The following is a 72089-nucleotide window of genomic DNA, read 5'->3' on the forward strand; positions in this document are numbered from 1 at the left end:
TAACTGTATCCGTCAGCTTTCTGTTACCATAATAAAATGCCCGAGAAAATCAGCTTATAAAGAGAAGAGGTTGATTTGGGCTCACAGTTTGGGAGGGTCCAGTCCATGGTGGTTGTCGCCATTGCTTTGCTCCTGTGGTGAGGCAGCACATCATGGCGGAAATGTGTGGTAGAGCAAAACCGCTTGCATCATATGCTGGGAAACAAAAAGGGCAAGAAGAATAAAGACTGGATGGAGGGAGCGGTCAACACAATGGCCCTTGGGACACAACACCATGGGCCTGAGGGCCTCCCACAGGGCCCCACTGGGTAGGTCCACAGTGTCTTCTGGTGGCCTTTAACACAGGCCTTTGGGGTTATGAAGACCTCCTCTTCCCCAGTGAGGCCTCTGATATTTGGCTCCTGGGTGGCTGCTAATATGTCCCTCCAGAGGGACAGGGGGATCCAGACCTCCCAGGCTCGGCGTGGGCACTGAGGCCTTTGGGCAGTTATGCAGCCTGGCAGGCTGCCCTGCCCTCTGGGTGCACTAGAGCCAGGTCCCTCCCTGTGGGGTCCTCAGGGCCCAGCACTGACCTCTGCCTCCCTCAGACCCCTCGCCTCAGGCCCCTCCCTGGAGCACTCCAGCCCCGCCCCCTGGGGTCTCTATCTTCTCCCCCTGTCCCTCCAGGAGGGTTGTTTGGACCACGAAGGCCTCTTTTTAGCAGGCAGGTGGACATGGGCTCTCCCCCTCAGGGGGTGTCCTCCTTCACCCTCTGCTCCTTTATGTCTGAGTCTTCTCCTGCAGCAGGGCTGCGAGCTTTCCACAGATTCCCAAAGACTTTGGTGAACTGAGAAGCTCAAGAAACCCACGTAAGCGCTGAATCCTCTCTCAGAATTTCCAAGGTTTTCCACCTTGGTGTCTGATTAGGCCTGTCCTCGTCTCAATCGAAAGTAGATGCAAGGGATAAACACTTAGAAAATCAAAAGACAAAGACCAAAAGACAAAGCAGAAAACCAAGAGGGTTGTTGAAGTATTTTGATCCTAAAATGGGAAAAAAGGAAAACAGCGTAGACCGGATCATGCCTGGCATGTCTGGCAGCAATAGCCTGGCTCCCCAGGTAAGGGCCAGATGGAAGTCATGAGGATTGTGTGCCATTTATATCAGAAAGTGAAAATTAGAATAGCTTTTCCCTTATCACTGTTTCATTAAAAGGAGGCATCGCATAAACAGATGTCTTCTCTCCTAGAACCTGAAGTCAGGGACCAAATGGAGATTGGGAGTGATCCATGCTTACGGGTTCTTACATATTCTAGCACCTCCTGCTAACTTGCAATTGAGAAAGATGTTATCAAGAATAAAGGCAACAGTAAATGTTGGCGAGGATGTGGAGAAAAGTACTCACACATTGCTGGTGGGACTGCAAATTGATGCAACCACTGTGGAAAGCAGTATGGAGATTCCTTAGAAATTTGGACTGGAACCACCATATGACCCAGCTGTCCCACTCCTTGGTTCATATCCAAAGGACTTAAAATCAGCATACTACAGTGATGCAGCCACATCAATGTTTATAGCAACTCAACTCACAATAGCTAAACAATGGAACCAACCTAGGTGCCCTTCAACAGATGAATGGATAAAGAAACTGTGGGGGATATACTCAGTGGAGTATTACTCAGCCTTAAAGAAGAATGAAATTATGGTATTTGCTAGTAAATGGATGGAGCTGGAGAATATCATGCTAAGTGAAATAAGCCAACCCCCCCAAAAAACAAAGGCTGAATGTTTTCTCTGATATGTAGATGCTAATTTACAATGGGGGTGCTCCTAGGGAAGAATAGAGGTACTTTGGATTAGGCAGAGGGGAGTGAAGGGAGGGGAGGGGTGTACGGGAGTAGGAAGGATAGTAGAATGAATCAGACATTATTACCCTATGTGCCTATATGACCACACAACTGGTGGGATTGCACATCACATACAACCAGAAGAGTGAGAAGTTAGACTCCATTTATGTAGGATGTGTCACAGTGCATTCTACTGTCATGTGTAACTAATTAGAACAAATAAAATCAAATTTTTTTTTTTTTTTTTTGAAATAAGATGTTCTACTCCTTGGATATTTTTAAAACCACTAGCCACGAGATGCAGCAGTCTCAATTTCTATTCCTCTTAATGCAAGCAACAATTTGCTGTGCAGAAAGCCCACCTGTGTTTCCCTCTGCAGCCCGGGAGGCCTTGTTAGCAGGGGTGATGGAAGGCACTCCCCGGCTTGGAGGAGGCAGAGCCGTCCAGCAGCAGGCTTTGGCGTTGCTGCTGTTGAAATGTTGATGACTGAGCCGGGGGTTCCTGGGTGTGTGTGAACTCAGGAGGTCACGTTGGAACAGCCTTCCCCTCTGGAACTTTCCGTCTGGCTCTGGGGCCTGCCCAGGGAGCGGGTTATGGGGTTCAGGTCTGTTTGGGTTCTCAGTGCATAATGACAGTTTTCCAGCAGCCTCTGTTGTTGAATGTGGAGTCTGGCCGTGGGCGTTGGTGTCTCATGAATGTGCTCACCTGGCTCCTTCTCCCGCCTGAGACCGGGAGCCCTGGTTCCAGGAGAATCTATCAAAGTGCTGCGGAGGTGCTTGTGAGGTGGGCCTCTTGTTTTTTTTCCCAGGCAACTGTATTTTCTTCAAAAAATAAAAAATAAAAAAACAAAACAGAAAGAAAAAAAAGAAATTAGCCAAAGGAATGAAGTCGCTAACACATTGCTGAGGGGTGACAGGCGAGTCGGGTGTCATGAAACACCTGCTTCTAGATGAGACAGAGACACGTTTACAGCAAACACACTTGGTCTCTGCAGAGGGGGTCTGCCTGGGTCCCTGCCTGCCTGGGTCAAAGGAGAGTCCGGACGGGGCTGGACGGGGCAGTGAAATGCCCAGCGTGGTCCTGGGTGTCCCCTCCTGACCAGCTTCACGTTGCCGTCCTCAGTCTTCTGACTGGCGGAGTGTCTGAACGTGGGGACAGGGGCGTGCCCAGCTGAAGACCACCTTGATGTGCAGGAATATGAAATTGATTCAGAGCAGCTGCTCTGCACTCGGGCCCACTGAGGCCTGGAAACCCGGTGGGGGATTCTGAGCGCAGCTCTTCCCCGTCCCCTTGGCAGGAGCTGACGTGGGGCTTTCCTGGGATCCTGGCGGGAGGGGCACAGATTTCTCTTGGTGGAAATGGCTGGGGCGGGAGCCTGGGAGTGAGAGGCGAGTGTACCCTGGGGATCCTGAGTTCTCAGATGGCGGTGGTCAGGACGTCAGGTCACAGAATGGCTGCAGAAAGGATAAGGGGAGCGTTGGGAGGCAGAGGCCGAGCCGCAGAAGGCCTTTCTGGCTGGAGCTGCCAGTGCCCTGCCCATGATCCCCGAGTCTTGGCCTGGAAGATTCCCAGGAGGTTGGTGCTGGCCTGGTCCAGGCATAGAACAGGGACGGGCTGGTGCCTCATCCCACCCTGGGAATGGGTGACATGGCTGGTGGACCAGTGCCCAGCTCTGGAGTCCAGGATGGAATGACCAAGTCACATGTTCTCAGACTTCATCCAGGGGCTACATCCAGGTCCCTCGCAGGTGACATGCCCCTCTGTGCACCAGCGGTCAGGGTTGTGCCCCAAGGCATCCCGACCGACTCGCTCAGGAACCCTGAGCTACGGCACTGAAAATTCCCGTCCAGATGGCAGCGCAAGGACGTGGAGGGACGGGAGCGACACCTGACGCTCTGCGTCAAGGTCAGCGCACACTGCAGGGTGGTGGCCTGCCAGTGCGAAACAAGGAAACTGCCCAGAAGCTGGCAGGGAGGTGTGCCGGGTGTCCCTCTGTTAACAGAATGTGATTTAGTTTCTCACAGCAGCTGAGGGTCGTGCCGGCCCTGAAGTCCTGAGCTCCACACGAGCTCCGCTCCGCTCTTCCTTGCTGGCTGCCTGCGCTCCCCCACTAACCACTAACAAGGACACCCCACGTAGGGTGGCTTCAGGGGACGGAGGCCCAAGAGTCTCCCCTGGAAGAAAGCAGGTCCTGCCGGGCTGCCTGGTCCTCATGCAAAGCCGCGGGGCTTGGATTTGGGCTGCGGTGCCCGGCTCCTGCGAGCCTCCCCAGGGGACTTTCAGCAGCCGCCCGTGAGGCCTTTCTTGCCTCTCGAAACCAAGCAGGTGGAGGAGAGCCGTTCCCCCTCTAGTCTTTTATTTTCCATTCCTGGAAAAAAGGGGGTCCTCTAGAGCTACAACCAACCAAGGCTTGGAGGCCACCACGCCGCCCTGCCCGCCTGGCCTTCGGGTCCTGGAGCCTCTACCCGACTCTGCCCAGGGCTGGGGCGAAGCAAGGGCTGGGAGGCTGTGTGTGTGAGGGAATGTGCGAAGGCCTGTGCGCGTGTGAGCACAAGTGTGTGAGCGTGTTTGGATGCGTGCAGGAATGCAGGAAGGCACATACACGTTTGTATGAGCAGGCGTGCCTGTGAGCCTGTGCATGGAGGGAGGCGTGTGCACATGTGTGTGTAAGCAAGTGTGAGCACACAGGTGTACAAGTGTGGGACTGTATCAGTGTGTGAGTATGTGGCTGGCGTGAATGTGCACACGAGCGTATCCAAGGGTGCGATTGAGTGAGTGTGAGCATGAGTGTGGGAGGGAGTGTGCACGCCTGAATGGGTGTTCGTGTAGGTGCGTGAGTGTGTGCAGGTGTGTGTGGGGTTTCGGCATCTCTTTCCAGCACTTGCACCTGCTGTTCCTTAGGTGTTTCCCTTGCATGGCTCCTGCGGTCCCTGGAGAGCAGCTGGTCGAGATGGACAGAGCCCCTGGGAGACCCCTGCCCTGCATCTGCGAGGCAGCAGAAGGTCTGGGCAGCTGTGGCAGAGGCAGGATGGGAGCATCCCCTACCTGAGCCTCCTCTGCCTCTGCCCCACTTCACTGTGACCCAGAGCTCCTCCTATGATTCTCAGGCCCTTCCTGGGACAGAAGCTTCCAACCATCCTTTTTATAAAGCCCTTTCCTTCTTACATCACTAGAGTGAGGTGGGTTGTTTTCAAATATTGACTCTAGTAAGTAACTATTGTGAAGGTGTCCCTGAAGGTGGCCAGTCCTGGCCACTGTGGGGGACGGGCACAGGCTCAGCTTGTTGGTCATTACTGAACCATCCAGTCTCTGCAAAGTAGTAAAAGAGGCCATTAGCATCCCCCTAACTCCAGGCCCCTCAGGCGCACCAATGTCTGACTGCAAGAGTCCAGGTGGTGATAGAGCCGGGGTTATAGAGGGCGGCCCGTCTCCACGGGCTCGGAGGCTGGATCCCCAGGGAGGAGGCCAGGGATCTGTTCCAACAACCATGACAGAGGCTCCATTGCACATGGCTTTGCATGTGGTAAAATGTGCACTTCTGCATCTGACTTCTAAGAGATAAGTTTGGAATATATTAAGTGGGCTGTCCTGCCAGGAAGCATCGCTTGCTGCCCCCACCACCCCCAGAGGCCTGGGCAGCAGTCTGGGGCTTCCTTGCCTTCCCTGCAGAATGCAGATCTGAGTTCTTACCTCACCTGGCCAGCCAGGTGGGCGCCTGGAAGCGTCCTATCCTTGAACATGCAGTGAGTGTTCTAGCGTCCATGAGGCTGAGCCCTTGAACATGCAGTGAGTGGTCCAGCGTCCATGAGGCTGAGTCCCTGAGCATGCAGTGGTGGCCTAGTGTCCATGACGCTGAGCATTGCACCCACGGTGAGCCACCCTGTTAGACCTGGCACACAGGACCCTCTGGAGACTGAAAGTGCTTATTGCACTGTTTATTTAGTTTCCAGAGCAAAAGTAAGAGAACCCACAGGGTGACCAGGGCCTGTGGGAGCTGCTGCCTTTCCTGCAGCATTCTCACCTTGAGGACGCCACATCCAGGAATGGTGTCACCCTATTTCTGTTTGCAAAGGTCCCTGTGCATTTCTTCAAGCCAGTGCATCTGGCCAAGGAAGGAGATATTTTGTGCATTTCATCTCCACCTGACGGAGGATAAGGTAGAGGCAGAGGCCTCTATCTATGGAACCTGTTTCCCTCTGCAATGGTTTGGCTCCTGAGGGTCCCCACATGGCCCATGTGTTAAGGTTTAGTCCCCAGCATGGCGCTGTAGGGAGATGGTGGAACATGTAAGAGGCGGGGCTGGGGTCTTCAGGCCTATGGGGGTGTCCTAGAAGGGGACGGTGGAACTGCTGTCCTTGTGTTCCTCTCTCGTTTGCAGCGGCCCCGAGGAGAGAGGCCACTCTGCCGAGATGCACTGCCTCTCCACGAGCCCAGCTTCCAAACTGTAGCCAAAATAAGGCTTTCCTCTCTCTACGCTGCCCACCTCAGGCATGCGTGGCTGTGACCGCCGAACTCGCCCCCTCTGGAGAGGGGCGTCTCGTGGTCCTTTGGTAAGATGCCTCCCCAGGCCCTGTGCCTCTTCTGCATTTTGCATTCTCATTTTTAAATGTCTCGTTTCCACCTCTGGTCCCTGCCTGGAAGTAGCCTTTTCAGCCCCTTTTGGGGTCCTGGAGGAGTACGGGCAGGGCCATGGTGGCTTGGCCTTGAGGCCATCCGAGGCCTTCCTGGCCCTCTCGCCTTTCCTTAGGTGTGTCCTGCCTCCCTTTATCACAACCAGAAGGGGTGTGGATTGCCTCTAGTTCAAAAGAATCCAGAAGTCAAGCAGCTGGCCCCTGGTCGCAGAGCTGGGCTCGACCCCTAGCCTGGTCTTCTTGGTTCGGAATCCTGCTTGTTTTTGCGACTCTTTTGCAAGGTGATTATAAGGGGCTGGACATGGGGTTTGGGGTGACACAAGCAAACAGTAAATTCCAGAAGCATTTTGGATGCGACTTTGGGCTCCTTGAAGGAGCACTGATTGGTTTTGACTGGGGATGGGTGGGGGCGGGTAGACCATCTGTCCGCGGCTGTCTGTCGCAGCTGCTGGAGTCGACTCTCATGGGGAGATCCCGGCATATCTGGCCTCCTTTGCAGATGGACTTCAGGGTTTGGCCTTTGTTTCTGCCCTGGGCCTGCCTCCCTGCTCCTGGTCGGGGTGAACTTGCTGGGAGAGGCCCAGGCTGCAGGGTCGGGAAGGAGAGGCCGGCAAGTCACACAGGAGGTACAGGGACACAGAGCCCCTGCTCCCGTGATGAGGGCTCCAGAAGAGGAACCTGCAGGTGGGAGGCACGGGAAGGGCCAACCCAGGTCTGCCTGGAAGGGACAGCCCCTCGCGGACCTCAGACCTGCCCTGCCTTTGTGTGAAACATGCCAAGGGGGATCCCGGGACATGCCAGGCAGTGGCGTTGGTGGGGTGGGCAGCACTGCCTTCCACAGGCAGCAGAGGAAGGTACAATGGGCACCCTTGAATTCAGACTTAGAGAACAACAAGGCACAATGGCATTCTCAGAGGGGACAAGGGACAGTCCCTGCCTTTGCTCCTGTCTGGACTTGTTCCAAATAATTCTCCAGTCTCCAACAGGGTGCCCCAACTCAAATCCATTAACTCTGCAGATTAAGGGTTCAGACCCCAAGTACTTCCTCAAGAGTGTCCAGGCCTCCCCACCCCTGTACTTCTGGACAGGTGGCTATAAATCCAGGAGTTCCCACAAGACCCTCCCAGTTTGATCACTTGCTAGAACGACCCACAGAGCTCAGGACACCATGACACTTAGCACCACAGTTTTATTATGAAGACAGGACTCAAGAACAGCCCTGTGGAAGAGATGCACAGGGCAAGGTCCCGGGGAAAGAAGTGTGGGGCTCCTGCCTTCCTGGGGTGCACCTCACACGAGGATGTGTTTCCACCTCAGAAGCTTCCTAAGGTTTCCATGGAGGTTCCATTATAACAGCGGATGGAAGGTGTCAATGGTCACTGTGACCAGCTCAGTCACCAGCTCCTCTCTGGACAGCAGGCTGAGTGATCAGCCCCACCCTGAAGCTATCTAGGGATCTGGCCACCAGTCACCTCATTAGCACACAAAAGACAGTAAATTCCTAGGGTTTCAGGAGCTCTCTATTAGAAACTAGGACAAACCACAGCTCTGGGTCCAAAAGCCACCAGGAGGTGAATGAATAAGCAGACGGTGGCTTCCTGGTCTCCTCCCAGAACCAGGCAGCGATCCCTTGTCACCAAGAGGCTGGAGCTTGGACCATCCTCAGAAGCAGTGTGGCCAAGGCAGAGCAGAGCTTGGCTGGGCCTGCTGGCATGGGGACTGCCCTCCTTTCCAACCAACAGATGCTGCCAGGGATAGGGAGTGCGGAGATGGCTCCCAGCAGCCGCTGTCTGCCTGAGGGACCTCGGGGTGCAGGGCTGCCCTGCTCAGAGGGGCTTCACGTTCTCCTGGCTCCCCGGTCACACCTCAGCTTCCACCAGCCCTGCTCCCGACTCTGGACGCTGGGTGAGATACTCTGGCTCCTCTCAGACTCTGGAGCCAGTCAGAGCTCCCGAGATGAAGGTGGTCACGATGGACACTGGCTTCCCGTCCTCAATCTTTGGAGGCTAGAGAGGGAGCCGGTGGTGAGGGGTGTGGGTATGTGTGAGTGCGGTGTCCAGGTTCTCTGTGTGTGAGATATGTGTATGAGTGTGTGTGTGAGGTTTGCAGTGTGGAGTGTGTGTGTGTGTGTGTGTGTGTGTGTGTGTGTGTGAGGTGTCTATGCATGTGATGGAGTACGTTTATGTGCTATGGTTTATGCCTGTGTGTGGTGTGTGTGGTAAGTGTGTGGTGCACATGGGATGTTTGTGATGTGAGTATGTATGATATGTGTGTGTGGTCTGGGGTGTGTGTACGTGTGTACTGTGTGGGGTAATGTGTGGTGTTGGTGTCCATGGGGCACCTGGCTGGTGCCTATTTCTGTGACATGAACATTCCATCAGAACTGAATGGTGCTGTAAATGCTGCATCACACAGTGTTAGAAAGTGGGGGTGCAGCAATACCAACCTTAAATTATACTACAGAGCTATAGTAACAAAAACAGCATGGTATCAGCACTGAAACAGACATGAAGACCAATGGCACAGACAGAAGACACAGAGACAAACCCACATGAATACAGTTATCTCATGCTAGACAAAGGCGCCAAAAATATACATTGGAGGAAAGTTAGCCTCTTCAACAAATGGTGCTGGGAAAACTGGAAGTCCATATGTAGCATAAGGAAATTAAACCCCTATCTCTCACCCTGCACAAAACTCAACACAAAGTGTATTAAGGACCTAGGAATTAGACCAAAGACCCTATGCTTGCTAGAAGAAAAAGTAAGCCCAAATCTCCATCATGTTGACATAGGAGCCGACTTCCCCAAGCACAAGAAGTAAAATCGAGAATTTGTAAATGGGATGGTAGCAAACTAAGAAGCTCCTTCACAGCAAAGGAAACAATCAAGAATGTGAAGAGATAGCCTACGAATGGGAGAAAATCTTTACCTCCAGCACCTCAGAGCATTAATCTCCAGGATATAAAAAGAACCAAGAATACTTAACACCAAGAAAACAAATAACCCAATCAATAAATGGGCTAAGGAATGCAATGGACACTTCACAGGAGAAAAACTAAGATTGGTCAACAAATACATGAAAAAGTGTTCATCATCTCTAGCAACTGAAGAAATGCAAATTAAAACTACACTTATCTCACTACATTTATCTCACTCCAGCTAAAATGGCAACAATTAAAAATACAAGTAACAATAAATGTTGGCCAGGATGTGGGGAAAAAGCTACATTCATACATGGCTGGCGGGACTGCAGATTGGTGCAACCACTCTGGAAAGCAGTATGGAGATTCCTCAGAAAACTTGGAATGGAACCATTTGACCCAGTTATCCTACTCTTTGGTTTAGACCCAAAGGACTTAAATCAGCCTACTACAGTGTGCTTTAATTCTTTTTTTTTTTTTTAATTTAAAACAATTTTTGCAGACTGCATTTGATTCATTGTATACAAATGGGGTACATCTTTTCGTTTCTATGGTTGGCTGTGTCTAACAACTGGTCCCCACATTCATGAACTTTTGGCAACTGGCTCTGACAAGGGGGTGCAAGTTGATCTGTGCTGGCCATAGGGACTCCACTGTGGTGGGACCAGTGACCTCACTTGTTGGAGATGATGGAAACTGGTCAGAGCTGGGGAGGGTTTTGCTGTAGTCCCTAGGAGGAATCTGCCGGGGATCCTTGGGCTCATGTGGGGATCTGGTGTGGCTTTGAACTTCTTCAAGGAATCGCTCTTGGGCTCAGGCTCAAGGTCCAACGTGCAATTGCAAGTTTCTAAATCACAGCACTAATTTGTAGGTGTCCTGATTATCCCAGGAATGGCCTGCCAGGTCAGTGCACTGGCATGAGTGACAGGAGCTTTCATGTGGCTCTGAGTCCTTTGCAGCATATGCTCACAGGTGTGCACGTCTGCAGAGCGATAGGAGTGCACACACACCTATGTGTGGATCTGCAGTGGGAGCTTACTGACTTACACATGTAATAAAAAAGAAGACATAGACAAAGCTAAGCACCCCTGTGCAGGAAAGCACACTTGGGGAATAATGTGTTCAAAAAACAAGTAGTGAAATAATGACCATAGAACCCAGCTCCGTGGTCTCCTTGGGGAGCGACTTGGGAGAGGGTTCATGGGGGCTGCAAGAGGTTCACTCCTGGGTGCTGGGGGTGACAGATATGTCTTCCTTACAAGGCTTCATTAGGCTTCATGTTTGCTTTATGCAGCTTCCTGTACCTGTGGTATATTTAACAGTAAGTCTAAACACCCCTTTGTACATCCCTAAGTCCACGGATGTACATACACGCACCTGTGTGCCTATGTCTCTACACACACGCAGACATTGTAAACATACGTTATAGCTCTCTCGGATCTGCGTTGGCGAAGATTTTGCTGCTGGCATCTGCCAAGAAAACCGGTTTGTCCAGGGTTCCCAGCCTCGAAGGCTCCTTCTTTGATGCAAGGCAGGTGCTGCTGAGGTTTGAACTGCTCCCAGCAATGTAAGGGTTTTTATTTTAATTCTTACTGTGCTGGGGAAGGAACCCAGGTCCTCTCAAACGCTATACAAGTGCTTTACCACTGAGTTACACCCCAGCCCCAGCTTTGAGTCGTAAAGGGAGCGGAATGATCTGGCGAAGGGCCAGGCACCAGCCCTGCCACCCCTCAGAAAGATCAGCTCAGCGTTAGTTACCGGGTGCTTCCCTCTCTGCAAACACACCAGGCCAAAGCTCTAGGAGGGTTCTGATCAGAAAGTCCCAGGGGATTTGTGGTCTCCCTGGCCTAAAAGGAGGCCTGATTTCCTGGGAGGTGCATAGGAGCTGGCTTGGGGGCAACCTCTGTGGACTTGGAGATTTCTAGTGAGAAATGACTGGGCAGAAGGCCCACAGCTGGTCCCTCAGCACCTCTCCAGGTTGCCTGGGCTCCTCACCCTTCCCAGGAGAAAGACAGGGCTGAGATTGCCCTTTCCCACCCAGGGAAGCCACCCGGGGGCAGGCCAGGGCGTCCGTGTGCATAGACACACACATGTGCACGCTGGAGCATGCACACTCTGCAGCCTATTTCTAGTTCAGGGCTTGGGGTCATGGAAACCACACAGCTCCTTCCTGTAGGTGGGAACAGTTCTCAGAAGCACACTTTCACTTTCTAGGCCTGTCTGGGACAGCTGTGTTTGGGAACCAAGGAGAAATCCCATCCATCCTTCTTCCCAAAGAGTGAAGGTCACTGGGAAAGGGCTGGGAGTCGCGGTGGACAGCTAAGTGAGGGTCAGCGAAGGGTGTCAGATCTCTTAGGGTCCCGGGGTCCACCTGGAGTATGGTCCAGAGGATAATGCCAGAAATTCAGCCGCCAGCAGAGACCTGGCTGCAGCCCTCTCAACGCTCCAGACAGAAGCATTTAGATTAGGAATCCATTTAAACCACCTATAAACTTGAACAAGACAAATTTCCTTTAAAAGGAGCTGTCGTCTGTATTGCTAACTTCTCAGGGTTCTGGTGGAGGCGAACAGAGAGCTGTTTTGACTTTTTCAAGAGGTGAAATGAATTGCATCCTTGTTGTTTTAATAAGTCACAATATTTACAAGGTCCTTTCTTGGAATCTTTGAGGCGGAGCAGGGTGCCTGGTTTATTTTGTCTGCAATTCTGAAGGTGACTAATTTTCTGCTACTTCACCCTCAGTGCAGTGAGATTGTATTTTTTTTTTAATGTTTTTAAATTTTGAATTGGAGATGGAGCCTAGGGGTGCTCCATCTCTGAGCCACATCTCTAGTCCCATTTATTTTTAATTTTGAGACAGGGTCTCACTGCATCACTGAGGCTGGCCTTGAACTTACGATCCTCCTGCCTCTGTCTTCCAAGTTGCTGGGATTACAGGCCTGCATCACCATGCCAGCTTGATTTGGTTCTTAAAAAGGAGAGAAAGGAGTCACCTCCTGTAGAATACCTCCTCTCTGGCCTCACCATCCTACATTATCTTCTTTATTCAACTTACTTAGAACTTTTGTGAAAAGAAGAGAGACAAAAAGTAATTTCTCATTTGTTTTTGTGGTTACAGGATGAATCAGAACATTAAGGTGGGATATAATTTATAGGTCATCTCAAAGCACATTAGCTGGGATCCCTCATGACTTTTGGAACTTTAAATATTTTGCAAGGAAGAAAGGTACAGATAGAAAATTCCTATGCATGGATTCACATAATTGTCATAGCACGTAGGCTGTGTTCTCCCCAACTTTTTATCCCTACAGATGCTAGGTTGAAATCCACTTTCCCCCATTGCATGGTTAGTCAATATTTGAAGGCCTATTTCTGTAAATATCAGGAACCATCAGAACTCCCTGCAACAGGAAACCTGACCCCCAACATGCATCATTATAAACAGTCACTTGCCAAAATAACAAAGCAACTTCCTGGAACACGCTTGCTCAAAACCAGGGAGAGACCTCGACTTGACCTCTGCCTTGTGCGCAGGAAGGCTGACCTTCCCAGATCAAACATTGTCCAAAACACCCCTTCGTCTCGTAATGCTCCTGCTTGCTGCAGCTCCCTGCCATCATCAGGCCCTGGGCCATGCGTCAGTTATGTCAGAAGACGGTTGGGACAATCCCCTGGCTCTTTCACCCTTGCTGTGCTGGTATACACACTGGGTGTTCCGCCAGGTTGGCCTATTGAGTTTCATTCTGCACCAGGACTTTGCCAAAGTAAACTAAGACGGACTTAAAAACAAAGCAAAATGTTTTATTTTTCTGTATGGAGTTAGGGATACACAGGGGTGAAGGAACAACTTTGTTAAAAAGACAGGAGCCTTTTAGTATTGATATTGACGGAATCATAGTAATGGTAAAAAAGACAGGACGACAGAAGACATCCAGGCTAACCTGTCACTTGCTCTGTGTGACATATCTCTGACAAAGCAGAAGCCACAGCATGGGCCCGTGGTGGAGGCAGCAGAGCTGAGCTCTGGCCACCCCAGTGCTAGGATGTCATTTGGTGTTTAGCATTAGCTGTGAGCCAGGCCGTCTGCCTCGGGATCATTTCCAGCAGGGACCTAGCATTTGGTTCTTTCTGATAAAAAGCCACTCCCCACGATTGTCTGCAATTCATCGGAGTAGCAGACCAGACACTGATAAAAAAACACCCTGGGTCTTTGTGGGGATTCAGTCTCTGTTTGCAAAACTGCTCTACTTTGAGCAGAAGTGTCTCATTCTTTTAGGGAAGAAATTCCTTAATAAAACTTTTCCATCAGGCAAGTCATCTAACAGAGAGATTCACAGTGGTGGGGAGGATAAAAATAGTGACTGGGAACCCACGGCAAGCTCAACATCTGTATTGCCATTGCTTTGGGTCCCTCGCTCCTTCCTAATATGCCTTTGACTCCAAGTCTTTGTCTGCTCCTCTCTGGGTCTTTGCAGGCTCTTCTCTGGGAGGAAGAGAATGCAAAGTTCCTCAGTGGCTCTCACTCTGGGGCACGTTCCTCACATCTCCGCCACCGAGGCCAGGGGAAAGCATGAGGGCGGAGGATGAGTTTGCAGCCTCTGATGGATGTTGTGAATCGGTGTTTGTTCTACACTTATAATGAACATTGTAACCATAGAAACCTGGTAGAGAGACGTCCAAGAGTCTGGCCGACCCTGTCAAATGAATGTTTTGTTATTATGATTTGCAGCAATCCTATTAAATCATGCAGGGTTTTAAAAAAAAAATTTTTTTTTCTCCTTGCTGGGACAGCAGGAACTGTAATAAAATACATTTATCACCCTCTCCTCACGCGTCCAACTTACAAGGTCCTCTGTGTTTGTTGACGCAAGCGCACTGCAAACAGCACCCCGCAGCTGCAGGCCTGGTACAATTGTTCCCTTGCAACAGGTGTCTGTTTTAAGATCCAAGCCCCCAGAACCTGGATTTACGAGGGTGGGGCCAGCTGCTTTCTTTGGGGCTGTCTGTTTTTCATCTGTGGATAGGTACCCCTCTAAAGAGATCGGAGTCATGGAAACCCTATCCTTATCCAAAGAGCAACGTCATGATGTTCCTTTTGCTGGAGGCTGTAAGGGCCAGAGAGAACAAGAAGGAAAGGATTTGGACCACTTGCCTCTGCTTTAAGTCTGAAATGCCAAACCACCCAGGCCATCCCCGGAACTGTTGGCATTTCAGGAATTTGCCAGCTGAGAGTCCAAGTGTTGAATGGGTTTGACCAAGAAATGTGTCCTTACCTCAATTGACTGAGTTTGGGTTACAAAACACAGAATGGCAAACAGATCAGGTCTTTTTGTGCTTGGCTTTGCAGAAGGGAGAACATCAGCTCAAGAATGTCAACAGGGAACATCGTCAGACAAATGTTCTCCCCAGGAAAAATATTGTGGGCAGTTTCTATTCTGGGAGAAACGTTTGGTGAGCAAAAACTTCATTTGGTGCCACACATTACTATATTGAAGTTGGAGTGAGAAGGTTTTAATAGCAAAACAGCAGTGTTGTGTAATATTTTTACTGACCGGAACCAGGATTCTCTAACAAGGTTTGGTCCTATGGCCACCTCCTCTCACAGGGTACTCTGGGAGCTTCTTAACAAGGGGTCATCCATGGCACTAGGATGGTGCCAAAATACATATTTTTCTTTTGCAAATGTTAAAATGACTCAAACTTAGGGAAATTCAGGAAAGCATAGGAAAGTAGTTAAATAAACAATATATGTCATAGATACATAAACTTCCAATCTAAAAATAACACTTCTGAAGATTGGGGGGTGTTAATTTCTCTGTGGGGAGACACTTAGGGATGAAGAAGTAGCTTTGGGAAATTAGGGCCCCATCTGAATTGGGGTGACAACCAGGGACAGAAGGAGTAGGGGCAATTTAGATGGGCATTTCACAAACAGCCTAAGTGATACCACAGCTTTGCTTTATTAAAGGATCCTGGGAAAAGCTCACAAGGAGCAATGGCCTGGAAGGTGTCCCTGATCCCCGGGGAGTGGGAATCTCTGTCTCCCCCAGAGGTCATCCTTCCCTACGGAGAATGAAAGCTTTGGGAATTCCACCAGAACCACACTGTCTCCCTCAGCCTTGGGTGTGCTTTAGGAGATACAGACGGGGAAGGCAGGAGACGCTGTGAGCCCCTCGGGGCACAAGTGGAGGGCCCTGTGGTTCAGGACACCAGTTGCAGGGACTGTGGGACCCAGCTGGCCGTGAGGAAGCTGCCCCAAGCTCCCTGTCTCCCTTCACCTGTCAGGGGCTCCCTTACCCAGGAGGAGGACAGTGCCACCTGGGCTACGGACGAGGGGGTGTGAATTTCTGCCGCACACAGGTGGGTATAAGAAGCATCCTGTGGCCTTATTTATTTTCTTTCCCCTTTCTTTCTTTTCCTTTCCTTTCCTTTTTTTTTTTTTTTTTTTTATACTGGAGATCAAATTCAGGGCCTTGCATTCACTATGCACCGAGCTACACCGAGCTACTCCTTATTTCTATTACAGAAAAATTAAATTAAAGGTCTGAATTTAGTCTCCATCAAACTCCCTCTCTGCACATACTTTATAGGATTCTGAGGTTGAACAAAGTGTTTGGAGCCATAAGCCCACACTGGGCGTCCTTGAGAGATCCCCAACACTGTGCCCTCAGAGGGACTAAAGCTTCTCCAGCAGTGCTACTATTTAGTCACAGGAAAGATTTTCCTGACTGGGATTCTGGCCCAGGGACTCCTTTTCCATAGATGTTGGAGATACAGTGTTGAATAAAATGCAGACAGGCCTAGGCATTCCCAGGACTTTCTGTTGAGGGGAGACAGGCTAAGCAAACACACAAACCGTGACACAACCAATGCCGACCAGGGACCAGCAGCTTCCTGGAGACCCCATGGTGGAGCGAAGGATGTATTTTGGAAGAACCTTCATCTTGCCTGCCTTTCCCAGCTGGAGGGAGTCTCTCCTTGGTCCCAGTAGCTCCCCTCATGTTTTCTTCCAGGTCTTCTGGCAAGGACAGGATGTGCCAGAACCTTCTATAACCTTCTATTATCTTCCCTGTAACCCAGACTGCATGTTAGGTAAGGGAGCTCAGAGAACTGCTTGAAATAGAGGAGGGACAGGACTGCCACTTAATTTGCAGGAATGGTTTTGATGGACAGTATTAAGAATTCCAAGACAACATCAAGAAAGCATTGAGTCAGATGTGGGACCCTGTGGTACAGCACAGGTTACCTATCCAGGAAACTGGTGTGTCAGTCAATTTTTTGATTGTTGTGACCAAAATACCTGACGTAAACAACTTAAGGGGGGAATTTTAGTTTGGCTCGTGGTTTCAGAGGTGTCAGTCCACAGTTGGTTGGCTGGCCTCATTGCCTCATTAGGGTGAGGCAGAACATCATGGCAGAAGTGTGCAGTGGAAGAAAGCTGCTCAGTCCATGAGAGCTAGGAAACAGAGAAAAAGAGAAGAGACACAGACAAGAAATACACTTCCAGGGTATATCCCCAGTGATCCACTGCCTCCAACCATGCCCCACCACCTACAGTTTTTACCTCCTCCTCATAATCCATTTAGCTATCAATGGATTAATCCAATAGAGTTAGAGTTCCCATGAGCCAATCACCTTTCAGAAATTTCACCTCTGGACACAGGTGCATTGGGGACCAAACCTTCAACACAATAGCTTTTGGGTGACATTCCAGATCCAAACCATAACATAGTATCTGGGAGGGAAATATACAGTAAGGAAGAGTCAATCAACACCACAGATTAATAACCCAATAAATTATCCTGACATCTACTTCCATATGAATATACAATTTTACCATAATTGTCATCTAAATTTCATTCCCCATAAAAAAATGAATGAATGAGTGTGACATTGTCTGTGGAACATGAAACTAGACTGCTCACAGCTCTGTCAGACTGGGTAGCACCAGTCTCCTTATCCATACAATGGAGACCTTGACTTCTCCACCTCTGGACTTAGTGGATGAGACAGAACCACATCTGGAATGAGTGGGGCTGTGGGTACGGTGGTGATGCCTCTATGTCTGGTCTCATCTTGCCCTAAAGATATGCCATAGAACATCCAGCAGAAGGACCTGCGTGATGGAGTCCCTGGCCACTGAGGTAAGACAGATGATGGAGACATACAGCTAAGCACCAGGTGCTTCCTGGGGGCAATGTTCTGAAAAAAGCTAACGAAAAGTGAGGGGCCACATACTCACACAATGTTAGTAGGTATTCAGACATTTTTCTTCATATAAGTTTTAGGAATTTTTGTTAAGAATAATACTTGGGTACTTATATGTTGATGTAGTTATTATTGGGCTTTTTTTCTCAACATATTTTTTATTAGTTATGCCTAAAACCTATGTTTAGTTTAATTCCGTTGAATTTGTCTATTTTATAGAATTCTTTTGATTCCAGTAGACTTTTATATAAATCTCTTGGGTTTTCTAAGTAGACATTCAGATTGATTAAAAACAATATGTCATCATATTCTCCTTTACAACAGTTACCTGTAGGGGTATTCCTAGGGCATCCAGAATGTCACAATGCAGTGTCATTATCTTGCAACCAACTTTTATCTGGAATTCAAATATGTTCAGGTCACGAGCTTCTCAGCTAGTCCTCTCTCCCTTGTTGAGCTTACTCATCCCATGTGATAAAGACTGCCCGGTGCAGAGTTCCAGCCCAGCTTGGTTGTGGAGTCTAACAGGCATCAAAAACTCAACATGGCCAATGCTAAACTCTGGATCTCCTGGTTGCCCCACAGCCCTGCAGTCTTCTGGCTGGCTCCTTCTGTGTTAATGGCAACTACATCCATCCATCTGATGGCTTTTCTTCCTACCAACCTCTCTCTACCAACTTGAATCTGCAGATCACTACATCTCTACCCTCAACATACTTCAAGAACCTCAGTGTTCCTCACCTTCCCTCTGATGCCACCATTTCTCACCTGGATGTCTGTTTGTCTCTCCTTTGCTCTAAATTCCACATGTCCCATTTTGAAGATAGGATCATTGTTTGACAAAACTACATATCCACTCCTTACCTATAGCCACATAATGAGCTTCTTGCTCTTTCCTTCCTCTACTCTGGATCCACACACTGGTCTTGCCCATTCCCTGAACTTGTGATGATCTTTCTCCAAATATCTCAGGGTCTTTCACCACCTTATAACTGTGTTTAAGTACTGCCTGCCAACTGAGACCTTCTTTCCCCACCTGATTTAAAACTGCACCCTAACCCTAACCCAGCTCTCTGACTTCTTTCCTTTTGTCATTTTCCATGAGGCTATTCCCACTTTCTCACATATGCAACAGATTGAAGATGGCCTCACTTTCTCATATGATATAGATTAAAGATGGTGCCATGTTTGCCACTTGTTGCATCCAGAGGCAGCCTGTTTCTCTACCTGCTTGAGTCAGAATTAGCTTTCTGACTTCGTTAATCAGTAAACTAAGGATAAAGTGACACTGTGCCCATTGCAAGTTTTGTTCTTTGAAAGGACTGTTGACTTTGCTTCCTCTTTCTTGGAAAGCCTACTGCAGGGATGCTCTCTGCTGGAACCCATTCCATGGGAAGAAGCTTGAGCTTGGGAGAAGTTCATATGTGTGCACTTCATACCATATCCAAGTTGAGCTCCAACTGGACAACCAGCAACCACTGACAGACAGGCATACTATTGAGTTACCAGAATATTCCAAACCCAATGAGACCCAGACCCCACACTGCCAGTTGATGTCATACAGAGCAGAGGTATTGCACAGCTGGACATAGTTAACCCAGAAAATCCCAAGTGATAATAGCATTGTTCTTATAAACCATGGAGCTTAGAGTTGTTTGTTACACAGCAATAGATAACTGATACAAACACTATGTAATTTACCTATTTATTATGTTTATTATATATAATCTGTTCTCCACGCTACCCCTTCAAACATACACCATAGCTACAATGTGATCCTCATAGGCAAGAGATCTTTGTTTTGTTCACTGATGTACATGTGGCACAATACACATTAATGGAATTAATAGACAAACTGTTAGTTTGAGATTTTGCTATCGTTATCTTCAGGAAGAATTCTACTTAAAGTTATAGTTTACTCTTTTTTAAACAAAAAGAAGAATTGAATGTCATTATTTTTCAGTTTATCAAGTTGTCAACATGCTATTTTACTTATTGACATGAGGTATTACATTAATATATTATCTAATATAATATTTATAATATATAGCCATCTTAGCCTCAGGAGCTATTTCTATAATAAGCTTTACAATTTGATCCAGTGAACAATTTGATACAGTGAACCTAAGTACCTTGCCCAAAGTAACTTGCAAGCAAGAAGCAGAGATGAAATTTGGGTATTTCTTTGAAGGAACTGTTCTGAGAATGAGCGGTTCCTAGAAGATGATTTTTAAGAAATGCCCAAATCTGCCAACAGCCTTTAAATTGCAGAATGAAGCCCAGTCATTCAAAGAATTGAGCAAATAGATAACAGCACAAAACAACACGGGCAAAAGACTGGTTTTCACGATGTTTTGTACTGTACTGGTTTCAGAGTAAGAGGCAGAGGAGCTTCCCCTGGGACCCTAGTGCCGTTCTATGTCAGGAAACTGTCCCTCCCGCAGTGAGGTGGGAAGGTAATTACACCCGCTGCTTTGGAGCCAGACTGTGGCAACCTAACCTTGAAGTTGACTGTTGTGTGTGTAACCTTGAGGAAATCAACCTGCAAGGCCTTGCTTCCTCATCTCTAAAGGGCAGCGATGGTAGTACCTACCCCAGGACTAAAGTGACGTGGTCCTGGAATCAGCTCACTCCAGAGCTGACCCTCAGGATTGATTATTGCTCAAAATATCACCCGATCATGGCCCCATTCTCCCAGGGCTTGCTGCAAGTTTTGCAGTGGTCCTATGTTTGGGGCCCTAGAATTCTTTGTTAAACTGATGAGTATATAAATTCTCCAGCTAGAAAAGATGTGCATGTAAATAAGGCATCTAAATTAATTTAAAAGATTCAAATTCTAATTAAGAACCTGTGACTGAATAAATTCACGATTCCCTTTTCTACACATCCGGATTTTAGGATAACTCTGCCACCAGGGTCCCATTTCCCTGGGACTCTGAATCTGGAACAAGTACCTCATGTGCTTCGATGCAGTTAAGTCTAACTGCTTCACAAGCTAACTCCATCCCTACCATCATCCGACACCCCTGCCTGACTCTCCTACTGCGTGGCTTTTATCTGCTCATTTTCCTTTTGTTCTCACTGGAAATGTTGTTCGCCATGTTTAGAGCAGACTTAAGTCCCTCTCGGGGGATTGAGAGTGACCATGTGGAGTATTAGGCAAAATAGTCCACATTCCACTGCCTCTGTGGGTAGGCAGGTGGGGGCCGCAGTTGTTCCCTCTACCACGACGCTGCACAGTTCGAAGCTGTGCTTGGTAAATCTTGAAGTTATTCCTCCTGCCTTCCTGCTGTTGCTGACACCACTTGAGCTAACCAGAAGCAGCCGCTGGGGATTCTGGCTGCTGCCTGTCTTTATCTCGTGTTTGATGGGGGATTTGTGCTGTGATCCCTTCAGAGACCAGGGCCTACTGGCTGTCTTCCCACACTGGTTTTTTAGGTTTTGGGTCCGTCCTACCATTTGTCCCTGGATAAATAAAGGACACACAGATCAGATGAGATGTTTCTGTGTTTGACATTCACCAGTCAAGGCCAGTTGAAAAGACAGAGGGACTGTGGGTTTTCTGGTCATAGAGAAGACTTAGGAGCCAATCATTCCTTATGTATTAGTCAGGTTCAGAGAGACAGAGAGAAAGAGTATAAAGAATTGACCCACATGATTATTTATGAAGGCCGAGATGTTCTATGACCTGCCTTCTGCAAGCTGGAGTCCTGAACAGCTGATGGTGTAATTCAGTCCAATTACAAGGGTCTGAGAACCAGGGCAGCCAATGACATAAGTCCCAGTCCAGGGCAGAAGACTGACGTCCCAGTTCAAGCAGGCAGGGAGCAAAAAGGGTGAATTTCTCTTTCCTCTGCCGTTTTGTTCTATCCAGGCCCCCAAAGGATTGGATGATGTCCTTCCACAGAGGGGAGGGCATTTTGCTTTACTCAATTCACCCACTCAGTGCTAATCTCCACCAGAAAAACTTTCACAAATGCTCCCAGGAATAATGCTTAGCTAAATATCTGGGCACCCTGTGATCCAGTCAAATTGACACATATAATTATCATACCTCATTTAAACTCTCGTCCCCAGATTCTAAGGCATCTCTTTAATACTGTATGGTTTGAAATCATTCAATGACTCATCTTGGTCATAGAGTTAAGTTTTAACTGAATATAAAGAGTTCACTTAGATAGTCAAAGCCACGGAGGTTCCTGTTCATCATCACTGTCTTGTGTACACTCCATTGAGTTTGCCATCCTTACAGGTTCTCTTGGCTATTTCTCACTTCACTCCAAGCTGCTTCTGATCTGGGAGTGTGGGGTGGGCTTTTAAGACATTTGACTTCCCTTGAAATAGACTTAGGGAACCTGTTAACTGGTTTCTTCAGGAGTGTGGTTGTTCCTTTCAGAATACAGTGACTTTCTGAAAACCCTTGGGGTTCCCTTTACTTCAGAGGAGTTTCTGTAAAGTGGTCCCATGATTTCGAGATTCACCAATAATTCTGTCAATGGCAGCCCCCCCTCCAGAGTCTTCCCCTCTATGTTCCAACTGCTCCATGTATCACACAAGTTGATTATCCACATGCATAAGGAATTGTGTGAACAACTCTCATATTCTTTATGCACATTTTCCTATTTACCTGATGTAGACTGCAAATACTTCCTTTCCTAAGCAGGTTCACCATTCAGGAACTCACCTTGCCTCAGCATGAGATGCTGCTTTTATGTTGCCTCTTCCAGTAGCAGATGGAGGGATGATGCATTTGGAAAGTATCCTGTGGAGTGACAGCCCTCTTCTTCACTTGGGGCCTGGTGTATGATCCAGGTAGGGTTGGGAAGAATAAAATCACAGACAACAAGATGTGGGGCCATGGAGCACAGTCAGGCCAGCTAGTGTAGAGGGATGTGACTCTGAACTTGGTCTGCAGGTGACTCCCAGAAAATACATGTGAATACATCCATCCCAGCGGATGAACTGGAGGGAATCTTGGGTTTTCAGCTGGGAGGTGAGAGACACTGAGACAGAGATCCCCCAGAGAATTCAACAGTGACCAAGTGGGCACCCCAATCCACCTCCCTAGAACTCACCGCTCCCCTTTCTGTAAGCAGAGTGGGTGCTCCCTGTCCTTTGACAAAACACACTATAGAATAGTACTGCTTAAAGTTTTTGCAACATTTTGTTATGCACAGTCTCAAACGTGCTACAGAGTTGAAATAATTTTATAGTGAACTGCCAGTTCCTCACACCTGAAATCTCCACTGTGGATGCTCTCAGACTTTGGATAGTTTGACTTAGCATCTTTCAATATGATAGTAGAATAAAAGTGATACCTATCCATGCTGTGAATTTTGAATTTGGATATTCTCTGAATAGAAATACATGGTATGAAGTCTCTCCCTGTGCAGGGCAGTGACAGTAGGCTGATGTCCCAGTCAGCCACAAGGTCATGAGGGAGAACAACAGATACTGTATAGGCACTGTACTGCTAAGCCAGAATATTCAGCAGGTTAGGTGTATTGAAGGCATTTTCTACTTATACTATTGTGGAGGTACCAAGGGTTTATTGGAAAGTAACTGCATGGAAATTGAAGACCATCTGCAGAATATTGGCTTTACTGCATGTCTGTCTGTCTGTCCAGGCATGCATGCTTCTTCAATCCCTCCAACCTATCATGGCATTTCAGAGTAAGCTGCAGGTATCATACTGCTGTTTTCCATCATGGCAAGTAATTTATATTTAAGTGTTAGACAAAACTTAAAAAGGCATGAGATTTTATAATTATCAAAGGGGGGGGCACAGGTTAAAACAAACTGAAGAATGTTAGTTAGAAGTCATGTTTTCTGCTGAGCAGACTGAGAGGGAAGTCTTTTAGAGGACAGGATGACTACAGAGCTGTGCCTGAAGGCCATGACTAGTCATTCCAGGTCTCATGGATCCCAGCAGGTGAGGAGGGCCTGAGCCATATTCCATGGTGGAAGGTAGTTTTGCTAGGGTGAATTTGGGGGACAATCCAAGAGGGGACACAAAGGACAAAGATACAGAATTAAAATCAGGACAGGGGTCCTGAGGTTTCAGTTTGCAGGACATGAGCTAAGAATACAGGTCTGGTGTGAGAAAGAATGAAGGAAATAGGGTCTATGACCATGGCCCAAGATCCCAAGTTAAAGGAAGGACTGGAAAAGATCTGGATCCTCTGGACTAGCCATATAGGACATCTGGACTCGTGGGCAAGTGCCTGACCAGACATCAGTGTTCAGGTGTGGCTAGGGGTTCCTTGCCCCTTAGTGGTGAACATGGATTTGTATGGCATCATATCCTCTCAGCAGAGTGCAAAGACCACTCTGCATTGGGGTCTCTAGACTGAAAGATCTGCTCATTCCATTAATTAGGAACCAACATTATACCAAGGAAGTTTTCAGTAATTATAAGTTTGAGAGTTTCTAGGGTAAACAGAGCAAGTTTCTTTACTATGGAATTTCTTAGAAGCTTAATTCAAGGGAGTGAGATTGTGTTTCCAGAGAGTCTACCAGTTAGAGTTTTGTTGGGAACTCCTTTTGTAGCACACAGTTCTGAGTTAGTTGGGCTATCACCTGATAATGGGACTCTCAGTTCTGCTCATTGCATTCCATTAACTTATATTTAAGCTATATTCAGGAGACAAGAAGAGAAAATACTTATATGGTAGTCCCTGCTTATCTGAAGTTTGACTTTCATGGTGTTGCTTTCCATAATTTAGTTACCTGCATCAACTATGATCTGAAAATTATTCCTCAAATTTTCCAGATATAATTCATATGTCTTTAATTGAACACCATTTTGAATAGTGTGATCAAACCTTGCACAGTACTGCTTTACCTTCCTGGGACATGAATCATCCCTTTGCCAAGTGTATCCAGGCTGTATATGCTACCCACCCATTAGTCACTTAGTAGTGGAATCTATGATCAGATCCAATGTTTCAGTATTGCAGTGCTTATATTTAAGTAACCTCTGATTTACTTAATAATGGTCCCAAAGATTAAGGATTTATTAGAGTATGTTATTATAATTATTCCATTTTTATTAGCTTTTGTTACTAATGTCTTACAGTATCTACTTTATAAATTTATCTGTATCATAAGCACAAATATATCCAATCCTTTAGATCCTGAAACAAGGCCTCTCCTGTTGCTGGAGACTCCCTATGAGAGCCCTTGTCACAATGTATACAGTTTACAGTTAAGGCAGCATGCACCTATCTTTCTAGGATGAAGCCTGTTCTGTTTTCTGTGTCCAGGTCATTGCAGAGAATGTGCCTCATGACAGATCTTTGACAAAGGTTGGTGGAATGTAAGATGGTACCCATTACTTAATTACGTGCAAGGATTTTGCTTGCTTTCTTAGTTTGTTTCAGTTTTGAATATTGAACATTCTGTTCAATATTAGGCATTGGCATTGGTGCCTTTGCCTGAATAGAATAGGAAGTGTGAGAGGAGATGAGTTCAAACTGGTTGGTGCAGGAGACAACTGATCTGTAAGGAGATTGGAATATTGTTGAAAAGTGGCCCTGGGATTATTTGTGTTATCAATCCCATGTTATCATGGGACATTCCAAGTGGACCTCTGTAATTTCTTGTACAGTTTTGAGTGCATAAATATCTGTTGCTTACATGAATGATGTTCCCAGAATTGCATCAAAGCATGGCTACTATTAAAGTAGTGTAGCTGGGCACGGTGGCCCACACTTGTAATTCCAGCCACTCAGGAGGCTGAGGCAGGAGGATCATGAGTTTGAGGCCAGCCTGAACAACTAAGGGAGACCCTGTCTTAAAAAACAAAATGGGTTGGGATTGTAGGATGGGAATACCCCTGGGTTCCATCCCCAGCGTCACCCACACAAAAAATAAATAGTGTGATATTTTCTATTGTTACCTTGGCCATGCAAAGTCAATACAGTTTCTTTAAAACAAACAAACAAACAAATGAACAAACAAAAAACAGATCTAATCTTCCTGGGGGGTGGGAAGAGGAGGTGAGGAACAGTCATCTTACTTTGGGTTTTAGGTATCCCAGAAGAAGACTCAGTAGTTTCTTTGAGAGGTGATCCCAGGAAGCTGGGATGTGAAGACAGGCATTAAGTTGCGTGTTGTTGAGCAATTTGAGCACCCAGGTAACTTGAGCCTAATCCCACTGGGCAGCTTTGGGAGCCAGCATAGAACAAGCCTTGGAATTATCCCACTACAGGGGGAACCGGGGTGTTGACACCCATCTGTGGCTGGAGGCTGATCCTGCCTGCGGGGAGTTGATTTCCTGGCACTTGGCAACCTGCTCCGCCCGCGGATGCAGTCGTCTCCAGCTCTGTGTGGCGCAGGATCTGAGGGAGCTGAGCAGGGTGCTGCGGAGTCTTCACCCAGACATGACACTGGGTATTGATTTCATTCATTCATTCACTCATTCACTCATTCATTCATTCATTCATTCATTCATTCATTCATTCATTCAGATGTTGCTGTGATGTTCAGATTGGCCTCAAGCTCCTGGGCCCAAGCTGTCTTTTTGCCTCAGCCTCCCAAGTACACATCGTACATTTAAAATGTCACTGTAACTCCAGATTTTTAGCATATCATTTGGGTGACATGATCTCTTGAGAAAGTGCTCTGCCTCCAGGTTTCCTTTCTTCTCTGTTCCCCTCTCCAAAGGAACGGTGAGAGGCAGGAGGGGCCTTCAAAGGAGAAGGGGAACGGCCCCACCTGGCCTCTCATTCTTGTGTGGCTTGTCCCCAGATATGCAGCTGCTGGAGTGTTACTGGGCGCCTCCAGCTTCCTGGGGTATGTGTCTATACCCCACGAGGTCCTTAATCTTCTTGTGCTAGTTCTAAGGCTCTGGTGTTCTTGAATGTTGCTGACTGACTTACCTCTGGTGACTATGTCCCACCATCTCCCTCATCCCTCCTGTCACCTCTCCAGAGCCCTTGGGGACTTCTGAATTCCTTTAAGACTCACATAAGCCATGAGAAGGCAGGGCACCATTCTGGCTAATTCCTCTACCTGTCTTCATCTACCAGTATGGGGCGCGTCCTTTCTGCCCTGGCACATGACTGAATAAGCAGCACCCCGGGACCTCAAATGGAGAACGAGGAGATGTTTTCTGTGTTCTGAGGCTTCTTGTTCAATGCCTCCTGTACCTCCTCACATCCCTGTCTATGCACCTCATGGAAGAACAGCTGGGCATGTGTCTCTTTGCCACATCCCTCCCCCGCCACCCTCTCTCTCAGCATGTCCTAGACATCTGAAAAGACAGACCTTACTTTATATCATATCCTTCTCTTCCCAGTCCAGGCTAATGCTAAACTTAAATGTTACACTGTCCAGGCCTGGCTCTTAATGGAAACTTAAAAATGAAAAATTGAAAATCCTTGCTTTACAAAGGGAATGTTTTGTTATAGATCTGAAAATTCTATTCTGGATGCTGGAGCATAATATTGAATCTTTCTTCCTTTTCACATGGTAGCAAACCTAAGTATCCCTGAAGCAAATGAATGCCTCTGGCATAGTAAGGGGGAGGTCAACGTGAACAAACACAAAAGAGGGGAAAAAAACATTAATACTGTCCCTATTTTGCTATGGCCTATATATAATTTCTTTTAAAAAGCAATTCTATGTTCAGAAAAAATCCAATCAATCTTATCTATCCTCTCTTCCATTCCCTCCATTCATTCCTTGAATGTTCCATAAATTCAATTTTCAAGTAGCACGTATCAGTCACAATGCTATCCTATTTAAGGAAGAGGAAACCAGCATAGACTGATTTAAACAGGGCCTTCTAGCTTTAGCAATGTTGATTAAGCAGCTCAGGACACAGGGTCTCTCCATCCCCTCCATCCACACTGGGCCTCCTTCTGGGGTCAACATGACTCTTGCCTTTCCAGGTACTATATCCAGATGCAGAAATTTCCCAAGGAAGGAGCAGTAAGGCCTCTGCAGCAGATGTGGGTGCATCCCGGTTGCCACCTTTCAAGATGGCAGCCTTCATCTTCCAGAGGCCAGGAGTGTTGGCTGAAGGTGGCTTACTGCAGAGTCTCTCCAGGAACTGCTCTCACCTAAAGAAGACCATCTTGCTCAAGGGCATGCTTCCCCATATCCTGCCTCCTTTGGAGATAAACTTGCCCACCCTCCTTACCTTAGTCTGACACAGGTCTGCAGGACCCTCTGAGTCCCCTGTGGGATGGTTGTGGTTTCTGCAGAGACTGCATGGAGTTCATCTTCCTACTCTGTGCCTCCTGTGTTTTCATTCCCTTACAGAGCGGACTCTCTGGCCCACTCCTTAATTGTTCTCCAGCATACAAAGCCCTGCTCCTGATTCTTTGCCCAAAGAACACTCTAGAACAGTTTTCCTATGAGGGGTGGTTCTAACATGTAGGTTCTAAATGGTATATTGGATATGGAACAGTGGTTGGCATATGATGACAAGGACCATAAGGGGATGGGGCACAGGTAGCTTGTGGAATTTCTCACGGTGACAAAGTAAATAGAGAAAGCAGGTAAGCTCATGCCCCTGTCTGGATCTCTTCCCTCCTCTCTTCCTGGACACTGGACTAAAACCAGGGTCACATCATAATAGAATGTGTCTGGGGAAGCCCTGGTTGGCAAAGGGAGGGGACAAACTCTGAGCTGAAGGACCTGGGCAGTCTAGGGAATATGTACTGCCAGAAAATGGAAGTGCATGTGTGTGGATCCTGAAGAAGCCAATCTGAACATTTTGCAGAGCCTCACTCTGGTCTACACATTACTAGCAGTATGTTCACCAGGCATAATAAGCAAAGAGCACAGAGTATGTTGGAGATCTTGCAAGCCATGCATGATCCAAAGGATGACATAAACCCAAGGAAGACTCAGATTTCTGTAAGATCTGTGGTCAAGACACCTCCTTAAAGCAGGTGCCTTATTGATTTGTGATCTTCTCAAAACTAAGAAAAAAAAAAAAAAAAAAAAAAAAAAAAAACAAGGAAAAAGCACAGTGTTTGGAAGTCCTCTGTGGCTTCTGGTAGCAGCAAATGCTGTATCTGGGAATGATATCTTGACCCATGCATGACTTTCTGACTCTTCGTGAGTGGCACAAAGAGTAAAGTTGAATAAGAAGAACTTATTGCTGTTGAAATATCACCCCTCCAGCCAGGATCCAGCACCCTGAGAAAGCACTCCAGCACAAGTCACTCTCCCTCACAGGATGTCTCTTAGAAACTAAGAAAAAGTGATTATTGAGGCTAAGCCAAGTGATGATGCTAGAGCTGCCATTGCAGGTGGTGGAAGGGATGGAAGGACTCTGAGAAATGGCCATGATAAGGAAGACTGGAGAAACCATCATCTGACCATATTTCACAGAAGATTCTGGAAGGGACACCTTTTTCAGAAGCAGTCAGAATGGCCTGGGTGAAAGGGCATCATTGGGGAGATCAGGGGTGACTGTCCTTCCTTGTCTGAGGCTCAGGAGAGATGCTAGCATGGAATTGAGCTCCCTATAGCCATGGAAATGACAAGATAAAGAAACAATGGAGACCAGGCCAGACAGTGCAGCTAAAAGCAAGGTGGGTGCAACTGTCATAACAAACCGCAAGGGCGGAAGGCAGCCGATGGGGACCCTGACCTTCAGAGATGTTTCATGAGACACAGTGTTCCTGGGAACAAGAGAGAGGGGCAGCCAAAGAGCAGATTACTTCATACGTAAAGTCGAAAGAAATCAAGGATCATGAGGACATGACTGAGGACAGCTGCCCAATAAAAAGTTACAATCCCTTGCACAGAATTTGGATCTAAACCACTTCTTAGTCCCAAATCCAAGTACCAGGACCCACAAAACCTCAAGTATTTAGAATAATCATTCCCCTAGTTCAGGGATTGCCAAACTACATCCTGCCCATCAAATCCAGCCCGTGCATGATGTTGTGAATCCTGAGCACCTAGTAACATCTAGGCCTGCCTGTGCTCTCACCACAGGGCTGGACTGGACAACCCACAGAACCAACAGTGTTTACTACTGAGAACTCTACAGAATACCTCACTAGCCCTTGTCCTCCTTTCTCCAAGGGATCTGTGGCAATTTACTCAGTTGATACTACTCAGGGGAAAAGGAAATATCCTTGGACATGTCAAACACTGCTGGACACAGGGTCAGATTTGATGCCAATAACCAAAATCAGAATCATCTTCCTGCCCCTTCTGTGAGGGAATCCTGGCCAGCATCTGTGTCATGGGGGCCCCACTGGGGCTGCAGATCCATTTGGTAAACATTTGACTCCTGAAGATATAATTGAGATATGTAGTTGGCAGAATCCTCACATCAGATCTCCTCTATGGTGAGAGGGTTATCAACTTGGGGAACACCAAATAGAAACCTCGGCCACTAGTCCTGCTACTTTAATCAAGATAGCAAATATCATAATCCTGGGGAGAAGGGCAGATTAAAGTCACCATTAGAGACCTAAAGGATGTGTAGTAATGATTACCATTGTATTTCTATTTAAATCACTAACTGTTCCCTACAACAATGAAATGGATCCTGGCAGATGACAGAGGAATACCCCACATATCACCAAATAGTAGCATCAATTAAAATGGCTATGCTAGATGTAGTTACTTTCTTCAAGCACAAGATATGAAGCTAGTGTTCTGGTGAATGCTTCTGTTTTTTCTTTCCATTCCTGTGAAGAAAGGTCAGAAGCTATTCTCATTAACATGGGAGGGACAACAGGACACATGAATGACATTCCCCCAGGGCTGTGTCCCCTTTGCCCCTCTGCCATCATATAGTCCACAGGGACCTGCTCAGCTAAACATTTTGCAGAGCCTCATGGTGATCTACACATTGGTAGAAATATGTACCTGAGCATAATAAGCAGAGTATGTTGGAGATCTTTTAAGTCATATATGATCCAAAGAATGATGTAAACCCAAGGAAGACCCAGACTTCCATAAGAGCTGGGGTCAAGAAAACTCCTTAAAGTAGCTACATTACTGATTTGTGATCTTCTCAGAACTAAGGAGGAAGCACAGGGTTTGGAAGTCCTCTGTGGCTTCTGATGGCAGCATAAGCCATATCTGGGAATGATTTTCTGACCCATATATGGAGGGACACAAACAGTTGCCAGGTCTGGGTGAAGCCCAAAGAAGAAGAGGGCTCTGTGGCAGGTGTAGGATGAGGTGCACATGGCCTGGAGCTTGGTACCAGCTCTGTCAGTGGTAGGAAAAGGTGTCTTCTGTAGCATATGGCAGGCTACAGCGAAGAGGCACAACATGGACCCCCTAGGACTCTGGAGTAAGGTCACTCCATCTTCAGTGGAGAACTATAAACCCCTCACAAGTCCCCTTCCAAAATGCTTAGTGACCCTCATGGAGGTGGGATGCCTGACCATGTAGCCAGCACAGCCCATCATGAGCTTGGTGCTGTTAGATCCACCAAGGCAAAAATTTGGTGAACTAAGCAGCAATCCACTGTGAAATGAAAGTAGTGTTTCTGGCACTGAGACATGTTGCACCAGAGAGCAAATGTCAACAGCGTTAACATGTAGTTCAGACCCCTATGTCTCCCCAAACTGGTGCCCCCATGGCCCTCCATCAGCTCACAACTGTGGCCAAATGGAAGTCCCTATGATCAGCTGATGGAGGAGGGAAAAGTTTGATTTATGAATAGGTTTGCTTGGTACATGGGTTCTAACCAAAAGAGACTACTACTACACTCTTGCCTCACTAATTGGCCTTTTGGACAGTTGTGAGTGAAAATCCTTCCATGGGTCTGAATTTTCATTAGCTGACTTAGAATTCTACTTTGTGTGGAGAAAGAAGTATCTTGATATAAAGATATTCATGAATCCATGGATGAGTTTTTGTGACTTGGCTGCTTGATCAGGGGCCTCATGGGGATAGATTAGAAGACTGCTCATGAGACTCTCCGGGGAGAAGACAAATGGATGAATCTGTGGAATAGGCATGAAGTGTGAAAATCTCTGTCTCGTGTGCTAATACCCACTGGAGAGTGTGCACCGTGTAAGAGAAACTCAACAGTGAGGACGTCAGGATGAGCCTGTTAGCACAGTGAGCTTCTGACGTTGGCCACCCTGGAATAGTGCCCTGCACATATGAAGGCAGTAGCCATGGTGGCAGGGATGGAACTGACACATGAGACTCATGGAACTGGCCTCCCCTAACCAAAGATGACGCTGCCAAACACCAAGCTGATGCTGGAACATAGTACCACCCCTCAAGTAGATTGACCAACCACTTGGTGTCAGGTTGAGTGCATTAGACCCCTTTCCTACACAGAAAGAGGCTTTACTTGACAGAAGTGGATTTATATTCTAGTTAAGGGCTTGACTTTCCCACCTATAATGCCTTAGCCTGCATGAAGGTACGATGACTTACAGGAAATATTGCACAACATTCTCTCAAAGAAAACCACTCTACAGTGGATGGTGGGGAGCCGAGCCCACAAGATCAGGATCCCCTAGTCTTCACTTAGCATATCACTCAGGAGATGTGGCTAAGGCTGAACAGCTTAAGAGAAGGTTTAGAGAAATGCCAGTTTGGAGATGGCACTCAGCAGGTGTGTCAGCTTTTTGACTGCTGTGGCTAAAAGACCTGACCAGAACAACTGTACAAGAGGAAAAGGTTTATTCGAGGACTCACAGTATCAGAGGTCTTAGTTCACAGAAGGCTGGCTCCATTCCTTGAGGCTTGAGGTAAGGCAGAGCATCATGGGGGAATAATGGTGGCAGAGGGAAGCAGCTCACATGATGATCAGAAAGCAGAGACAAAGCCTCCACGCTCCAGATACAAAATAAATATCCCACAACCACACCCCAATTCCCACTTCCTTCAGCCACACCCAATCCACCTTCAGTTACCATTCAATTAATCCCATCAGTTGATTAATTCACTGATTGGGTTAAGACTTTCACAACCCAATCATTTCTCCTCCAAACCTTCTTGCCTTGTCTCACACGTGAACTTTTGAGGGATACCTCACATCCAAACCACTATAGCAGGGACAGACTTCCTCTTCTAAAATGTGCTACATGCCCTAAATCAATAATCATGTCATGATGCTGGATCCCCATGAGGTAGGACACAAGGCTTGGAATGAAGAGGTAAAAATAGATGTGAATCTGCTTACGGCCCCTCCCTTGGCCCACTTATAGGATTATTTGCATTTCCTTTCCTAGCAGCTTTGGGTTCTGTGGATCTAGAGATCTTAGTCCTAGAGGGAAAAATGCCTCCCCGAGGGATCATACAGAGCAAGAGTCCCATTCATCTTAAGCTTTGCTAACTGCCTGACCAATTTGAATTTTTCATGCCAATGGACCAGGAGGCAAGTACCTGGTCAATAACCTGGAAGGGATGATTGACCCTGATTGCCAAAGAAAGTAGAATAACATGACAGGGGCAGAAAGGACAATGTTGGCATCCACATGGAACTTCTTACCTGATTTTGATGGAAAACAGATAATTCAGTTGGTGAGCAGAAGTGCAGAACTCAGGAACAAGGGCGTGGAATGCCACATGAGGCGGGTCACCCAGACCAGCAGAGACATAAGCCAAGAGAGTGAAGGATCCAGGATAGACTGTGGAGAAGGGGCAGAAAAGTACCAGTGGGGCCTGGAGACAAGTCCAGGGGCTGTGGCTATGGTTCCTTCCACTCATTTTCCCTTGGTTTCTTCCCTGGGAGAGGATGGTCCTACATGGACTGAACTCAATCCCCAAGGCAGTGAGGCTGAGCAGAACAGGGACACACTGCAGAGGACTGTGGCACCCAGAGCATAGCAGCCCTGAGTTACGTCTTCCCCGAGCTGCTGCTGGTCCTAGCTGCTGATGGCCCAGAGCTGAGTCTCTCCCAGGGAAGGTGTCACGTAACCCAGGTGATGTCCACTCCCTAGAGACCTCACACTAGTGCTCCCTCCTTCCCACCAAGGCCATCCTTGCACCATGGCAACAGCCATGCCCAAAGACACAGGGGGAAGATGCTCGGTCCCTGCTTTCCATTCGTGATGGCCTTGAAAGGGTCACCGCAGATCCACTGCTCCCTTTGGTTGGCTGAGGTCTTTGGAGAGACCACATTCCAGTTGAATTTCTCCTTCTACCCAATCCTCCTTCCCTAACTAGTTATGGTTATTGTTCCCAATAAATCAGCTGCTTGTGAACCTCCATTTCTGACCTCTTTTCCAGAGAACCCAGCTGAAGCCAAAAGTCCCTCAAGAAACTTCTCCAGTGGGACGCCTCCCCTCTCATGGGATAGCATGTGATCATATACCCATTCTCCAACAGGTGACCCACAAGAAGAGTAAGTTTTTATTCTTGGACCGAATCAATCATCTGAGGGTAGAACAGAAGTTAGGAGGTGAACAAAATGGCCAGGTGTTCATGGGAACATTGGGAAGTCAGTGACTAGCACCTCAACCTCTCCAGAAACCTCTAGGCCTGCACCGTAACAGAGCCCAGAGGCATCATGTCTGCCCTTCTTGATCCTTTGTGTCACTGAGCAGTAGAATGTGCTGCATGCTACCTGGGGACCTGGCTCCCAGTACAGCAGAGCAGCTGTTCCTGTGGTCCAGAGGCTTGCGTCTGTCAGGGCTATGTGTATGCAAACCAAAACAGACATGTGCACTCTCCATCAAAATAAACCTCAAACATTTAATGCTTTCCTTTAAAAATGAAGAAGAAAAAAGAATTCAGGACTCTGTGCTTCCTGCTCAATGAGACCTTTAACATCATGTTAGGATCTTAAGTGCGCAAAGCCGGATGGATGGTTTTTGGTAAGTGACACAGCAAGTCCCACTATATGTACCCTGGGACTCTGGTTTAGAGGACGTAACAGGGGTTTTAGAAGGTAACACCGTATCGTCAAATGTGTGCAGTCGTGCTGGCTAACAGGATAAATAGGTTTCTTTGCCACGGGTCCGCTGAGAGCGTCTGACTTCTCGTCTCACCAATGGCTGTGGGAGACGCTGCCTGCGTGACCTCAGGAAACCCCTGGGAATGAAGGCTGAGCTTTCTTCTTATTTGCAAGTGGATGTTGCAGGCTGTTCAGATGATACAGCGGAACCCAACACGCCGACGTGCATGTCCTCATGTGCTTAGAAGATTCCAGTGTTACATAAACATGCACCAAGTGCTTCCTGTCACAGAACAAGGTTTCTGCATGAGGGGTTTGTTTCTTTTTCCGAGTCAGGAATTGAACTTAAAAGGTTTTCCATGAAATTGTGTGTCCACTTGTGCTTTCTGTGAGGGAAAGAGGAAGGTCAGTGAGTCATAAGAAGTGTCAGGACTTCTGTCAGGTGGGGCAGATTCACCCTTGAAAACTGAGCCCTATCAGGTCAGTAGTATATTTTTCTCTTACCAGAGTCTCTATTTTAGGTTTGTCCTGTTTTCATTTCTTGGCAGCCTGTTTCATTAGGAATATTCGTAGTAATCTGCTGAGTACCTAAGAAAATCGACCATGGATTACTTTGAGCATTCTCAAAGATCTGGCGATAATGCATTTATTCAAAATGATAAGCGATGCATTATTAACCACGGACATTATTATAATCACATGCAATAAAAACTGAGTTATCTTACATGTATGTGTTTGGACGTTTAGAGTCTCCTGATGTCCTTCTGGTATTTTCTCTTCCTTTTTGTGTCAGAAGTTTCCAAGCTTTAACGACTCAGGTGAGCAAGGAGACAGAGGGACCTCCAAAGTGTGCAATTTCATGAGGATTGTCCAGGAGCACAGAAAAATAGGCACCATGGTGGGTGTGCACAATCCAAATAAAGTTCGAAGTAAACAGGAATCAAAGATGCCTTGGAAGAAGAAGGAATCCTGTTTCCCACTGAGGTTGTTCGCTGACCTCTAAAAGTAGCACCTAAAAGCACATGAGCCACGTGTTTGTAACTAACATCTTGTGACCTATGAAGGTGCTTGTGTTGCTGAATACTTGAAGGTGCTTCTCAGCTCTCAGCCCAAGATACTATTTTAAGAAAAAGCTAACTGATCTTATTGCTTTCCTCTGAAGGGCCTATGGTGGGATTTCCAGGTAACACACGTGTGATGCTAGGTCTCCATCTTGCTAGTGTTGATCTAAATCCTCACCTAAGGATTCCTTTGGGATAAACATTGAAAATGTTGCTTTCTTCCTCATGCTTAGGGAGAGTGCAGTGACTGCTATTTAGGGACGAGATACACATTCAAGGTTGCACTGTGCTAAGACCTCGTAGAGCCAGGACTTACCAGTGATTCAAACAATTAGGCCACAGAATGTCTCTCTCCGGGCATTCACTGTCAGAGAAATGCAGCCTTAATGGAAATAGCTAGCAGGCAAGAGATCAATGTTTTCAAGCAGACAAGGACTTAGAGATATATTTAGGCTTCAGCTATGTCTTGCTCAGGAAATTTCTCAGTTACAGTGGACCAGAGGGGGAATATGGCACCAGGAGGGCCAGGTATGGAGAGTGAGCAAGAATTCAGTGCTGGGATGTGTGGCCAGAACCATGACCCCTGAGCTCACCCTCTTTTCCCTCCCCATTGGGGGAATTTGCAGGGACAGAAAACACTGATAGTAGTCACGTCCACGAACCATAGTCTGTAACCTGGATTTCCTAAGGTGGCTGTCATTTCATTGCAATGCTTTTCCTCACTGATTTCCCCCTGTTTTTACAAGTTTCAAAGAGGATTCTGCAATCAAAATCCATTTGGTAGTCTGCACAGAATCCCATCCTATTCTAGTATTTTATACTAGACAAAATTTCTTGAATGATGCCTATCTAGTTGACCTTGAGTCCTAGAGACAAATTAGGTATTAAGTGTCACCATATGGACAAAGGTAACCAGCACTGGATAACTTCAGGGTAGTGCTGCTGGGTTGTGCCTATGTATCCTAGATTGAATATTATATCCACCTTCAACCATCTTCTAAATTTGTGTGTTTAAGCCCAATCCCAAAGCAATTATATTTGAAAATAGGGCCTCTATGGAAGTAATTTCAGCTGAATGAGGTCCTAAGGGTGGGTCCCTGATTTAATAGTATGGGTGGGGGTCCTTATAAAAGACAACAGAGATATCTCTCTCTCTCCCTTCCTCCCTAACTCTCGCTCCCTGTCTAACTCTGTCTCTCCCCAGCCCCCCCAACACACACTGAAGATGTTACATGAGCACCCCATGAGATGGAAGCTGCCTGCAAGTGAAAGAGGAGCCCAAATACTGAAACCTAATTTGCCAGCAGCTTGATCTTGGACTGATTGGCCTTCAAAACTGAGATTAATTTTCTGTCGTTGAAGCCATTCAGTCTATGGTATTTTGTTTCAACAGCTCAAGCAGACTGCTGCACTGATGAAAATTATATTAACTCTAGTAAGAGATTTGCCATTTAATGATGACTTTCTATGTGCCTGGTGTTGCTAGTAACTTCTAATTTTCATTGGTTTCTCCTTTGATGGTGGGTGCTTTTCCTTCTGTGTTCTTGCTGTGTCGGTCCGTAATGAGCAGGGAATCCTGTGCATGACTATGGGACATGTGCCGTGCCTAGAGGGGATGATGTGACATCACTCTGTTGAAGCCAAGACAGAAATCTGGGTGGCAGTCTCAGTTTAATATATTTTTAATTCCCTTTGGATTCCTATAAATTTGGCAGGTTTCTTTCTCTTTCATTCTAGCATTTTGAGGCATGTGACAATCCTTTGGGTAAAAGTTGATCATGTAACTCTCCTGGGATCATGTGTCTGACCATGTTGTCTTTGGAACAAGGTGTCCCAGTAGGATGTTGTGTAATAAGTCTCCTTATCCACAGGAGTTGTGGGACAGGACAAAGGAGGTCTCATCTGCAGAACTTACATGCTGTGATTCTCTTCTCCTAAACTATTTCACTCAACTGAGTCTATAGGATCCTAGAAGATTCTGCCTTGAGTAGGTGATGCCTCACCCATTAACCACCTTTGCCCACCTGAATGGGGAGTTGAGGGATAGTGGGAGCAGGATTCTGCCACATAGGCCTTGGGACAGGTACCCAGACAGAAATAGGACTTCCAGGATGGTATCAGAGATGAGGAAAAGAGAGACAGGGGCCAGTCCAAACAGCTTCTTTCAGCAGGATTTGGCCTTTTCCATATGACAGCCTCATGCACAGAACCTGCTGGGATTCCTCACTTCCTCTCTCTTTATTTCCTCCAATTACAGCTCATATCAGCGATTGAACACACTGCATAGACTGTGTATGCTGCTATTGACCTGAGGACAGAGGAGGGAGCTAGAGCTTCCATATTGGCCCTGGGAATTTCTTACCCGTAAGAGGTGCCAAGCTAGCTTTACCTGTTGCTAAGATAAAAGGTCAGATCAGAAAAGCAGCACACACTGGCATTCTAAGTTCAAGGCCTCTTTTTCAGTCCAGACAACAAAGCAGGGTACACATGGTCCTCACTGCGTGAAGTGTACCCCCGACCCCAGGACCACAGATGGGCTTATTTTGCACGTCCTTGTGGCTGGCCTTTTAGGATCACACTTTCCAGGCAACATGCTGTAGAAGTCACATCTTTACACAAAATGCAAACCTGTGGCCATTAGGATTTAGGTGATTCTCCTGGGGGAGACAACACCTTCAGGAATTCCCAGGTATGAACTGAGCTTCAAAGCAGATTCAATTCGCAGGAGGGAGCCCTTAATCTTCAAGCACAAGCTGCTAATTTCCCCTTTCTTTTCTGAACACAGTCTGAGTGAAGGCATGATTGTTTGGAAGAAACCAGGGCAGAAAGGTCAACATTACCTCATTTTAGACGCCAAGTTTGAGAGCCAAGATCCCAACCTGACATGATTCTAACACCCCACTCCTATTGGGCTTCCACTCCTGGATCTGTGACTCATCTGGCTACTCACTTTGACCCCCAAGCAATTGCATGGGGACCTTTTCTTCTCTTATTTGCACTTCTAACAGCCCTGAATAGGATCTAGAATGTAAGAAAAAGAAAGGACACCAAAATTCATTCATGACAAATTTCAATTGTCAGTGGTAACTTTAGGATCTAAAGACATGTCTTTCCTCCCTCTGTGCCAACCATCGTTTTTCCTTGTAAGTCTATACCCTGACTTCCTGCCTTGCCTGCCCCTACTCCTTCCTTCTTGGAGCATGACTTCCTGCCACTGCTCAACACCCTCTGTTTGTTGCCTTCACCTCCATCCCCCAGGAAAGAGTCCTTTCCTTAAGGGCTCTTTATTTTAACTCTCTGGGGTGAATTCCATGTCCTGCCAGGACCCTGACCTGCAGTCTCTATGAACAGTTAGGTGGATGTGGCTACCACATATTTTGCTAATTAAAATATTTAAGATTATGTCCTTATAGATGCACTCAGTGTTTATCACATTCCTAGCAATGCTGGGAAACAGGACAGGGATGGAGGAACGACCTGACAGCCTACCTCTGCACTGCTCTGCCCAGAGCTGTGCTGCTACTGGCTGCAATCATTGACCCTTTCCTGGCTTCTCTGGAACTGCCTCTCTCTCTATCCACCAGTTTCAGCATCTGTGCTCCCTACACAGGATCCTCCAGTGCTGTAAGGTTTATGGGTCAGCTGGAAGGCTCCCTTTGCTGAAAGGCACATATCTGCTTTGTGACATTCTAAACCATCTCACTTTCCACAGTTTGGATGTGACTTAAAATGAACATTCACTTGAAAGGTACATCCGGGTTTCAAATGAGACTTGGAAGATGATTAATGTGAGATGCCTTGACCCTGGAAAAAAGGGAGAAAACAAAACATTTCTGACTTCCAGAGATTAAAATATAAGGAAACAACTTAGGAGAAGAGAGACTCCAGCAATTGAGTTTCGCTGAAGACCAGGTCAGATGTGCAGGGTGGAGGGTGTGACCGCACGTGACCCCTGGTTGGGTACAGACAAAGATTAGATTCTCTGGGTTCCTTTTAGTCCTCCATGTGACTTGGTCCAAACATGGGTTTCCATCTCAGCCCTGGTAGAGTCCTTTCAGTAAGAACCCTGCTAAGTCAGTTTAATCAGAACCCTCTACCCTCAAATATCAGATTCCCCTTCGTATCTGAGCTCGTTCTTTATCTTCCCCCTGCCCTGGGTGATTGCCCCGACAAGTCTACAGCAAGGAGCCTGTTAGGTGCTGTTAGCTGAACTTCCTCCTTATCCCCACACCTCCTCTTAGTCGTTTTCTATTCACTGACCCCACCTCACTCTGCTCTCTGCTACACATTCCAACTTTTTCTCATTGTAGTCAGAGTTGAGCCCCAAATCTCTCTTCCACTGCAAGACCCCATTACAATAATGCCCTGGTATAAACTCTGCCTTACTATTCTTTAACAAGTACCAGAATATCTTTTTTCTTCAACAGTTGTCCATTAGTCCAGAACTGCATGGAGCTATAGGGAAACCAAAATTCTATGTAGCTTTTATGGTTTGGATCTGAGGTGTCCCCCAAAAGCTCATGTGTGAGATAATGCAAGAAGGCTTAGAGGAGAAATGATTGGGTTATGAGAGCCTTAACCCAATCAGTGAATGAATACCCATTGGGATTAACTAAGTGATAACTGAAGGTAGGTAGGGTGTGGCTGGAGGAGGTGGTCATTGGGATGTGCCTTTGGGGTATACATTTTTTGACTCTCGCTCTCTCTCTTTCTCTCTCTCTGCTTTCTGATTATCATGTGAGCAGATTCCCTCCACCACACTCTTCTACCATGATGTTTAGTCTTACCTCCAGCCCTGGGAAATGGAGCCCACTGATTTTAGACTGAGACTTCTGAAAATATGAGCCCCCAAATAAACTTTTCCTCCTCTAAAATTGTTCTTGTCAGATCTTTTAGTCATAGCAGTGAAAAAGCTGACTAAAGCAGTATTCTTATTGCCACTACATGCCATGCAAGGTCTGGCCAGCCATGACCTTTGGCAGTATTGAGTATCTCTAAATTTATGTACTGCATCAAGGGACTGAGTTTCAAATCTGATTAATGAGTTAGTTAATGTGTACATATCATGATGCTATTTTTGAATACTATTTCTGTTAGCAATGGGCAATTAATTGACCAAGTTATATTTGTAGGTTTAAATAGTCATTATAATTACAGTGACTAATAGAGAAGACAATGTGATAGCAGAATTCATTAAAAATGCTCTGGAGTGAAAATATTGTTAATTATCTTAACCAGGTGATGAAAGTTAACATTCTCAGGGATGTCATGTGGATATTGTGCACCCTCCCTGTGATGAAATGGAGAAAAGTACCTCCTCTTCCAAAAACTCAGTTCAGTTATGAGAGAAATATCAGACAAACCCATGCTGAGGGATATTCTACAAAATATATGCCTTCTCAAACCTGTTTAGTTCATGAAAAGCAAAACTAAGGACCCCACCACAGACTGAAGAGACTTGGGAGACATGACAGCTGTATGACATGGTAGCCCAACTCAGATCCTCGAACAGATAAAGTACATTAATGAAAAAACATTACTTTCCTATATTCAAATGTGAATGCATGACCAGTGTAACTCCACATCATGTTCAACCACAAGAATGGGAAGTTATACTCCACGTATGTATAATATGTCAAAATACATTCTACTGTCATCTGTAACTAAAAGGAACAATAAAAAAAATTTAAAAATAGCATTTTCTGATTCAAATGTCTGGTACAGCATGATGGAACCTAAAAATCTTCACTCCCTTGTAACAAGTGAAGAGCAGAGCAAGCTGGGAAATAAGCTCTTCTTTAGATACATGAGTAAAATGAAGTCACAAGATAAACTCCAGAATTGGAGAGACAACCTATGGGAGCAGAAACCTCCAAGCATCAGCCTCTGCAGGAAGCACTGTCGGTGAAGGAAAGTCTGAACTGCAATGGGTGAATTGCAGGAGGCTCTGTGTGAACAAGTCTGAGAGCTGAAACCTCCAGGGGAACCCAGTTATGAGGTATGTGTGGAGGCACTTCTGGTAGTTCTACCTGTAGGAATTCAACCAAGTTCTTGGAGAAAATAACAGAGGAAAATCCCCTTGTGATTGCAGCAAGGAAAGAAGAAAAGGAACAATTTTGAAAAATGCTGGAGCACTCTGCTCTGCTGAACAAGGCCTACCTTCAGAAGAAACCAGCCAGAGCTTGAACTATTGAGGATCAGCAGAGCTGTTGAGGGAAATACTCAACTCCAATCTCTTTCAACCATTTTATCCCACCTAAGAGAGAATGACGGGGAAGCACCTTGCAGTTCCCAGGCCAGGGGCACAGGCTTACCAAAAGATGCAGATGGTTTGTAGGACTAGAGGAGGCTTCCATTCCTCTCATAATTTAACACCAAATCTCCTATTTACTATGTTTCCTTTTACCCAGTACATTTTGTCTACTTTTTAACAGCAACAAAAAATTACAAGGCTGACTAAAAGGCAAAACACAGTTTGGGAAGACTGAATAAGTATCAGATTCAAAGTCAGGTATGGCTGAATGTGAGAATAATCAGACAAGAAATCGAAAAAGAAACTATGATTAATATGCTGTAGACTCTAATGGAAAAAATAAGGCAATAGGCAAAAACAGAAGGACAATACAAGCAGGGAGATAAAAATTGTAGGGAAAAACAAAAAAGCTAGAGATCAAAAACACCAACGAAAATGAAGAACATGTTTTTATGACATTATGCTGTTTTGAAGTCAATTAGTGTTATTCCTCTAGGTTTGTTCTTTCAGTTCAAGATGTTTCAGCTCTTCAGCATCTTTGTGCTTTCATATGAATTTTAGGATTCTTTTTTTTTTTTCTGATTCTGTGAAGAATGTCATTGGTGTGTGGGTGGGGGTTATATTGAATTTATAAATTACTTTGGGCAGTATGGACATTTTAGCAATGTTAATTATTATAATCCATAAATACTGGAGGACTTTCCTTTTTTTTGTGTGTATCCAGTTTAATTTTTTCATCAGGTTTTTTTTTTCTTTGTTTAAGTTTCATTATAGAGGTCTTTTTCTTCCTTGGTTAAATTTTTTTCTTCTTGTGTATGTGTCTATATGTGTATTTGTAACTATAGAAAATTAGATTGCTTTCATGATTTCTTTCCTAATGACATTTTGGTTGGTGTATAAAATGGTACTGAGTTTTATGTGTGGATTTCTTTGTCCTAAAACTTTATTGAGTTCATTTATCAGTTCTGGTAGTATTTTGATGGAATAAGTTTAAGTTTTCTTATATACTGAATCTTCTGTAAACAGTAATTTGATTTCTCTCTCCTTATTTGGCTGCCATTTATTTCTTTCTCTGACCCAATTTTTCTGGATAAAGCTTCCAGTAGCATTTTGAATAAAAATGGTGACAGTGGACATTCTTGTCATTTTCCAGATCTCAGAGGAAACACTTTTGGTTTTTCCTCATTCAGTAGGATTTGGGCTGTGGATTTGTTATATATGCCCTTTATTATATTGAGGTATGTATATCATTTCTATATTTAATTTGTTCAGAGTTCTTAACATCAGATGATATTTAATTTTATTAAGTGAGTTCTCTACATATTTTGAGATAATTATGTGATTTTTGTCCTTAATTTTGTTGATGAGATGCATTACATTTATGCACAGACTAATGGAACATATGTGAGTGCCCAGAAATAACCCATGCATTTGTAGCCAGCTGATTCTGAGCAAAAACATACACTGGAGAAAAGACAACCTCTTCTCTAAATGATGCTGAGAACCTGGACATTCACATGCAGAAGATTGAAACTTGACTCCTATCACCCTGCACAAAAACCAGTTCAATATGGATCAAAGACTTAAATGCAAAACCTGAAACTCTGAAACTATCAGAGGAAAGCAGAAAATACTTCAAGACCTTGATACAAGTAATGACTTTCTGGATAAGACTCCCAAAATACAGGAAACACAAGCAAAAATAGACAAATGTAATAATAAGAAACTAAAAAGCAATGGAAACAATCAATAGAGTGAATAGTCAACCTAAAGAATAGGAAAAATACTTGCAAACTATTAATACCTAGAATATATAAGGGGCTTAACATCTCAATAACAAAACCCCAGATAATTCAAAATGGGGAAAAGGTATGAATACACACATTCCAAAAGAACCAGCAAAGTTTTGAAAAAATACCCAACCTTTCATTAGAGAAATGCAAATCAAAACTATGAAGAGATATGATCTCACTTCAGTTAGTATGCCTATTATCAAAAAGACAAATAACAAATGCTAGTGAGGATATGAGAAAAGAGGAACTCTTAGACATTGTTGATGAAATGTAAGTAGTACAGCCATGGTGGAGAACACTTTGGAGTCTCCTTGAAAACTCGAATTAGATCTCTGGGTGTATATCCAAAGGAAAGGAAATCAGCATATCACAGAGACACCAGCACACCCATGTTTATTGCTGCACGGTACACAGTAGCCAAGATATAGAATTAACCTAGAGGTCCACAAACAGATGAATGGATAAAGAAATTCCTTTATCTATATTTATAGACATGAATATTATTTGGTCATAAAATGATTCTATATTTTTTGCAGCAAAATGTATGGAACTGGGAGACATTATGTTAAGTGAAAAACAGGTTCAGAAAAAACAAATACTGCATGGTCTCACTCATATTTGAAAACTTAAAAAAGACAATCTGAATGTAGAAAAACAAAGCCTAGAGGCTGAGAAGGGAGGGGTGGATGGAGAGAAGGAGGTTGGATAATGAGTGCCAAAGCACATTTAGATAAAATAACTTCTATTGTTCTAGAGCAGAGTAGAATGACGATAGTTCATAATAACCTATTATATATTTAGGAATCTCTGAAAGAGATGATCACAAAGTTTCCTAACACAAGGTAATGATAAGGAGACCGAAACATGGATTGCCCTGATTTGATTAGTACTTATTGTATATGTTGGAATATCATACTGTACCACATATATATGTAAATCATTGCATGTCAATCAAAGTTTTAAAAAATGTTTAAGAAGCAAAACAGACATTATTACCTCATGTACATATACGACTGCATGACTGATGTGATCTTACAATGTGTATAATCAGAAAAATGAGATTACATTCCATTTATGCAAAATGTATAAATGCATTCTACTGTCATGTACAACTAATTAGAACAAATAAAATAAACAAATTAAAAATAAAAAAAATGTTTAAGGAGATGAAAACATTAACTATCCTGACTTGATAATTATGCATTTTATGCATGAATTGAGCATACCCCATAAACACTGTACCCCATAAACACATACAATATAATTTTTAAAAACTTAAAAGAAAAAACAAACATTTTCTTGGTAGTACTGGAGGTTGAACTCGTGGGCTTGTACATGCTAGGAAGGTGCTCCATCGCTGAGCTACATCCCCAGTCCCTTTAACTTTTAATTTTGAGACAGGGATTCACTAAGTTGTCCATGCTGAACTTGTGACCCTTCTACTTTAGCCTCCTAAGTAGCTGGAATTACAGGCATTCATCGCCATACCTGGCATTAAAGAATATCTTTGATAGGTTCATAAGCACATTCACATAGCTAAGGAGAGGTTCTTTAAACCTAAGGCTTGGATTATACTGACTTCCCAAACTGAAAGACATAAAGGAAAAGACAAAACACACACTGGCAGAAAATTTTTTTAAAAAATCTATAACAAAATATCCAAGAACAATGGAACAACAATAGAAATTGCAACATATATACATATGTATATACATATATATTATACATATGTAATGGAAATATCAGAAGGAGAAGAAAGGTAGTGATAGGAGCAATATTTGAAACAATCATGACTGAGAATTTCCCCAAATTAACAACAGACACCAAAAATATAGTGTCTCAGAGAACACTAAGCAGAATAAATGCAAAATAATCTACATGTAGGCATATCATATTCAAATTTCAGAAAATGAGAAGACAGAAAATTTTTTTGAAAGAATCTGGGGTGGGGGAGGCAGGACACTCCTTACCTATAGTAAGAGCTCGTAGAAGAACTGTTACCAGACTTCTCAGAAGTCATGCATGAAAAACCAGGGTGGAATGGGACATTCAGAGTGCGAGAGAGGAAAATAAAAGAGAAACAAAACTAACCACCCAGAATTTTGTACACTGAGAATGATCCTCTAAAGAAGAAATCAAGATTTTCTTAAACAAACAAAGATCGAAGTAATCTTTTGGCCTGTGGAACTGCCCTGATAGATAGGAGAAAAGAAAAATAATACAGATCAGAAACTAGGATCTACATAAAGAAAGGAAGTTCCTTGAAGAAAAACAAAGTGTGAAAATTAAAAAATCTCATTTTTCTTTTTTAATTGATCTAAAAGATACCAGATGATTCAAAATATTAACAGTAAAAAATTGTTTGCTTATGTATATGTGTAGTGTGTGTGTGTCCGTGTCCACACACATAAAAGTAAGATGAAAGTAATAATATAAGGGATGGGAGGGAGGAATTAGTGATATTTAGTGATATTTTATTTTTCAAAGGTTCTTACATAACCTTTCAAGTAGTGCAGTATTATTTGAAATTAGTCTTGGATTAGGTGTAAACGTTTCTGATTGCAAAAAGGGCAACCACTTAAGTAAATAAAGAGAAACATGATTGATATGCTGAAAAGAAGAGGCATCATACAGAGTGTTCAATTAAACCACCAAAGACAGAAAAAGTATGGAAGATAAAAATAAGAGCAAAGAACAAGGAGAACAAATAGAAAAGAGTAATGAATATACTGGGAATTAATCCAACAAAATATTTCACAACAAAAGGAGTGGGATTTATCTCAGGTGTTCAAGTTCTTTTCAATGCTCAGAAGTCAATTAATGTGATCCATTATATCACATGATCATATCATTAGATTCAGAATAAACATCTGACAAAATATAGCACTATTGATAGAAAGACACTCAGTAAACAGGAAATTGGTGGTGAGGGTATTTCCTTAACTTGCTAAAGAACATTTAACAAAAATCCTATAACTACCATCCTTAAGATTGATAACCTCAAAGCTTCCTGCTAAGATCAAGAATAAGGCAAAATGTCCCCTCTCACCAGTGCTAAATATCATACTATATGTCCTAGCTAATGCAGTAAGTCAAAAAGAGAAATAAAAAGTGTACAGACTAGGCATAAAAAATAAATCTTTGCTCACAGAAGACATGATCATCTATGCAGAAAATCTGAGACAGCTGACAAACTCTTAGAACTAATGACTAAACACAGCAAGATATCAGGATACAAGGTTGATTTCAAAAGTCAATTGCTTTCTTATACATTAGCCATGAGTAAGTGGAGTCTGGAATTAAAAACACCTTCCTCTGATGAGTGGTACTGACGGAATCCCATTTTCATGAACAAGAAGACGTAATAGTGTCAAGATATCAGCTTTTTCTCACTTGATCTAGATTAAAGGTAATCTCAATGAAAATTCCAGCAGGTTATTCTGTGGATACCAGCAAACAAATTCTAAAGTGTATTGGAGAGGCAAAAGACTCTGAAGCACTAACCCAGTATCTAGGGAGAAAACAAGTTTGTCGGACTGACACTATCTGACTTCAAGACTTACCCAGAAAGTTACAGTGTCTTGGCTCAGGTTACTGTAACAAAATACTATAGACTGGGTGACTTAAACAGCAAAATATGCATTCTCCTGAAGGCAGGAATTTCAAGATCAGGGTGCCTGCATCGTTGAGTTTGGGTGAGGGCTGTCTTCCTGGTTCGCAGACAAACATCTCCTAGTTGCATAGAGAGCTGAGAAGGAGAAAGCAAGCTCCTTCATGTTACTTCTCATAAGGGAACTGATTTCACCATGAGGGTTCCACCCTGTGAGCTATTTACCTCCCCAAGGCACCCTCTCTAAAATTATCACATGATAGATCAGGTTTCAATATAGGAGTTTTGGAGGGACACCAAACACAAATATTCATTCCACAGCACATGGGAATCAACAGTGTAGCATCAGTGAAAGAGTAGATTAGCAGGTTTGGAGCAGAATAAAGAGACAAGAAATAAAGCCACATAAATGACACTAATTGAATTTTGACAAAATCCAAATGCAATAAAATGGAGAAAAGATGTTTTTGTTTTTGTTTTCTGTTTTTGTTTTTGTTTCTTCAACAAAGGGTGCTGAAATAACTGGACATTCACATATTCACATGCAAAAAAAAAAAAAAAAACAAAAAACAAAAAAAACTCCCTAAACACAAATCTTATACTTTTCATAAAGATTAGCCAAAATGAACCACAGACCAAAATGTAAAACTCAAGACAAAACTCCTAGAAGATCACATAGGAAAAACTGGGTGACCTTAGTTTTGGCAATGATATTAGATACAATACCAAAGGCACATCCATGTCAGAAATAATTGATTACTTCATTAAAATAAAACACTTCCCTTCTGTCACAGACAAGGTCAAGAAAATGAGAAGACAAGCCACAGACCAGGAGAAAAGATTTGTAAAAGTCAAATCTCATGAAAGAACTTTGCCAAAAACATAAAAAGAATTATCAAATCTCAACAAGAAAATGAACTAGATTAAGAAGTAGGTGAAAAACATTAACAGAAACCTCACCAAAGAAAATATACAGGTGGCATTAAGCCTGAGAAAAAAATGCTCTGTAGTATTTGTCATTACGGAATGGCAAATCAAAACAAAATAATACAAATGCATTAGAACAGACAAAATCCAGATCACTGACAATACCACAAACTGGTGAGGACATGGAACCAGAGCAACTTTCATTCATTGCCAGTGGGTATGAAGAATGGTACAGCCACTTAGAAAGAGAGTTTAGCAGTTGCTCACAAAACTGAACATATTCTTTTCATACAGTCCAGCAATCATGCTCCTTGGTATTTATTCAAAGGAGTTAAAAACTGTGTCCGAACAAAAACATACACATGGATGATTGTAGTTATTGTATTCATAACTGCCAAAACTTGGAAGCAACCAAGATGTCCTTCAGAAGGCGAATAGATAAATAAAATGTAATCTATTCCCTCAATGGAATATTATTGTGAACTAAAATGAAAGAAGCTATCAAGCCATGGAAAGACTTGGAAAAAACTTCAATGCATATTGCTAAGTGAAAGAAGCCAATCTGAAAAGGCTACATACTGTATGACTGCCACAACATGACATTCTGCAAAGAAAAATTATAAAGACTGTAACATGATCCATGGAAGCCAGGGGCCGGGGAAGACGGAGAGTTGGTGGAACACACAGGATTTTAGGGCAGTGAAGCTATTCTGTATGATACTATACTGGTGGACACATGTCATTACGCATGGGTCAAACCCAAAGAATTTACAAAACCGAAAGTGACGTCTAATGTAAACTACGCACTTATGTGTCCATGCAGGTTTATTAGTTGAACAAATGTTCGATTCTAGTGAAGAATGTTGATAACAAGGGAGGCTATGCAGGGGACAGAGGTTACATGAGAACTTTCTGTACCTTTCACTCAATTTTTCTGTGAATCTAAAACTTTTCTAAAACTAGAGTTCATGAATTACTGAACGTATAATTTTGCTGGGTTAGTCAGTTTTTAGTTACGGTAACAAACACCTAAGATAATCAGCTTACAAAGAGAAAAGGTTTATTTTGGCTGTTTTCAAGGTTTCCTTCCATGGCCCTGTTGCCTTGAGGCCAGAGATGAGGCAGCACATCATGGTGGGCAGAGTGTGCTGGAGCAAAGCCTCTAACCTCAGGGCCAAGGTCAAAGGGGAAAAAGAGAGAGAGCGGGGCCTAGTTTCCACTATCCCCTTAAAAGCGTGCTTCCCCCAATAACCTGAAGACCTTCCATGTGGCCCCACCTCTTACAAGATTCACCAACTTCCAGTAGTGGCACAGCCTGGGGACCAACCCTTTCTTACATGGGCCTTTGTGGGACGTTTAAGATACAGACTGTAGCAATTGTGAGTGAGGGAAAACCTACAGAAATGGAAGAATCACTTAGGGAAAGGTTTCTCCAGTACGCCTTTTGCAAATATTAATGAGATCGTCCAACCCACACATAAAAAATTTTGTGTGTTTCTTTTCTATTGCTGGATATGGACTTACCACAGGCTTAGTGGTTTAAAACAATAGGTATCTCTTATCTCAGTTTGCAAGGATCAGGAATCCAGGCTGGGTCCTCATTGGGGGTCTCCAAAGGCCACAGAGAGGACGCCAGCTGTCCTGCCTTCCTTTCTGAAGCTCAGGAACTCTTCTACGTTCACGTGATTGTTGTTGTAAGCTCCTGGCCCACAAATGACGGGGACAGGAGATGAGAGGCAAACCTCGAATCAGCAAGCTTCCCTTTATTCTGCAGTGAGGTCCACTGATCAGGCATGGGAGGGCCCATTTTCTGGGTATGGAGCTGGCCCCGTTATAGAAGGAGTCTGGGTTTTATAGTTTCCCTGGAGACTGCGGATGTGCACTTTTGACAGTCAGGGGCTAGTCGTACAGGTTAAAACTTTAACCTAGGAGGGTGTAAAAAGGTTGAAACTCATTGTTGTCTGGGGAGATAGGAGTCCAGATACCTGGGATGAGTACTCAATTCTTGCCCATAGCTTTTCTTTCTCTGGGATCCATTGTTTCCCAGAGTTTGAATATTTGCTGTGCCTCCATTTAGGGCTAATTTGTAATGGGGAAGGTCAAGGTTCAGGGCCCAGCATTCAGTATCTGCCCCCTTCCTTCAGGGCCCATTGTTATTAGGAAAGGGTGCCCTGGGAGAGGTTTAACATTTGGCCAATTTCCCCTCCCTCCTCCTGAGCCACACTGTCCCTCCGTTTTTCTTGGGGAGCTGTCTTGTAGGAATATTTTTTTCCATAACCCTTCTGTTGGTAGAATTCAGCTGCTGGGTTTGTGGATCTGGGATCCTCACTCTCTTGTTGGCTGCCAGCCAGGGGCTACTCCCCACTCCAAGAGGTGCCCAGAGCTCCTTGACACCTGGACCACCACAGGTCCTCTCACTCTTAGAGTCTCTCTTCCTTCAGAAAGGAAGGGCCCAGTCCTTAGGTCAGGCTCAGCTGGCTAATCTCTCTTTTCAATAACTCAAAGTCAACTGATGGGCAACCTCATTGTGAAAGTGATGTCACCCTATTCCCAGGTAAAGGGGAGGGGAAACAGTTCTGCCTACCACATTGTGTCTTTCTTGTAACCCTACAAGGCCAGAAATTACTAAGCAATGGAGGAGACCGTGCAGTCTAGTACTTAAAGCTTGGTCCTGGCATCAGCTGGCTTCAGCAGCTGGTTCTGGGCTGCCAAGGCAAGTACAGGTATAGGATGAGGAACGTGGCAGTTCCCATTCCATGGGGTATACGGGACATCTGCTGAGCTCATCCATGGTAAGCATTTGGTTCAGTGCTTGGCACAGGGTGACTCAGAGCAAGTGAGTGTCTCATAGTCACTGCATGTCTATAGTCACTGTAGGGTCCCAGAGGTTGTCTTGTGCTTGGGAACACCACCATGCTGTCGTCCAGACTAAGTGCCTAAAAGGAACCAAGGATCTCACAGTGTTCGCAATGGGAATTCTGCAGGCCAGATGTGACCCTGCATGAAGGCTTGCAGTGGCAAGCTGTAGGGAGCATTCAGGACCCCAGAGGCTCCTGAGGATGGACACATCTTCAGCCACACCTTTGTGTCCTGAGCTGGGAGATGTGGCAGAGCATACACACCACGTAAGACTGCTGGTGTCCTCACTGATTGCTTTCTGCTTTAAGGAAGGACAAATAGGGTCCCATCCCTTGAATACTGAAAATGGGCTTTACATTCCTGAGCTATTATTCTGCTTCTACTGCTAGCTCCACGTGACCTGATTTGAGGCCCTTAAACTGCTTTTCTTCTGGGAAACAAATTGCATAAACCCAACTCCCTGGAAGGCCCCATGTGAGTTACTTAACAGCTTTGCTCTAAGTCAATCAAAACAGAACCTGCCTCTAAGGGGTGTCATTAGTGAACGCTGGCACAGCACCTTCTGATGGTAATTATTGTTATTGGGAGGAGCTCATCAAGAGTGTTGGGAATCGTTTTGCAAGAGACCGTGTTTATTAAAATACAGATTGTCCCATGCCACCCTCTCCCCACCAGGCTTTGAAAGTCAAAGGGAATTCAGGCATCCGTGATTACTTTAAGACAACTTTTGCCACCAGCCTTGTCCTCTGGCTTGCTGTCGAAGTCCTGGATGAGTAGGTGCCTTTTGGTAGTGGAAATCATTTCAATTTGAACTAATATTTTTCTAAAAGATGGAGTCCAAGGATGAGCAGAATGGAGACTCTGTATCCCAGACATTCACTAGAGACTCTAGACCTGGGTTGGCCCACATGGCCATACCCCCAGGACATGTGGCTACCGAGCACTTGAAATGTGGCTGTTCTGAATTGAGACATGTTGTTCATGAGAAATAGACATCGGGGAGGTGGGTGTGAAAAATGGTGGAATGAGACAGACATCATTACCCTACGTACACGTATGATTACATGAATAGTTTGAATCTACATTGTGCACAACCCTAGAAACAAAATGATGTACCCCATCTGTGTACAATGAATCAAAACCCAGTTTGTAAAAAATTAAAAGCTAAATAAAAAAAAAAGAAATAGACATCAAACAATGAAGACTTGGTGTGTGTGTGTGTGTGTGTGTGTGTGTGTGTGTGTACATGTACATATATGTATATATATTAAGAATGAATGCATTTTTGGTATCAACTACATGTTGAAATGATAATATTTTGTCTGTATTGGGTAAAATCATTTTTATTGTAAAAATTAATTCTTAATTCTTCTCTTTACTACTTTTTTAAGGTGGCTTCTAGAAATTGTACAATTACAGGTGCATAAGGTGTCCTGCTTTGGCCACCAGGGCTGCTCTGGATGGAGCCGGGTCATGGCTCAGACTTCTGCATTCTAGCTCACCCTCGTCACCTCCTCGTGGGCACCTGGCCTCTGATGTTGACCCTCGGTCTCTGAGCCCTGGAACCGAGGACTCCTGTGTGCACGCTCTTGGTGTTCTGTGCCCACGTCCTTGGCTCCCTCTCGCAGGGTCTCATCCCCCCTTGCCTGATGCACCTCCCCACCACCCAGCCGCCTTTGTGGCCCAACTTTCCCACTGCCCCAGGCCTGTGCCTTCCTTGGGCCACCACCGGAGCTATTCCATGGCATGGGATCTTCCGGCCCTACCATTCCAGAGACCTCCTGTCCCGTCCCAGGACTATGCTCCATCTCCCTGCCCTCATGTGTCCTTTGTGAGTCCCTTGCCCATGGATTGACCCAGGAGGTCCCTTCCTGCCTCCTTGCTGGGGCTTGTCTGTTTGTTACACCCCTGCCCAGTGTTGAAGTCATCTGTTTATATGTCCCTCTCCTCATTAGACTGGGTGCTCCTGGAGGGTAGGAAATCACATCTTTCTATCTTTGTATCCATAGCACTTAGTAAATATTTGTGAAATGCGCCCAGACTGAAGGAGTCGAGGGTAAATAGGACTTGGTGACCGATATTGCACAATGCCACAGCCCTGGCCGTGGTGGTGCCGCTGCGGGCTTTGTTTTTGTGTTTATTATTATTATCATCACTATTTTCACAATGGAAACCACCTCAGGGAGGCTCTCCTCTGGAGTGACAAGGAGTCCGAGGTGCACTTTCTTCTCCTTCTAGGTGACCAGCCTCAACCAGCCTCCTCCTCCGGGTCCCCCACGCCCTAGCCAGGGGGCATTCCTGTTTTGTTATGGTGGGACTGGCTGAGGTTCCACAACAGGACAATCAGCCTCCTGCTGGGATGATCCTGCAAACAGGAGGCTGGAGGATGATTGGCTGGCTACCTGTTTTCACAGGAGATAACAATCTGCTCTGTGCCATGCAGGGCGGTGTTTGTGTCCTCTAGACTGCTGGTCTGTTTGGGGTTGTGGAGGCCACGTTGCTTCATACTGCCCGTGCCCTGACACACAGAGGACTTGTCAGCTCCTGGAGCCAGCTGGAGTCTGATCTGCCCTCCTTGTGTGGGACCCTGTGACAGGGCTGCATGTGCGGGCCCTGACCACCCTTCCACTACCGCGTACAGACGCAGGCAAGATATCAGGGTCCTAGGACACCCGCCCCCCATGACAGCCCAATGTGCAGAAAAGCTACCCCTTCGTCACAGGGCTGGATAAGGGGAGATCACCTCCCTGAGAAAGGCAACCCTGGGCATTCCCTCCATGTTCTTGCAAGCAACCAGTCAATACTACTTGCTTAAAAATCATCCTTGATTTATAATTGCATTGACTCTTCACTTTACAAGAATCTGCCTGAGCAACTTTAAAACCCAGCTTCTTTTTTGGTCAGAAGAGCAAAGAAATTTTTTCCAGGCTAGGAAAAAACCAAAAAAAAACAAAAACCAACTCATACAAAGAAATCTACTCACTCTTCACCCCACAAAATTGCCAGGGGATCCCCCCAGAACACCGCAGAGGCGGAAGTAAAGACTTGTGCAGTAACATTTCAGGGACATGGCTGCCGTAAGTCAACAGGCCTGTGGGCCTCACTTCACCTCTTGGCGGGAGGGACCCAGCTCCTCTCCAGTGACACGGGCCTGCGTGGCTCCATCAAGTCATGGCTGGGTTGCCCAATTCCAAGTTGCATTTCTTCATTGCAGAGATCCTCCCCCAGGAACAACCAGAGGTTGCTTTGGCTCAGAATTGAAGCATTAAATCATGCGTCATCTTCCTCTGTGGGACACTGGTGTTGTCGTGCTGCTGGTGAAGCTGGTGACAGTTCCAAGTTGTCAATCCAACCAGTCGTGCGTGGGCCGTAAGCACGGCTGCCAATGTCTCCCCTCGGCTTCCTTGGCAGGTGGCAGGAGAAACCTCGCTGGCCCAGCATCCAGGGACCTGGGTCTCCCCCACCAGTTTCTCAGACTAGGTCCCCGCTCAACAGTGATCCGGTTCTCTGTCCTTCTCCAGGACGCCTTGGCATTGGACCAGAGGCTGCCCCGTCTGCTCTGTTCCTGCCTGCACACTTGCCACTTCCTCTCAGAGTTTCTGTGGCTCGGCTCTTCCAGGTTTTACTTTCTTTCCAATCTCTCTCTCTCTCTCTCCCTCTCTCTTCTTCTTCTTCTTCTTCCTGTTTTTAAAATTAAAACACTGATTTTGTTTTGATTGAACATTGATTGCATAGACTCAGAGCCAGCAGGGATTGCAGAAAGGGTACTGAGCTCAGAGCTACTGAATGCATTTTTGATGCATCCTGGCTGCCAGGTCACTAGGTGACTGCTGTGGTTGTGGTTTGCGTGAGTCCCCCACATGCCAATGAACTGGAGGCTTGCTCTCCAGTGTAATGGTACCGAGGTGGTGGGAGCCCCAACGAATAATATGGCAATTACTAACCCTGGTGGGTTGTCATTGGTGCCCTCAGAAGGGGTAAATGTAGTTATCTGAAGATGCTGGTTAGCTCTCATGGATAGGTTGTTATAAAAAGTGGAAGCCTACTTCCTGAATCCCTCCCACTTCTTTTCTCCTCATGTCATCTCTCCTTCTTGCATGTGTTCCCACCATGACAGCATCCACCATGTTCTGATAGAGCCAGAGAGCCCTCACCTGTGCCATGCTCTTGAACTTCCAAAACTGTGAATTAAACAAACCTTTTTAAGATAAAGTCCCAAGCCTCAGATATTTTGGTATAGTAACAGAAAAAAGACTACAGTCACTTTACCCCCATACCACAGTTGAATCACACTGGAAATGAGCACATGTCCCTAAGTACTCTGTAAGGTCCAGCTTCTCCAACTGTCTACACAGCCTAGGGACAAATAAAGCCACTACGCTGTATCAGTTTTGGTATCCTCTGTGCATATATGTAGAATGTTCGAAAGTGAGGTGGAGGAGAGAGATCTCTCCTTCACAGCTAGAGAGGAAAGCAGCAGCTACCAAGACACATCCTGAGACAGATCCTCACGATCTGACATATTAAACCCTTGGAAAAACACGGTAACATCTACAATGTTTTGATAGTTTGGGAACTTCATTCTAAACAGGAAGATACTTTTCAGTCCTGTGTCTTTATGACATCAAAGCATGCCCCTGAAGAGGGTACAGCTCAGTCACACGACCTGCTCTCTTATCTTGGAAAATCAACACATCAAGCCTAAATTTTTTTTCCTCCTGTAAATTAACTAAACTGATTGTCGTCACCATGTCAAATACTCCAAGAGAGAGGCATTAACTAACTAATGCAGCTAACTGCAGCTTCATTCTGTTTTTCAATTCAGATCTAGTGAGGTAGATACTCTAGCACAACTGTTTTTATCACTGTGACTGGCAGTTTGGAGTGAGAGTTACATATATCATATTAAAATGCAATTATTAATATTAACCCTGTGATACAAATTAATATTATTGATATTGCAACTAATAATACGATGATACATAGTATTTTCACATTCCTCATCTCACCCTGAAAACTTGATGGGAACATCATTTTTGTTTACTGTGGGGATCCTAATAGAGGAGTAAAGTGATGTTTTTTTCCAGAGTCACATAGTCTGCTGGTTCGTGAAGCAGGGGTTTAGACTTAAGCCTCTGCTCACTCTGATATGTCATATGCCCGTTAAAATATATCTGATGAGTAGAGAAAGAAAAATGCGATGCACACTCACACACATATACACATATTTACACACACACACACACACACACACACACACAGAATAATATTACCCAGCCATAAAGAAGAATAAAATTATGGTATTTGCTGGTAAACAGATGGGACTGGGGAACATGATGCTAAGGGAAATCAGCCAGACTCAAAAAGTCAAAGGTCAAATGTTTTCTCTGATATGTGGAAGCTAGGCCAAAATGGTGGGTGGGGAGGAGATTGCAGTGTGAGATGAAGGGGACTGATGGGGAGGGAGGAGGGACGGGATAAGGTAAGTACAGACCTAACTTTCCTATGTACATATCTGAATATAACACAGTGAATTCACCATCGTATCCATCCACAAGACACTAACTAAAAAAAAAAAAAATCTATAAGTAGCAAGAAGATCAGTAGAGTAGAGGGAGGGAAGGGAAGAGGGGAAGGACTGGGGACCAAATTAGAGCAACTTATATCCCATGCTTCTCGAAACATGTCAGAATGAATCCCGATGTTATGTATAACTAGAAAGAACCAATGGAGAAGAAAATGAAAATATATGTACATACCTGAAATGATTTTAAGTGGATAATCAAAGAGCAGGTTGCAATGAATAGCATCATGATCTACAGGAAACTAAAAATCGTACAATATAGCTCGTGAAACGTTTGTATTCTAAACTCTTCTTAGGTAAAGAGAGTGCTGCTCTGTAATCAGTCCTGGACCGCGGGCTCTTGGATTCCTGAAGACCCGCTGTGGTCATTCATTCATTTTAACCTTTTGCATTTTGAAAAGATTCCTTCTACAGAGAAGGAGGCTTCACTTCCTTGACCTGCGTTCCATTCATGATGAAGATCAAGGTTTCGGGGACTCGTCCTTGAGAGCCGCCCATCACCAGGAAGAGCCTTCACAGCGGCCTTGTCTTTTCACAAAGTCTCCTCACCAGTGGCTTTAAAATCAGACTGAACTGACCCCCACTGCCCGACTCCAATGGAGATCAGCCTCAACTAATTTTGCTTTGGCATCACAACCCGGCAGGAGTGAGGAAGGACTCTGTGAAGCTCGCGACTGGTAGAAAAGCAGAGCGACACTGGGTCCCACCCCTCCTGCTGCAGGACTTCCGCAAGGAGGAGCTTTCTCACGCCTGGTTATGGACTCCTCTGCCACTGCCCTCAGGCCAGCTTTGGGCCTTGAGGAAGGATGAAGGTCAGCACGGAAGCTCTCACCAGACTAGACCCTGCTGTCAATCACTGTGGTACCAGGATGGGCAGACCATAGAGCTCCCAGCAGGCTCCATGTCCTGGCAGCAATCAGGGACTGCCTGTCACATGCAAAGTCCCCAGCATCTGATGTACAGGAGGCTCATCTGTGTGTCCTGCAGGAGGAGGGGACTGGGAGCTTCCTGCTAAAGGTCTGGATTCCAGGTATTTTGCAAAACGAGTCAGCATCATCAGTAACAAAGGCAACGCTTGCACAAGAACAATAACCTAAACTTAATATAGATTTTTTCAAATTTTTAAATTTTATTTTTTCTAATTAGTTGTACATGATAGTAGAATGCATTTATATATTTGATAGATCATGCATAGAGTGTAATCTCTCATTTCTCTGATACATATTGCAGGATCACACATGTACTTGAGGTAATAATGTCTTTTTCACTCTATCCTTCCTTCCCCCATACCCCTTCCCACCCTTCATTCCTCTCTACCTAATATAACTCTATTCTTCCCTATCCCCACCCCTTATTGTGAATTAGCTTCTGAATATCAGAGAAAACATTCAGCCTTTGATTTTTTGGGTTTGGCTTATTTCACTTAGCACGATATTCTCTAACTCCATCCATTTACCAGCAAATACCAGAATTTCATTCTTCTTTAAGACTGAGTAATATTCCATTGTGTGTTATACATTTTCTTTATCCATTCATCTGTTGAAGGTCACCTAGGTTGGTTCCATAACTTAGCTATTGTAAATTGAGCTGCTATAAATATTGATGTGGCTGTGTCACAGTATTATGTTGATTTTAAATCCTTTGGGTTTAACCGTGGGGTGGGATAACTGGGTCAGATTTTTAAGAATAAGAGATGTACTAGAGTCAGTTCTCATTTTAGATGATTGGGTCTGTAGCTTATGACTCAGATGGCAAAGTTCAACTTGGTGCCAGTAAAGAAATTGGACCAGAAATGATCCCTACTAGAGAAACACACACACACACACAGAGACACAGGAACACACACACAAGCATACTCTCATACACATAAGCACATAGGTATACACACATATGAATGTGTATCTGTGCAATGCAGACATGTGTACAGATATGTGGACCCAAATATACGTGCATATACAGACACACATATGGCACACACATACAGACACAAGTGAGTGCACACAAACACACACACACGTACCAAAATATACATATTCACACAAAAAGGCACACACACATGTGACTAGACTCTCACTCACAGACACATGCACAAACATACATATAACACACACGTTTACACGCAATGAGTTTCTCTTAGTTAAATCTCAATAAAACGAAAGGGTTGGTTTTGCTTTGTTTTTTAAACTCTTTCAGTAGACATTCATCTACAATGCTCATGGAGGACTGAGGTTTTGTATTTCTAAACTGGGTAGGAGTTTCAGACAGGCTTAAGTTGTTCTGCGAGTACCAGGCTATAGGCCGGTCAAGTGCTGCGAAATTTTATCATGCCTTTCTTCTAAAGGACTCCGAACACTTTGTTGATTACATCTTTTGCTACTTTCCTGGGAGGGAGCAGACATTGTTATTCTGACCTTCCCAGAGGGAAGCAGAGACATTGGGTAAGCCAATCAGTACTCAGTTGCAAAGCAAGCGCCAGGAAACCTGTCCTTTACTAACTCAGGCCAAACTGGACATTCTTTGTTTTGTTCAAAACTATGGATAGAGATTCCATCTGGGGGCTGTAACACCTCTTGGCTGGAAGCAGATATATTTCTGAATATGAAGTAGTATAGAAACTCATTTTTTAATTTGATTATATAATAAGTGCCTTGGGAGAAATTCCTATAGGAAATTGGCTGAGGTATTTCATGGAGAAAACTAATAATTGAAAATCAATATATTGTCAATAAATGTTTGAATTTTCACATAGGATCAACCCCTCAGACATCTTTCAGAAATATGAGAGAATGAGATATAAATTTACATTATCCCCAATCTTCCAATGACCTTTCTGCTCTTTGGAACTCCCTGGGAGGGAGTTCTACCAGGAAGCTAGAGAAAGACTGGTATCCCAGGACCATCTGTTCCCTGCTGGCTCTCTACCCCATCACCCCATTCACCTCTGTGGGGTGGTGGGAACCCCCTCACCATGGCTGTGGTTGTGGATGCAGAGGGCTGGTTCTGCCTGATGTGTGAAGATGGCTCTCAGCTGATGACCATGGAATCTGAACTTGGCTCTATTTTTAAGTAACATCAGAGCACATGCTATGATTTGGATATGAGATGTTCCCCAAAAGCTCATGTGTGAGACAATGCAAGAAGGTTCAGAGGTGAAATGATTGGGTTGTGAGAGCCTTAACCCTATCAGTGCATTAATCCCTGATAGGGATTAACTGGTGGTAACTGTAGGCAGGTGGGGTGTGACTGGAGGAGGTGGGTCACTGGAGGTGGGCCTTTGGGGTATATATTTTGTCCCTGGTAAGGAATTCATTCTCTCTGTCTCTCTGTCTCTCTGTCTCTCTGTATCTCTCTCTCTCTGTCTCTCTCTCTCTCTCTCTCTCTCTCTCTCTCTGTGTCTCTCTCTCTCTCTGTCTCTCTCTCTCTCTCTCTCTCTCTCTGCTTCCTGGCGCCATGTTCCCAGTTTCTTTCCTTGACCACACGCTTCCGCCATGATGTTCTGTCTCACCTTAAGCCCCCAGGAATGGAGTTGGCCGTCTATGGACTGAGACCTCTGAAATCATGAGCCCCTAAAGAAACTTTTACTTCTGTACATTGCTCTTGTCAGGTCTTTGCTCACAGCAGTGAACAAACTGACTAAAGTTGCACCAAATCCTTAGATCCTTTCAAAAAAGTAAGCTGGGGGTACTGCTGATTCTCAGGGATACAAAAAATTCAAAGTCACTTTGCTTGACCCAAAGCAGTGTGTGCACAGAGCTATCTGCCCTTTTGTGTGAGCTTTGCAAGAGGGACTTCTGTATTCATTGACTTGATGTGGTGATTCAGAAATTCTTTCCTCCCTCAGAAGATGACTGTTTCTGAGGTTTGAAATAGACTGGCATCTCATTTCACTTGTTCCTTGCCTGCCGCCAGGACCGAGTGGCAGAAATCACTCACATATTCCTCAGGCTACTTGGTTTATGATTCTCCCTTCCCTGGGGAAATCTGGCCCCCAGTCCTTCTTGCCTTCTCCCAAGACCGCCATACATAAGAGGAGACTCCTGGGTTTTGCAGTTGTCTCATTCTTCCAAACCCTGCTGCTGGTCTCACCTTGAACTCACACCAGCATCAGGTAGATTGGTTTTCCCAGCCAATTAGCTATTGTGTTGAGGACACTCTTACTTATAATAGTAATCCTGGAGATGACTCTAGGACACTAAAAGAAAACATCACAGATGAACAACCCTAAATGGCAGAGGCACTATGCTTTACTTTCAAAAAATTTGCTATCCTCAAAAGAATTTTGCAGATTATTTGTTTCACAGCAAATTGGTAGTGAAAACAGGTCTCAAGTTCAGTGGCTAGGTGTGACCAAGGAGTTCACAAAGAACTGGGAGCATGCTGGGGGTTCAGGGCATTGTCGCAGCTCAAAGTCCCACCTCTGGGACTACAAAACAGTCCTGGAACAAACATAATACCACTCAGTTAAAGAGAGGGCAGAGCAACTCTTCCCTAACTGTTCACAAATTCTGTCTCTCTGTTATTTTTTGTTTTCATTATTTTGTTCATGCTTGATATCTGAATGTGCTTTCCACCATGGAACACTCCCATGTATTTAAACTGGCCATGTGAGGTCAATCATAGGAGTATGCAAGTGTGACAATATCTCTCAAGATCCATTTTGTGAAGTTAGTGATACTGAAGAAATGGTTTCATGGTGAGAATTGATCTCCAGGCCACTTTATGCCAGCCTCTGTAGAAAAAGAGTGGAGTTTGCATTTGTGTCAGTAAGCAGTATAAAAACCAGTCAGATTGAAGAGGTTGATTGATGGATGGATGGATGGATGAATGGATGGATGGCAGATGATTAATGATAAATGAATTGATAGGCAGGCCAGTACATAGATTGGTAGATAGGTGAATGGGAGATAGATGTTTGATGATAAATGGATAGGAAGGTAGGTAGATAGATGATTGATGGAGATAATGCATAGATAATTGTTGATAGATAAAACACAGATGATGGATAAGTGATTGACAGATATATGGGTGGAAGGAAGGGTAGATGGATGGAATGATAGATAGATTAGTAGATAAATAGATATACATACAAACACACACACACACACACACACACACACAAACACACATACTCTTTTTAAAAAAAATTAAAAACCCCCTCAAATGAAGTTAAAGATGATTGGCTGCACATGAGAGTTTGGGAACTGCTCTCCAAAGGTTAGGAAGGCTGTTGAACACCAGTTCTTCTCTGTGGAAGTGTCTTATGGCAGAGACTGGCTGGCAAGTATGTAAGAGTCCAGCATTGACCCGGTCACCAGATCCAGCAGACCGTTGATGCGTTCGAGGGATGGCACCGTAATTGACCTACGTGATATTGACCATCTCCCACATATACGCCCACCTGGAATCACTCTCCTTGGCCTACCTGGTGTTTAAAAGTTACCTGGAACACTCAGTGTGGGGAATCTGATGAACCACCAAGCACAGAGTGCTGGGCTTTAGAAATGTCACCAGAAGTGGGACTTGGCCCTGGAACAATGCCCCCAAACTTCCATCCACAGTAAAGTCTCTCCAAGCAAAGAACTTGGAAAAAGGGGTTCCCAGGGATGCCCTATGTATCTGTCTCCTTTACTTTCACCTGCCTAATCCAGGAAGAGTAGAGACTTCATCTTTTAGGATCCTGTAATAAGAATTTCCAGACTTGCTAGATCTATTTCTGAATTAGAGAATTATTGCAAAGGAACTATGGTATAATTTACAAGTTAAAGGATGATTTTATGGAATGTGGAAGCACTTTCCCATGATCCCTGTTTTTTTTTTTTTTTTGCCTGAATTATAACAACAGATTCCTTGGTGTCTTTCTGACCCTCCCTGTACCACCAAGTTACCCCCACATTCATGCAAGAGAAGACAGGCCTGGAACATCTGTTCAAGAGCAAATTCTTCTTCATTGTTTCTTTTGCTGTGAAGAATTTTTTTTTTAATTTGATGCCATCCCACTTACTGGTTTTCAGTTTTATTTCTTAAGACTCAGGAGTCTTATTAAGGAAGTCAGTACCTGTGCCTGTATGTTGGGGAGGTGGACCCCACTGTCTTCTAGAAGTTGCAAAATTTTTTATCTAATTCCTAGATATTTGATCTACTTTGAGAAGACTTTTGTGCAGGTGGAGAGATAGGGATCTAGTTACATTTTTCTTTGTATGGATATTTAAGTTTTTCTAGTGCAATTTATTAAAAAGACTGACTTGTCTCCAATAGGTTTTGGCACCTTTGTCAAGGGCCAGATGACTATATTTATTTGAATTTTTTCATGCCTTCTATCCTATTCCATTCATCTTTGTGTCTTCTTTTCCAAAGCCATGTTTTTGTTATTATGGCTCTGATGTGTAGTTCAAGATCAGGTATTGTGATGCTGTTGGCAATGCTCATATTGCTTAGAATAGTTTTGACTATTCTGGGTCTTTTATTCTTCCACATGAATTTTGGACTGTTTTTCCTAGTTCTGAGAAGGATGTCATTGGTATTTTGATGGACATGGCATTGAATTGGTAGATCACTTTTGGTAGTATGGCCATTTTAACAATATTATTTCTGCCTAAGAACATGGAGGTCATTCCATCTTCTTAGGTCTTCTTCAATTTCTTTCTTCAGCATTCTGTAACTTTCATTAGAGAGGCCTTGCACCCCCTTGGTCAGATTTATTCCTAGGTATGTTTTTGAACCTTTAGTTATGGATTTGTTTTCCCAATTTCTTTTTCATCAAGTTTATTATTAATGTATACAAAAGATGTTGGTTCTTATATGTAGATTTTGTATCCTGCTACTTTGCTGAATTTGCTTATCAGCTCTAGAAGTTTTCTGGTGGAGGTTTTTAAGTCTTTAAACTATAGGTTTATGTTGTCTGCAGAGGTAATATGACTTCTTCTATTCCCGTCTATATCCCTTGAATTTTCTTCTCTTGCCTAATTGCTCTGGCTAAAATTTCAAGTACTATGTTTAAAAGCAATAGTGAAAATGGTATCCTTATCTAGTTCCTGATTATAGTGGAAATGGCTTTCAATTTTCCCCTATTCTATATGATGTTGGTTTTGGGTTTGTCATATATAGCCTTTGTGATGTTGAGGTGTGAAAAGAGAGTCTACAGAATGGGAGAAAACCTCTGGCACTTTTCTAGAATATGTAAAGAACAGGAGATTAATATCTAGAGTGTATAAAGAACTCAAAAATCTTAAAAATAAAAAACAAACACACCAATCAGTAAGTGGGTAAATGATCTAAGTAAACATTTCTCAAAAGAAATGGCCAAGAAATATCTGAAAAAATGTTCAATATCCTTAGCAATCAGGGAAATATAAATAAAAGCTACACTGAGATTTCATCTCACTCTCATTAGAATGGCAACCATCGAGGATACACATACTAATAAATGTTGGCCAGGATGTGGGGAAAAGGGATACTTATACATTATTGGTGGGACTTCAAATTCGTATGACCATGATGGGAATCAGTATGGAGATTTCTCAAAAGACTAGGATTGGAACCACGATATGACCCAGTTATCCCATTTTGGGGATTTATTCAATAGAACTAAAATCAGCACACTATAGTGACATGGTCACTTCAGTGTTTGTAGCAGCACAATTCACAGTAGCCAAATTGTGGACCCAACCTAGGTGTCCATCAATAAATGAATGAAAATGCAGTGTATGTACACAACGGAATTTTGCTCTTCCATAAAGAAGAATTAAATTATGTCATTTGCTAGTAAATGGATGAAACCAGAGAACATCATGCTAAGTGAAATAAGCCAGACTCAGAAAGTCAAGGGTCAAATGTTTTCTCTCAGGTGTGAAAGCTAGAGAGATAAAAGGAATAAAATCAGATTTCATGGAAAGAACAGGGAGAACAACAGAGAAAGAGGATTGAGGGGGAGGTGAGGAGGGCAAGGTGAGGGCTGGGGAATAAAATAGACCAAAGTATTCTATGTGCATCACAAACCCACGTGTGTGTATGAGGCACCATTTTTTAAGAAAGGAAGACCAGTAGTGTAGAGGAATATAATAGGGATAGAGAGGAGGGAAGGCAGGGGGGAGGTATTGAGGAATAAAATTGATCTTGTATGAATATGTCACAACAGACCCTGCTATTATGTACAATTATCCTAGACCAAGAAAAGCACAAAATAATAAACACTTCAAATATCATTGAAAAGAATGAGCTATTCCTTAAAGCACAGCAAAGCAGCCTTTATTCAGGGTCACTGTGGCAGGTGTGGGGGCCAGAGCAAAGGGGCATAGAGATTGGGATCAACTCCAAATACAAAGAAAAGTGGGAATTCATAGCTAAGGTGGTCGGAGGATCAATGGATGGAAGATGACTAAGAGGAGACATCAGAATAAGGATGACTCTGGCTAAACCCACCTAACAGGATTCTTGCTCAGGGCAGGCGGGGATGATCAGACATCACCTGGGGCCCCAGGGGATGATGGACTGATCAGATCCCCATGGTGATCAGATCTCAAGGGTGGGGCTTCTGGCTAAACTGACTTAGCAGGGTTCTTGCTAAATCGGACAAGGCAGAGATAAGCATGCATTTCCAAAGCCAGGTCCAGCAAGAAAAGAGTTCAGAGGGCCTGAGTAGAATTTCATCTAGGACAATGTCACATCCCTGCTGTGTGACCCACACCGTCCTCTAACTGGACTCTCAGAATTTCATTCCATGAAGGACAGCATAGCCTCAGAGCAGAAGCTGAAGGCAGCTCTTTTGATTTCAAGCTGCAGCTGAGAACAAAGGACCCACGCATCCTAGAGAGGGTAGCCTGGAAATAGGAAAGATTTACCCAGGGTCAGGTGTCTCGAAAGTGTCTTGCCAATCTGGCTTCACCCTCCCTGTGTCTGTGAACAGGGTGCATGCAGCAGGGTCTCTTTGAAGATGCTGTGGGGAATTTTTCCTCACTCCTCTCCCTAGCTGATGCCAAATGAGGGAAATTTGAGGAAGTCCCCTGGAAATGCATGGTAATGTGCCTTGCAGTTGGCACAATCCGTGGTTTATGCCCTGGTTTGGGGAAATGTCAGAATTGGAAGTTGCCTAGAGGTTTCTATGAGAGCAGCGTGGAAAGACCAGCAGCTCTGTTCTTTAAGCAGAAGGACACCTCAGGCAAGAGCCCAGGGTGTTGCAGAGTGTAGGGGTCACGCCTGCAGCTGGACTGGGGCTGGGTTGCCGTGTGGTGCTGGATGGTGCTAGGATCATGGAATCTTGGGGATCTACGTAGGGTTATAGGGATCATCTTCTGAGAACCCACAGGAGTTCCCAATAAGAAAAAGTCCCAGAAACTCACAGAGATGGAAAATAGAAAGGTAGTCGCCAGGGACTGTCTGGGGAGGGATTGGGGGACCATTGTTTAATGGGGACAGAGTTTCTGTTTTGCAAGATGGAACATTTCTGGAGATGAATGGTGGTGGCAGCTGACAAAAATGTGAACTGTACACATAAAAATGGTTCAGACGGTCAGTTTATGTTGTGCCTGTTTCCCCACAATAAGAGGAGAGAGGGTCCAAATGAGTAGGGGAATTTGCCACCCAGCTGGTACCAATATCCTGCTAAAATATCACCTGTCAGACAAGGCATCAACCTCTCCACTGTCCCCTTGTCCTGCCCAGCCTTGGAAGAGCTGAGCAATACCAGGAATGCTATAGAGGAGAAAGATCAGACCCCTTCCTCAGGTTCTGAGGGTCTGAGCCACAGTGGTGGGGGGACTCCCTGACTCAGGTAAGAGAGAGGGGGCTCAGGCTTAGATTGGCCTTGATGTTCAATATCCGATCATCAAGCTGGGAGGGCACTGATGCCCAAAGATGGCCCCAGGGGCCAGTCCTGTGAGCACCTGAGACGCCTTCTAGAACTCGAGTAGCACATTCAAGGAAAAATTACACTTGACTACAGGATGTCTTTTCTCTGATTTGGGGTTTTTTTTGAGGGGTGTCTTTTTCGTTTGCATTGTTTTGCTTTGTTTGAGACATGGTCTCACTATATTGCCTAGACTGGTCTTAAGATCTTGGGCTCCAGCTTTCCTCCTGCTCAGCTGCCACCGCACCTGGCTTCTTCTTTTTTGTTTTAAACTTTACAACAAAAGGCAGCCCAGGCAAAGGCAAAGGCAAAGGCAAAGAATAACTGGAAAGAACACGACAGTAGCAATAACAAAGACTGGCAGCACACCAAAGAGCAATATAACAAAACACAGCAACATATCAAGAACTTTAATAAACAGAAGTGGAATAACTTACATGAAAAGGTGAGAAAACGTATTCATCGGTAATTCACAGAGGAGTAAAAGCAAGTGATGGATGAACATATTAAAATAATTCCAACCCTCCTACGGAAGAATAGAAAAGGAAATGAAATTCAGGATATTATATCAGTTTCATGGATCATATTGGAAAAATGTCATATGTATAATATCCAGTGTTGGTAAGGGTATGAAGGACAGAGTGTTCCCTGCTCTTCTACTCTGTTTCTATACATCCACACACTTACCTCCCCCATATGGAGCTGTCCCAAGTGTGCTCATCTATTCTGGAACTAAAACCTTTCCTGCAAAATACTATAGTTTGGATCTGGAATGTTCCCCAAAGGTCTGTATGTTAAAAGACTTGATCTCCAGCCCATGGTGCTATTGGGAAGTGGTGGAGCCTTTAAGAGGTGGGTCCTAGTGAGAGGTCTTTGGGTCACTGGGGCTGTGCCCTTAAAGGAGATTGAGGGACCCAGGTCTCTTCTCTCTTTTTTGCTTCCTGGTCTTTAGGTGAGCATTTTAGCTCCCCCACACACTCCCATCACAATGTTCTGCATCGTCACAGGCCCAAAGCAACAGGGCAAATCAATCATGAACCTCTGAAACTATGAGCCTAAATAAACCTTTCCTCTTTATAAGCTGATTATCTCACGTATTTGTTACAGTAACAGAAAGCTAGCTAACACACATGGCTTAGGTAGAGTGATAGGTATTCCAGCACAAATCTATGATCCGCTGGAAAGGAAATGTCTGAATGAGTTAGCCACACACCTAATATAGAATGCTATTCACGTATTAAATATGTTGAGTTAGATTAACATCCATTGAACTAAAGGGAAGTTCATGCTGCAAGGAAGAGAAAGAAATTCACAGACAGGTGTCTATTGTGATCTCTGTTTTGTAGAACTCAACGAGGACACCCACTTATCATCTATGGGTGGGTGGGAGCATTTCAATCTGAGAGACCAATGATGCTGAAGTGTGTAAGTTACCCACCAGACCCTCGGCACTGTCTCCGAGATGGCATTTTGGGTCAGGGGGAAAAGAAACTGAGAAGCATAAGCATGATCTTAAGTGGTCAATTGTAACATCTATTTAGTTTCTTTCTTCACACACATAAAAATGAAGATTCATAGTAAATACAGTAGAACACATACAAGGGGAAAACATTGGTCTGATTGAAAGATAGGACTGTGGGCCAGGCGCCAAGGCATGTGCCTGTAATTTCAGCAGCTCCGGAGGCTGAGGCAGGAGGACCACCAGTTCAAAGTCAGCCTCAGCAAAAGTGAGGCACTAAGTAACTCAGTGATAGTCTGTCTCTAAATAAAATACAAAATAGGGCTGGGGAGGTGGCTCAGTGGTTGGTTGAGAGCTGAGTTCAATTCTTGGTACCAAAAAAAAAAAAAAGAGAGAGAGAGGATTGTGGGTATCTGAGGCTTCAATTACTTTAAAAATAAACTTTATGGGGGATACGAATGGAAATCATTTTAGATGTAGCAAACAAGGTCTGAAGATAGCACAGAGTTTCTCATAGACCCTCACCACTGAATCTTAGGTTGTCATGGTTCACCTGTCACAACAGAGGAGCTGACCCTGCCACACTGCTGTTAACTGAACTGTGGGTGGCATTTGGTTTTCACCAGGTTTTCTGTTAGGTCTTCATGCTGTTTCAGAATCCAACCATGGAGAGGCCCCCACAGGTAGAGTTATGAGGTCATAAATTGTTGTGATAATGGCTTATTAGGCTGTCATGTTACACTGGCCTTTTAACCCTTAACAGGGTTACAGTGTTATTCTCCATTGTCTTAAGGGCTCCCATTGATATTGCAATAAGATAATTTTTTAAATTTTTATTTTATTTTTACAGACTGCATTTTGATTCGTTGTACACAAATGGGGTACATCTTTTCATTATTATGGTTGTGCACGATGTAGATTCACACCATTCGTGTAATCATACATGTACATGGGGTAATGATGTCTGTCTCATTCCATCATTTTTATACCCCCCTCCTCCCTCTCATTTCCCTCTACATAATCTAAAGTTCCTCCATTCTTCTCTAGCCCCCCACGCCCCCACCCCCATTATGTATCATCATCCAGAGAAAACATTCTATCTTTCCCTGATATCTATCAGGGAAAACATTCAGCCTTTGGTTTTCTGGGATTGTCTTATTTCACTTAGCATGATATTCTCCAATTCCATTCATTTATCTGCAAATGCCATAATATTATTAATCTTTATGATTGAATAATTCTCAGCAAAGGATACAATCAATAATATGAAAAGAGAGCCTACAGAGTGGAAGATAACGTTTTTAATGACTCAAATATTGTTTAGATGGGCTATTTTTGAAAGACACCGTTCTTTTTCGTTATATAGGACAGTAGGTAATTTTGGCATATTATACGTACATGGAGGATCACTTCCCATTCTTGTGGTTGTACATAATGTGCAGTTAATGCTGGTCATATAGTCATAGGTGAACATAGGAAAGTAAGGTCCAGTTCATTCTACTGTCTTTCCTGTTCCCATCTGAGCTCCCTTCTCTTCATTCCCTTTTGTCTAATCAAATGAACTGCTATTCCCCCAGCACCACCTTATTGGGTGTTAAGATCCATATATCACAGAGAACATTCAGCCTTTGATTTATTTGGGACTGACTTATTTCACTTATCATGATAGTCTTCAGTTCCATCCATTTTCTGGCAAATGCCATAATTTAATTTTTCTTTATGGCTGAGTGATATTCCATTGTGCATATACACCACATTTTCTTTATCATTTTGTCTGTTGAATGTCACCTAGATTGGTTTCATAGCTTAGTCATTGTGAATTGAGCTGCTATAAACATTGATGTGACTGTGTCACTATACTAGGTTGATTTAAAATCCCTTGGATACATACTGAGGAGTGAGATAGCAGTGTCGTATGATGGTTCCATTGGTAGCTTCTTGAGGAATCTCCATACTGCTTTCCAGAGTGGTTGCACCAATTTGCAGTCCCACCAGCAATGTATGAGTGCACCTTTTCCCCCATATCCCTGCCAACGTTTATTGTTACTCGATTTTTTGATAATTGCCATTCTGATTGGAGTGAGATGAAATCTCAGTGTAGTTTTAATTTGCATTTCTCTAATTACTAGAGATGTAAAATATTTTTTAATATATTTGCTCATCAATTTTATATAGTTTTATATATTTGTTCATCATGTTTCTATGGTCATATTACCAAAAGTGCTAAACAGATTTAACATAATTTTTAGTAAAACTTCAATGATGTTCTTCATAGAAATAGAAAAAGCATTCACAAAATTCATTTGGAAAAATAAGAGACCCAGAATAGCCAAAGGAATTATTAGCAAGAAAAGTGAAGCAGGAGGCATCACAATACCAGACTTTAAATTATACTACAGAGCTATAGTAACAAAAACAGCATGGTAGTGGCACCAAAACAGACACAAAGACCAATGATAGAGAATGGAAGACAGACCGACCTACATAAATAAATTTATCTCACGTTAGACAAAGGCACCAAAAACATACATTGGGGAAAAGATAGCCTATTCAACTAATGGTGCTGGGAAAACTGAAAATCCATATGTAGCAAAATAAAATTAAAGCCCTATCTCTCACCTTGCACAAAACTCAACTCAAAGTGGATCAAGAACTTAAGCATTAGACCAGAGAGACCCTGTACTGACTAGAAGAAAAAGGAGGCCCAAATCTTCATCATATTGGCTTAGGAACTGACTTCCTCAACAAGACTCCTAAAGCATTAGAAGTAAAATCACAAATCAATAGATGGGGACTGGGGTTGTGACTCAGTGGTAGGGTGCTTTTCTGGCATGTGTGAGGCACTGGGTTCGATTCTCAGCACCATATAAATAAATAAATAAATAAATAAATAAATAAGGGTATTGTGTCCATCTACTACTAAAATAATTTTTAAAAAAAAAGAATCAATGGGATGGTATCAAACTAAAAAGCTTCTTCACAGCAAAGGAAACAATCAAAAGTGTGAAGAGAGAGCCTACGAATGGGAAAAAATCTTTGCCACCTGCACCTCAAATAGAGGATCACAGGATATATAAAGATCTCAAAAAACTTAACACCAAAAACTCCCAAATAACCCAATCAACACATGGGCTAAGGAGCTGAAGAAGAAATGCGCTTGTTGCAGTGTCTTCTTGACGTGCCCATCTTCCTCTCCGTGGGCCCGGGTCCCTCCCTCTCTCCACCGGCACCCTGGGCTCCCTCCACTTGCTGGCTGCATCCGGCTGGCTGCCATGTCCTCGACTCCCACTTCACCCATGTTGATTCCAGATCCAGCCTTGGACCCTTTCCTCTCAAGCTCTGGGCCACACGCCTTTGGAGGTCTGCAGGTTACAGGTCACTGCCCTCAGCTGGCCAGGGTCTTGGCTGTGGAACTCAGGCGGCTGTCGCGCACCCCGTGGCCCCACAGAGGGGCTATTTTTCTCCTGGCCTGGTGGTCCTGGCACAGCATCCTGTGTGTCTGTCTCTCTGCCCTCTGACATCCAGCTCTGCGTCAAGGATTTATGTGTGACAGAGAGAGAAAAAAGAGAAAAAGGAGAGAAGAGTAGGGAAAACGGATTGAGTCTGTCTGTCTTGCTGCCACACACCCTCAGTCACACTGAGAGCTGGAGGGAGCTCATGTCAATGAAATGGTGGGTGATGATGAAAGGAATCTTTCAAGTTGTCTGTGAAAATAATCAATATTCATAACAGCATTATTTTGCAATATCCACAGGTAAGCACAAGTCAAGTGTCCTTTGGTGGTTAAATGGGTAAACAAATGTGGTACGTGTGTACAAGGGAATATTATTCAGCCTTGAAAAGGAAGGGCATTCTAGCAAATGCTCCAACACAGATGACCCTTGTGGATGTTATGCTAAGTGAAAAGGCCAGACACCAAAGGACAAATATGGTGTGGGTCTGTTGCTGGAAATCGAAGGTTCTACTGCTAATTGCTCCACTAAAACTCAGGAGGCAGAGGTTGAAGGAAGTCAGGTTTGCTCAAAATTAGTACTGAGGAAAATAGAGGAGGCATTTTCTTTCTCAAATCTCCATCCTCAGGGAGCTCAGAGCAGGAGAAGCTTTTTTTGTTTGGTTTTGGTGCCAGGGATTGAACTCAGAGATTCTCAACCACTGAGCCACATCCCCAGCCCTTTTTATCTTACTTTATTTAGAGACAGGGTTTCGCTGAGTTGCTTAGGCCCTTGCTAAGTTGCTAAGACTGGCTTTGCACTTGGAATTCTCCTGCC

At 44.5% G+C, this 72089-nt stretch overlaps 1 long non-coding RNA gene across 2 annotated transcripts; it reads right to left on the bottom strand.

Annotated features, from left to right (window-relative positions):
* Positions 1-34212: 34212 nt before the first annotated feature.
* Positions 34213-47303, bottom strand: LOC124965758 (uncharacterized). Of its 2 annotated transcripts, none has more exons than XR_007105227.1 (4): positions 47105-47303; positions 35160-35384; positions 34939-35022; positions 34213-34820 (listed from the first exon to the last, which is right to left on the bottom strand). It is a non-coding gene; the product is annotated as an uncharacterized LOC124965758 (long non-coding RNA). The 2 variants fall into 2 exon arrangements; XR_007105226.1 differs by having other exon boundaries at positions 35160-35446.
* Between the last annotated feature and the right edge of the window lie 24786 nt (positions 47304-72089).

This window comes from Sciurus carolinensis, chromosome 15, assembly GCF_902686445.1.
Source record: "Sciurus carolinensis chromosome 15, mSciCar1.2, whole genome shotgun sequence".
Taxonomy (NCBI): Eukaryota; Metazoa; Chordata; class Mammalia; order Rodentia; family Sciuridae; genus Sciurus; species Sciurus carolinensis.